The following is a 72,089-nucleotide window of genomic DNA, read 5'->3' as shown; positions in this document are numbered from 1 at the left end:
TCTACATTCAGCTTCTTAGAAAGAATCAAGAGTTCTTAGACAGGTGGAATAAATAATCCTAGAAAGGAGGTATAATAAAAAAAAGATTCTGAGGAAATACAGAAGGAAAACGAGGGTCAAGATTGTGACATGGAGGAGAAAGAGAAGGTGAAGAAATTTGAAAGCACTAAAACTGTCCAAGTGTGAAGTTTGTTCCAGAGAAAATAAATCTAGCCCTTCTGAGGAAGAAGCAGCCTCACGTTTTCCTCATCATATTAGGTAAGATTTGTAGGCATAAGGAGACCTATTATTTACTTCAAGAGGAATGTGTGATAGGACACCAATTTTCTGATACAGCTTCCCTTATCCTGACAAATCTTCCTTCCCACACACAACTTGATTGGCCCTAGCTTTCTTGAGGTAGCTTCCTGCTTTGGGGGAATAGTAGGTCCCAACTTTGTGTAGTCATGACCACATAAGTCTCTACACCCTGATGATTGACCAACCAGACAAGTTGCCAGATGGAGAAGCTAAGTGCCACTGTATCCTTGTAGCATACCCTTACTGTCAGGGCAAAGCAAATCTGCTTTGTTAAATGTTCAGTACCTTGCCAGTGCCTCCTTTCATCCCAGCACTGAACTTGATTTAAGATGGTACTGGCTTTAGAGCCATACCCACAACATGTCACAATGGGTAATGACCCTCACCTGCATTTATAGAGCTCACTCTATGTAAAGATACCATGTCAAATTGGCAAACGTGTCATCTTATCCACATCCTACAATGTGTATGCATCTGGAATGTGATATGAAGCCTGGTAACCCCAACCAGACCTTTCACAATGCATTTATGCTTCTGGGTTCTATGTGCTTTTTTGAATGCCCATGGGAAATCCACCCAACTTGCTGGAGGCTCCTAAGATTTTTTTTCTTTCTTAAAAAAAATTAATATCACCAGGGTACTAGTTCAGGACTCAAACTGTTCATCTTTTCTTCCTTTATCTCCTTTGGTTCCTGACTAGACAGAGCAATATAATTTATATTAAGTGTAGAGTAATAGAACAAATGATGGATTGGCAGTCAGATGAGAATAGGGTTTAAATCTGACCATTGATGGTGATTAGCTTCCTTACCCTGAGCAGGTTAATTGACTTCTCTGAAACCCAGATTCTTTTCTGTAAAATATAGTGATCCCTTCCACATCACGATTTTCCGCATCGTGGTTTCAATATAACATGAGTTGGCACAAGAAATCAAATGGGAATTTTTTGGGAGTTTTGTGGAAGCTGCAGGTAACATGTAAAGGTCAGCAGATGACAGAAAAAAGTTTAGAAACTCAGAAATGCATAAAATATATAGTATTGTATAATATAGCTTATGACCAAATACTTAACCCAAATTTTACACTAATGTATGTACCCCATAAGAGAAAAAATAGCAGACTTCTTCTCTGGTATGAAGGGAGGGCCAAAAAATTTATATGGAGTTTCCAGAGTATGGGGGCACCTCATCCCTAACCCCTACAATGTGGAAGGGATAGCTGTAGATATGATATGGAGGAATAACATTGAACTTAGAATCACAATATCCAGATTTCAGTTTTATCCCTGACACTTCTTACCTTTGTGACCTCAGACAATTCATAGGTCTCTCCCTAGGTTTATGTTTCTTCATTTGTAAAATGAGGGTACTGGGACTAGATGACATTCACATTAATGATGTGCCTGGCACGTAGTAGGTGATTAATAAATTTTTATTGAATTGAATTGAAATTCCATCTGTGTTCCTAAAATATAATACCACACAATTACAATATGTTAAAATGAGATAATGTAATATAAAATACTTTGCAAAGTATAAACCATTGTATAAATTTCCAAGTATTATTGGGCCACTTCATACATGCAAATATTCACTCATAATAGCTTACTGTATATTTATGTCCATTACATATCTACCCATTGCCTTTGAGTGACTTACACTATAAATTCAGAGATTATGTTCCTCCCTCATTCTTACACATATGACATAACATATAAAAGACTTTTGCAAACCTTAAAGCACTATGTAAATGCTGTGATGATAATGATGATGATGGTGATGATGATTCACTGGAAGAATATTAGTTTTAGTTTTTTTTCCGCTTTTCTCAAGGGACCAATGTGCAGTCATTAAGAGTGCCACACAATTTCCTATATTCAATCTTGCATGTCCTCTTCCTTCTGTGCAATTCTGAACCAAGTTTATTGTCTACCTGCATGATCTGCACAAGATACAGGTGCTAACACACCAACTCAATAAACCTTCCATCAAGTTTCATATAAATTTCTGGGCATTCTTCACCCCCTTGAATTTTCCTGTGAGGATTGTTAGTCCAAATTCCTTTGGGTTGGTGAAGATCTCATCAAAGAGGCTCTTCAGTATTCTGAAACTTGATACAGTAACATATGAAAGATCTCACATCCCATAGAGAATACTATTTCTACTTTTACTTGGATTCTGTGTTGGGCATATCCTCTTTGACAAATAGAAAATGCCTTTGACAAGCCCATTTCAAGTTTTATGACTTGCCTGATATCATTGGCCTTCTCTTTATGTTTTTTTTTCATTGATGATCTCATCAATTCCTATGTTTTGGTCCATCTCTACATAAATGACTAGCAAATGTATATACATACACACATATATGTACACATATACATATGTATCTCTATCTGTTTGTAGATAGAGATAGGTGGGTAGATAGATAGATAGATATCCTGTTCTAATGTCTCTCCTGAGCCCTAGTTCCAGATCACCAAGTTCCTGAATCTCCACCTGAATGTTTCATAGGCATCTTAAACTAAAATATGTCTTAAACAGAACTTATTGTGTATTTCCTCAAACTCATTCCTCCTCTAAATTTCTGTATTTATTCTGAGAGGGTCACTATCTTTCCATTGTTCCAGGTTTATAACCTTGAATTCACAGAACATTTCATTAGGAATTTCATTTTCAGTTTTTAAAGCAAATATTTATTGAATATTCAATAAGAGGGCATTGTTTTGGTTCATCAGCAAAATTATTTTAAAATTAATTTAAGTATGAACTTTACTTGAAAATACAAACTTAGAAAAGAGGCGTAAAGTATCAGTTTTTATTTGGAACCTTAGGGGATTCCTGGGCAAACACACTGTACCTTATACACACATTTATGCTTGGAGTTACTCAGCTCTTCTCTCTCTTTCAACCCAAATTTCCCATCAGCTGCTAAGTCTCAGTGTTACCTCTACATCTCTCACAGCTGTTCCCTTCTTGACACTCACATAGACTTTACCATAATTTAGGCTCTGATAGTCTCATGCTTGGACTATTGTAATTAATTAGCTCCTAATTGATTTCCCTGCTTTGTCTTTCTTTTTTTATAATCCACCCTCCACAAATTTAACAAATTGGTATTGCTAAAACAGATCTGATTCTCTTTCTGCATTCAGAAATCTCCAATGACTCCCTAATTCCCTTAGGAAAAAAATGCATGTGAGGCTCTTATAATCTGACTCTTGATTATATTGCTTTTTTTAAATTTTAACTTTATTCATTAACTCTCTGTTCATATCAAATAAGCATGCTAACTGTACCTTGTATATTCCATCACCTAAACATTTTCCCTATATATAAAATGTGATGCTTCTTTACCTCTGCCACATGGAACTCATAGTTAATTTCAAAGCACAAGTCAGATTCTACCTCCTACATGAGGACTTTCCACTGGATTGTTAATATTCTCTCCCACTGGAAATTACATTATTTGGTATGAGCTTAAAAACAAATAGACAAAAAATACTTTAGATATACATGTTGTAGGCCCAGGAATTTTCCCCAAACATTTTTTATGTTCCTTTCTTTTAGAGACTTTAAGAAGAGTTTTCTCAATGCCCTCAAATTAATGTCATCTCCATCATGGACTTCTTTGTATATACATGGTTTGGTCCAGCTGATCTTCCCAGTTCATTTTCTTCAGTACCATTTCCACTTCTTCACATAACATAATAGAAGACTGGGATACTTGAGTTCCAATATGGCTCATCCATTGTCATTGTGAAGAAAACAGTTTGTTATAGAAATAATAGAACTGTCCCATTTTTATCTTTTTTGTAAATTTCCAGCTTCAACTTGAACTTGGGATCAAAGATGGAACCAGGACAAGAACGTACTTTTTCTTACAAGAAAAAAAAAAGATCCTTCTGTTCCCAGAGGAGGGCACATATTCTTATCTTCAGTTTACCTGACTGTCAGACATCTTCCCCACAGCCTGCTTGCCTGACATGCTTCTATACCTGCTCTACTTTCCCATGCTGCCACTCATCCATGACTGTCACATCATTTTCTCAGGTTCAGCTTGGGACAGATTCCCTGATTCAATAACTGGTGTGGGGATATGGATTGTGGAAGAAGGATGCCATCAATAAGCAAAATATAATAATTATAATAATATAATAATATATAACAAAATATAATAATGATTAGCCACATATACAGTACTAAGCTGTATTACTATTCTTGATCCCTCACCAGGTAAACAGTCAAGACTGGCACAGAATCATTGAGAAGATATAAGTTCAACTCTTCTCTGCCAGTTGGAAACTCAGCTCTGGCCCTGTTTAGTCATTACTTTTCTATTTCCTTCCTTTCCATTAGTCCTTTCAGAACCTACTTGGGGGAAAGGATTCTGGGAAGATGGTGGAGTAGGTCAGTAAATTTCAAGCATTCAAGATTTTCCTCCACAAAAAGAGATAAAATAGCACCTCAGGGCAATCTTAGAGCAGTGAAAATAAATAACAATGGGGGCAGAACTGGGGGGTCTCCAGGGACAATTGGAGAAGACCTGAAGAAAAGTCCCAGAATAAGGTTTTGCTCTTGTGAAGAATAAACAGCTCCAGGCTAAGGTCCGCTTAAACAACAAGCAGAAAGTCCTGGGCTTGTTCAGCTGGGTTGGTAGGCTGCCTTGGCCCCAGCTACAGGAAGTTTTCCCCCTGGGACCATGAGGGGATTTGGGCTTCTGAGCTGGAGAAGATCTAGGGAATCTCTGCTGACAAGGAATGCGAGACCTAGCTGAGTGGCAGAGAGTGACCGGGGTGAGTAGGAACCAGCTTACATCCAATGAGTGCAGCTGGAGAAGGAAATGACAAACCACTCCAGTATCTTTGCCAAGAAAACTAACTGGGGTCATGAAGAGCTGGACAAGACTGAAACGACTCAACAACAACAACAACAACAACAACAAAACATAGTTCTATGATTAAACTCCCCTTTATCCTAGATTAATCCTTTCATATTCTTTCCATCTTATGGGGCTCACTTCTCTTAAAGATACTATCTTTTGTTCTTAAACATGCACTCTCTAAGGCAGGTTGCTACTCTCACATCCCATAACACACAGAACCAGAAGAAGGAATTTGCATATACCCTTCTTCCCAGTGTTACTGCCACTCAGAACTGCTTTCCCCTCTTTGAACTTCATTCCAAACTGGCCAGATCTTTGTTGCTATTACCTATAGCCTTCCAGACTACCCTCCCTCCTCCAAATGTGTTCAATACATGGATGATGGTCCTTTGTACTACAATCTCTGTTCCATTTAAACACCCTGAAGCCCAGTTCCTGTCCCATGTTTTCTCTCCAGTCAACCTTGACCACACATAGAAATCATTATGCTTTAGAGATGCTTCAGCTCCCACTAAGCCAATGAAATTCTATTTTAAAGTGTCATAATTCTGGACATAGTTTGATTTAGGATTGTCTGAGTTAACTATGTTCTATATCAAGTTTTTTGCATTTTTCCCCCCTTTCTTCTACTGCTTTTTACATGTTTTATAGGATACTGCTGCTTATAATACCCTGCTATTCTACTTTATAAGGTTTTGTAAATGAGATTAAATTCTAAGCCAGTGTTGCTGGCTTCCATGTGTCTCCCCTCGGTAAGAGGATCATGTGTTTCCAGCTGAATTTACATCTAGGCTCTCTGGGCCTCTTTGGTTGGCTGATGGACTACATCAGTTAATATTCCATGGGAAATGAACATAGTCTGATAGTCCACATTGAGGGAATCAATAGCTTGTTTGAAATGGTAAGGTGAGAGTTGTAACAGCTGACTCATTTTCATCTTTATCTTTGCTTCTTTTTTGGTGTTCATCTTTATCTTTTTTCTAAGTTATATAGTATGCTAATTTTGAAAAAAAATGCCTTATCAGCAGTCAGTCCTTTGCTATGTATTAGTAAGTTTCCGACATGTTAGTAAACCTCAGTATTGTCCAGTGCTAGAGATTTCTGACTCCCTACTTGAAGATGCACTGTACACGTGTATATAACTACACATGTATACATACATACATGTTTGCATTATATACATCTATACATACATGCATGCATGCATTCATTCACACATATGCATTATATAAGCATGAAAATTCTGCGTGGGGTGAAAGTTTTTTTTAAAATTCTTAATCCCAATCATTAGTTTTCAGAATATATCTTTGTGTTTTCCCTTATGCCTACCACTCAACTCATTGAATTCTAAGTATATGTAGACATAGCCTGGAGAATTTTGTTGAATTCTTCATAGGTTTTCTTTCACTTCTTATCTGCCAAAAAAAAAGATAGAGTGGTCTTTTTGTTTATTCCTATCAGGAACACCACAAATGTCCCCTGAAATGCTTCTTCTTGTTGACTAGAAGCTCATGATGAAAGCAATTCTACCAATACCTTTATCTGCCTATCTAAGGAGAACCTGCGAACTGTATTTCTGTTTACTTGCAACTTTCTTGTATTTTATGATATCATTTATAAGAATATTAACAGTATGTCAACTCATTCATTGGAAAAGGATATCATAGAGTATGAACAATTGAATTGATATTTATAGGTAGTTTCTAAATTTATAGTTTGTGAGAAAAGGGGCACTCTGATCTTTTTTCTACCACTCTGCTTACTGACACTGCAGAAGTAGAAGATTATAGTCTCCTATTATTCACCTTCATAAGGTTTTGTAAATGAGATTAACCTCTAAGCCAGTGTTGTCTGGCTTCCAAGTCTCTACCCATGGTAAGAGGATGGTGTATTCCTGCTGAATTTATTTCTAGGCTCTCTGGGCCTCTTTGCTATGGCTGGTGAACTATATTGAAGGCAGGAATGAAAAACATTTTGCCTTTTTTTTTCATTGATTCATGGGTTGCCAAGTCCAAATAATTTGCCATCTCATAGCTAGCCTTCTGGTGTTGGTATTTTTTTTTTCATGTGTGGGTTGGCTTTTTTTTTTTAAACCCAGTGGCATAGAGTAATATATAATGGCATGGAGAAATATATAAAGCCTTTCTAGTTTAGTCGAACCTTCCAGAGAAAGTGATCTGCTGGTTTAATTTTTAAGAACCAAGTGATAGAACTCAACTTCAATGAGACGTTGAGGTAGGATATGATAATTATCTTCAAATCCACATGATAGAGGGATGGAATTTATTCTATATAGGTTCACAAAGTAGAGCTAAGACTAATATATGCAAATAATAGAGAAGTCATTTGATTTTTAATAAAAATATACTTAACAAATGTTTATTTAATGAATAAAAGCCTGTCAATTTCACCTCTACAATATCTGTTGCAAGTGTCAGCATGCCATGAAAGAAGAACTAGCTGGTTTTGGAGTAAAGACTAGGTTTTGATTCTTTCCTCTGATGCAAATTGACTGTATGACTGTGGGCAAGCCATTTAACTGGTTTGTGTTCCAAACAACTTTCTAAGATTAAGTAGGGGAAAAAAGTGCCAATGCCATTGACAGAAGTACTTCACTATAAATTGCACATACCAGTGAGGGCACACACACACACACATGCATACATACACACCCTCACAGCCTCCTTTCTTTTCCCTTTATCTGATGTGCCATCATCTTAGTACAAATTAGGTCCTGATTATCATTTATCTGAATAACTGTAATATTCTCTGCTCAGCTGATTCTGCAATAAATGCAATAACACTAGAGTATATTGAGGAGGAGGATGACCTGGTCACACCAATTACACTTTTTTAAAAATATGAATTCACTTATTTTTAGTTTTCAACATTCACTTCCACAAGTTTTTGAGTTCCAAATTTTTGCCCCATCTCACCCTTCCCAACACCCCAAGATGGCATGCATTCTGAATATCCCTTCCCCTAGTCTGTCCTCTCTTCTATCTCTCCCCACTTCTCTTATCCCCTTCCCCTTCCATTTTCCTGTAGGGCAGGATAGACTTCTATACCCCATCTCCTGTATTTCTTATTTCCTGGTAGCATTTTTTTTAAACATTTGTTTTTAAAACTTTAAGTTTCAAATTTTCTCTCTTCCTCCCTCCCCATCCACCCTCATTGAAAAGGTAAACAACTCAATATAGGTCATACATATGCAGTTATGCAAAACACTTCCATAGTACAGACATGTTGTAAAAAACCAACTCTATTTCCCTTAATCCTATCCTGCCCTCCTATTTATTCTATTTCTTTCTTTTGACCCTGTCCCTCCTCAGAAGTATTTCTTCTGATTACCCCTTTCCCAATCTGCCCTCCTCTCTATCATCCCCTGCTCTCTTGTCCCCTTCTCCCCTATTTTCCTGTAAGGTAAGACAGATTTCCATACCCAATTGAATGTGTATGTTATTCCCTCCTTAAGCCAAATCCTATGAGAAAAGATTCACTCATTCCCTCTCACCTTCCCCTGCTTCCCCTCCACTGTAAGAGACTTTTCTTTTCTGTTTTTTTTTGTGAGATAATTTACCCATTCTACCTCTCCCTTTCTTCTTCTCTGAGTATCATCCTCTCTCATCCCTTAATTTTATTCTCCAGATATGACCCCTTAATCTTCAACTCACCCTGTGCCCTCTATCTATCTATCTATATATGCATACATATAATTATTTTCCTTCAACTACCCTAATACTGACAAAGGTCTCATGAGTTATAAATATCATCTTTCCATGCAGGAATGTAAACAGTTCAATCTTAATAAGTCTCTTATGATTTCTCTTTCCTGTTTACCTCTTCATGTTCCACTTGAGTCCTGTATTTGAAAGTCAAATTTTCTATTCAGCTCTGGTCTTTTCATCAGGAATGCTTGAAAGTCCTCTATTTCACTGAATGACCATTTTTCCCCTGAAGGATTATACTCAGTTTTGCTGGGTAGGTGATTCTTGGTTGTAATCCTATCTCCTTTGCCCTCCGGAATATTATATTCCATGCCCTGCAGTCCTTTAATGTAGAAGCTGCTAAATCTTGTGTTATCCTGATTGTGTTTCCACAGTACTTGAATTGTTTCCTTCTGGCAGCTTGTAATATTTTCTCCTTGACCTGGGAACTCTGGAATTTGGCTATAATATTCCTAGGAGTTTTCCTTTGGGGATCTCTTTCAGGAGGAGATCTGTGGATTCTTTCAATTTCTATTTTGCCCTCTGGTTCTAATATATCAGGGCAGTTTTCCTTGATAATTTCTTGAAAGATGATGTCTAGGCTCTTTTTTTGATCATGGCTTTCAGATAGTCCAATAATTTTTAAATTCTCTCTCCTGGATCTATTTTCCAGGTCAGTTGTTTTTCCAATGAGATATTTCACATTGTTTTCTAATTTTTCATTCTTTTGGATTTGTTTTACAGTGTCTTGATTTCTCATAAAGTCACTTCTTCCAATTGCTCTATCTAATTTTTAAGGAAGTATTTTCTTCAGTAAGCTTTTGGACTTCTTTTCCATTTGGCCAATTTTTCTTTTTAGGGCATTTTTCTCTCATTGGCTTTTTGGACCTCTTTTGCCATTTGGGTTAGGCTATTTTTTAAGGTGTTATTTTCTTCAGTATTTTTTTGGGTCTCCTTTAGCAAGCTGTTGACTTGTTTTTCCTGATTTTCTTGTATCACTCTCATTTCTTTTCCCAGTTTTTCCTCTACTTCCCTTACTTGCTTCTCCAAATCCCTTTTAAGCTCTTCCAAGGCCTGGACTGATTCATATTTTTCTTGGAGGCTTTGCATGTAGGAGCTTTGACTTTTTGTCTTCTTCTGGTTGTATATTTTGATCTTTTTCACCAAAGTAAGATGATATAGTCTGACTCTTTTTACACTGCTTGCTCATGATCCCATCCAATTACTTGAATTTTAAACTCTTTTTAAGGTAAGAGTCTGCTTCCAATGTAGAGATTGTACTGTCCCAAGCTTCAGGGGTTTGTACAGATGTTTTCAGAGCTACTGGTAGGGACCTGTAAATTTTCAGTTCTTCCAAGGTGGTATGATAAGGGGCAAGGTGTTTACTCCTTTCCTGGCCTGTGACCACAAGTATTCCTTTCTGTCCTGTAACTGTGAGGAGGGTTTCCTGTCCACAGCCACTACAAGCTCCACAAAGCCAGTGCTCCTCCTCACCCCAGCACCACCACCCAGAACTGTGACCCAGATCCAAACATGGGCAAAGCGAGAGATTCCTGCCTCAGCACTGGCAAAGAGATCCCTGCAGTCCCTCTCTGATCAGCTGCTAGATTCCCCCTCAGTCTGTGGGCCGGAAGCTCGGGAAGCAGCTGCCCCGCCCAGGGCCATGCTCTTTGTGAATGGAGCTGAAACCCCCTTTCCTCTCTGAGCACTGCAGAAGCAGACTTTTCCTATTGACCTTCTAAGTTATCTTTGGGATTCATGGATTGAGGAGTCTGGAAACCTCCACAGCTGCCCTTGATTCAGTCCTCTGAGGCCTGGTCCAGGTTTACTGCGGCCTGCGTGCCCATGCCGCACTGCACTGCGCTCCCAGCCCAGCGCGATACACCTTTCCGATCAATCATCCAGGTTGTCTTGGGCTGGAGATTTGTTTCATTCTGTCTTTTTGTGGGTTCTGCTGCTTCAGAATTTGTTTAGAGCCATTTTTATGAGTATTTGGAGGGGTTTGGGGGAGAGCTCAAGCAAGTCACTGCTTTCACTCTGCCATCTTGGCTCCGCCCCCCCATTACACTTTTAAAGTCTACCAGAATATGGTTTCCATATACCTTTGCAGTCTTATTTCAAATAACTAACTTTTCTTCAAATACTTCCTCATTCTAACTCTTAACCTGGCTTGCAAACTCTTCCCCTCCAAAGTTATTTCAATTTCTGTCTTTTTACCTTACACAGGTGGTTCCCTACAACCAGAATGGGCTCAAACCTCATCTCTGCCACCCCAAATCCCCAGCTACTTCAAAATACATCCCAAGTGTCCCCTCCTACATGAGATCATTCTTGTAGCTCTCGGCTGTTAGTATCTTTTTCTTCTTAATATTATTTTGTATCTAGTTTATATTCATTTATCTATGTCCATGTTGGATCCCCAGTTGAAGGTAGGTAGTATTTCATTTCTTTCTTTGTATCCCTAAGCCTTGAATGATGCCTTGAACAAGTAGGTGTTTAACAAAGGATTGAATTAAATTGAATAGACTGATTAGAAATCAAGAACATTTTAAAAGCACTTTATATCCAATCTAAGAAACCAGAAATTTGGCTAATTGGTTTGTTTCCAAGATTTTAAGAATCCTAAATTTTATTATCAGTTTCACTTTAGGGTTAGACAATCATTTGACTTTCTTGAATTTTGTTTTTAATAGCAGAATCCATTGCTTCTTACTGATTTACTTTCTTTAAAGTTGTGATATTGGTAACCCTAATTGCTCCTAGTCTTTTTTACCTCCCCCCCCTTCTTTGTTGACACATCTTGATTCATTCTTATATTAAAAATCAACAGCAAATATCACAAATAACTTGGTGTATCTGCCAGTTTCCTGGTATATTTCTCTCTTGATCTACACGGCATGTTATTGGTAATGATGCTTTGAAGAGTTTTTTCACACAAGAATTTCAAAACACTCTTTAAAACATTAACTGATCTATCTTTATATTAACACATTCTTGGCAAATATTTTTCTTGGCAAAATACAAAAAAAAATTGAAATTGGGGTTGTTATATCTAAATTCATGTTTATATTCTGCTGCTTATTAGCTATTCAATGTATATTGATCTATTTGGCTAAGTCCTTTAATGGAAAGGATGCAGGAAATAGTTAAGACACATCCAGCCTCAGAGAGTGGATGATAGGATCTTAGACCTAAAGCTGGAAGGCAGTCTCAGAGGTGACCTAGTCAAACCCTTTCATTTTACAAATGAGAAAACTGAGGCCCAGGAGGTTAAATGACTTGCCTACTGTTACACAGGCAGGAAGTATTAAAGGTGGGATTTAAAGTCAGATTCTCTTAGGCCAGTTCCAATAATACTCTTCCCATTGCACCAAAATGACCTAGATTTAATTCCTGGTATTGACACATGCTCACTGGATGAGCAAGACATTGCCCCTGGTAAATCATTAAATCTCTTCTTCCCAGGCAACCCACTAAGATTATAACTTGTATATATGTGTGTGTGTGTATATATATATATATTATATATATATATATATATATATATATATATATATATATATATATATATATATGTGTATATATATGTATATATACACATATATATATACACACACATGTATATATACATATATGCATATATGTGTACATATATACATATATGTATATATGTACATATATGTATGTGTATATATGTTTTATATATACATATTTGTACATATATGTATGTATATATGTATATATACTTACACATACATAAACATATATATTATAAAAGATGTTGTATGCAATAACATGTTATATACAAATATATTGTACTATACTATATATGTGTATGTGTAGTATAACTTGTAAACTGCCCCCCCAACAACCTCAAGGAGCCATCTGACACTGCACCAGCAGAATATTAACTATCAAGTGCAGTATCTTCATTTCATTTTTGTCTTTGTATCTCTAGCACTGAGCACTGTCCATACCACATGATATGTGCTTTATAAATGACTGTTAAATGGAGAAACAAATGAATGAATAAATGAACATCAGTTTTCTTTTCCATTCTGGCTCTAACTTCCAGTGTGAGAAAGTTAGTGAGGATCAAAAAAAAATGTAAAGCTTATATAAATACTTTGCAAATGATTAAGTGATATGCAAATATAGAGTACTGTGTTGTTGCTGTTGTATATTGCAACACAAGAAGTTCTAGAATAGAAAAGTCACATTTTATAAGTTGTTTGGAAATGTTAATATGTATTACAGAAATGCTTTAGTAATAGGAAGACCTTGTAACCTTACCATCTTTATTTCTCCTCTCCAGTGGTGTGATGGTTAAATGTAGCACTTTGTATGTGGCCAGTGTTCTCCTGTTCTGTAATGATTGATGAAGGAAGCAAGGAATTTTGCATCTAATTCATTAAAGGGTAGATGATTTTACAGCAGCTTTTCTTTTATGCTGTGTGCAGCTGATTTCTGGGATAAAGCTAGAATTTTCTTTTTTAAGTTTGAAATCGGGGCAAAAAAGGAAATCATACATTGATGCATGCTTGGCAGAATGAAAAAGGAAAGCAGTTAAGTTCTCACCTGGTATTTCTTACTGAAACAAAAATACATATTCTATCCTAGCTTTGTTTCAGAAGTTAATGCCTAGGTGATTCACCTTCATTATCAGGCTTAATCACAATATGCATCCTCAATATGTTAAGTTTAGTCAATAGGAATGAAATTGTGCGTTTATTTGGATCATAAGACGATAGATTTAGAGATAAAATTGATCTTGGTGGTCATCTATTCTAACCTCCTCATTTTAAAGTTGAAGAAACTGAGGCTTAGGGATATTGAGTGTTCATCAAGGCTATAAAGTGTCAATGTTAAAACATGAACCTAAATCCTCTAATTCCAAATTGAATGTTTTTCCCCATTGAAGTCAGTCAATGAACATTTATTAAGCTCCAACTATGTGCAAGTCACTGTGTTAAGCACTAGAGATAGAAATAATAAAAAGGAAGACAATACCTGCCTTCAAGGAGCTAACAATCCAATGGAGGAGAGAACATACAAGAGGAAGCTGAAGATCAGGAAGCAGAGGGAGGAAGGTACTCAATACTTGGGAGCAGAGTGGATAGAGTACACTCTCAGGAATGCAGCTTGTAGGAAATAAAGAGTTGGCTGGCCTGGGAATGCTATTTAAATGTGGGCTTTAGAAAGAGATTTTGCTTTGTTCTCCAGCCCTTCAATCAGAGGGGCAGATTACTGAGGGTATTAGTGAGATGTCAGTGCCAAAGCTGATGCAATCTCACAGAATGGTGAATATCCTGGTAATACAGTTGACGGAAACTTCTGCTTAGTGGTACCCATGCCACTGTATCTTGATAATAATCTAGGAAGGCAAATATAGATGATTAGGGTCACTGTTACCCAAGGCATAATCTATATTAATTGACTTGAGAACAAGTCAGGTGGGCTTAGGTTCAAGATAAAGGGAAAGAAAGAGTAAATCAAGAGATAGAGATGGAAACAAAGAAAGAATGGGAGTGTGTAAGGTTAGTAATAGGTAAGGGTTAAACCAGGATGAAAGTTATCATGGTGTAGTGAATAGAGAAATGGTCCTGAAATCAGAAATATCTGAGTTTGAATCCAACTTCAGATCCATACTAGTTCTATGATACTGAGCAAGTCTCTTTAGTTAATGGGACCTAAGTTTTTTTCTTTCTTTCTCTTCCTTTCTTCCTTCCTTCCTCCTTTCCTCCCTCCTTCTTTCTCTGTCTCTCTGTCTCTGTCTGTCTCTCTGTCTCTTTCTCTCTCACTTTCTATGACGTGGTTGGAATCGATGAATTTAAAGCACTTTCAAGGTCTATCTAGGATCCTATTGTAATATATGGTATCTGTTGCTAGGATTCACAGGGACCATGTTACTTGAATCTGAACCCTATCCAGTACTGAAACATGTAGCCATGTATCAGATTCAAGGTTAGGGGAAGTCTGGCCCCTTCCCTAGACTACTGGGCTTCCCATTGACTCTTCCCCAAGATTGACTTATTGAGGAAAGTTGATAATTATACCTATATTTTCATGGCTCAAAAGCCCAAGGGATCCACTGAAAGGGGAGAATTTTTAAAAAAGGAAGTACCCAGAGTATAAAGCTGGTCATGTATTCTTACTCAGAAAGCAATGCCAACTCATAAAAATCACAGCATGCATTACAGACTGATTTAAACCAGAATTAAGTAACTTATTTTGCTACTAGAGATGTCATTAGCTGCAAATCTGATACTTGAGCTTCATCAGAACATAAAGCAATTTTCGCAAGGCTGTAAGTATTAATTTCACATTTTACCCTTCACTGGGCATTGTCTAATCAAAAAGCCAAGTTAGTGGCCTATCTCTAATGCTAACTCTTCTATGTCATTGTATCTTTAATCATTCTAGTAGATACCACCTTTCCTAGTACATCCAGACAGATCCTACCATTTTTGCAATCTAGCTGCAACTGCTTTGATAGATACTGATGCCACTGTAGACTTAATAAAGAAAGAGAAACATAAAGAGAGGTAAAGGGAAACAGGTCTCCAGGTACCAACTCATCTAGTTAAGTTCCACGCATGAATTGCTACATGGACAGAATTTCTATGACATTGGAGTAGAGACCCCACCCCTCAGCAGTGTCACATCTTCATTACCGCAAGAGCTACAGTCAAGAGGAAGGTCAGTCATATACATTCTTCTCTTTGAAAAGTTCCCTTGGGTCCCCAGCTATTCTGGAAAGTCAGGAGACTCAGCAGAGGAATCACATGGTAAAAAGCTGGACCTCCACATTCCCAAGTGGTTAACCAAAATGATATGCTCTAGGGTGGGTGGGAGAGTGCCCTGTGATACTATAATCCTATAAAGAAAACCTTAGTGTGAGGAAAAGGAAGCCAAATAGAGATCAGAGCAGTGAAAAAAAAATAGAAGCAAAGATAAATGAGTCAGAAGTGTTGCTATCAAACACTGGAGAAACAGGAGAATCTGCTTTCTGCCTCTTTTCACATTATTTTAAAAATTCTTTTAACCAATTCATTTCAATCATAACTTGTGTCAAATATGGTGTGGTCATTAAACTAGGGTATGGGAATACAAAGAAAACAAAAACATTGTATTGGACCTGTGGTTCAGTTAATTAGATTGTAAGTTCCTTTAAGGCAGGAACTGTTTTTGCCTTTCTTTTTTAATCTCCATCCCTTAGCACAGTGTTTGGCACATAGTAGGTGTTGATAAATATTGGTTAATTGAATGAATTGTATTGTATTGTAGCAGGGAAAAAACCCACTAGATTTGGAGTTATAAGATCTAAATTTGAGTTCAAATCTGGCCTCAGACCAGCTGGGTGACCCTGGGCAAGTCACTTAACCTCTGCCTGTCTCAGTTTCCTCAACTGTAAAACAGGGATAATAATAGTACCTAACCACCCAGAGTTCTCGTGACAAATAAGACGCCATTTGTAAAGTGCTTGGCACATAGTAGGCACAATATCTTTCCTGATAATTTACTATAATGGCTGTGACTTTGTTGAAGTCCCTTCATCTCTTTTGCCTTTGGTTCATGCTTTCCATAAAATAAGAGATTAGGATTAGATGATCTCTAAGGTGTCTTCCAGCTCTTAATCCTAGCATCATATGCCTAATTGGCTTTTGGAGATGACAAGGCAATTGTTTCAACTTAAGATGCTTACTTCTGGAAATGAAATGAAATACATGCAATGAGATAATTGGGTAGTAATGGAGAGGCAATCTGATAGTGGCATATGGTTGTTTTGAGGTAGATTTGCTTTAAAGATCCAATTTCAGTTTTTCATTGGAATAGATTTTTGACACTTTCCACATGCTGTTAGGTACAGACAGAGAAACTCCTGTACAGAGAAAATGTGCTACACTAAAACAACATTCATTTTCCCATGCAAATACCCTCTGAAAATAAACTTCCACTTTGTTAATAATAAGTCAAAGGTATATGTTGCCCTTCGAGATATTTTGATACATTAATTTATTTGATTCCCACAGTAATGCAATAAGATAAAAAGTATAAGTGGGATGACCTCATGTAATAGAAACTTAGAAAGTCACATGCATATGAAGAGGAAGAGATCTGAGGCTTGAACCAGGGTCAGCACAAAACTATAGGATTTAGTACTGTTAAAGACATTAAAAATCAACTTTTCAACACCTTTATTTCACATGTGAAAAGCCTCAGACCCAGAAAGATGTGAATTGATAAGATCACATATGTAGCCAGTGGCAAAAGTGAGATTCTGACTCCAAAGATAATATTCTTAGACAATGATAAATTAAAAACAATCCAGAGAAAGGTTTCCAGGATAGTGAAGGGATTATAGGATCATAGATTTGGAAGTGCAAAGAATCTTGGAGTTTGTCTTTCATAAATATCCCTCTGCCATGCCACCTTACCTTCTCTTTACTCAAACCCAGAAATAAGACTCCTACCCAAGGACTGTGGGCTCTGACTGATGGGCATTTCACTTATTTTGTCAACATCCAAGCCCACTACCACTTCCTAGCAATCTCCATGCCATGTAGCCTGAATTCCTGTCTCTTCTATTCTGAAAGCACAATCAGATTCCCATCCCTGAGACCCTAAATTCTAATTAGTGAGCAGTCATTTAATCTTACCTGGGTTCAGTTGACTTTCTGCCATGGAACATAACACTACCTGGCCATTTTCATGGTGTGTCCCCATGTGGCCACCTCTGCCCCTTTCAACTCTAGCTTGTTGTTGTCGAGTGGCTTTAGTCATTTCTGACTCTCTATGACCCTTTTGGGGGTTTTCTTGGCAAAGATATTGGAATGGTTTGCCATTTCTTCTCTGGCTCATTTTATAGATGAGGCAATTGAAACCAACAGGGTTAAGTGACTTGCCCTGGGTCACTCGTAAGTGTCTGAGGCTGGATTTGAACTCAGGTCTTCCTGACTCCAGGGTTGACACTCTATCCACTATGCCACCTAGCTTAGAGAACATTTATCAAATGAATACTACCATTTTTGGTAAAGATTTGCCAACTAATTACCCTATAACACCAAAATACTTCTTCCTGGTCATCATTTCTCTATATGTCCATGTTTCCTTATCAGAACTTGTGTGTGTTGTGTGTGTGTGTGTGGTGTGTGTGTGTGTGTGTGTGTGACATGGTCTGGCTTGTACTTTAGGAAGACCAATTTAACAACTGAGTGGAGTGTATAGCAGACTGGGAAGGTACTTGAGAGAGGAAGACCAAACAGCAGGTTATCACAATTGTCTAGGCATGAGGTGATGAAGGCTTGGACCAACGTAGTAGCAGTGTATGTGAAAGGAAGGGGTATATTGGAGAAATATTGTGAAGGTAAAATCAATAGGACTTGGCAACAGACTGCATATAAGTTTGAGAACTCAAAACTGATGTCTCAACGGTAATATGAAAGTAAAGAAACTTAGTTTCAGACATGCTGAGTTTAAGATGTCTATTGGACATTTAGTTTGAGATGTCCAATAGGAATTTGGATATTCAAATCTGTCGGTTAGAAGAGAGGTTAGGGCTAGATAAATAATTTGAGAATTATCAATGCAAAGAATATGATTAATCATATAACAGGCAATGTACTAGGTGCTAGGCACATCAAAGGTATTGAATGAAACTGTCCTAGCCCACAAGGACCTTATGTTTCTTACATTCTATTGGAGGAAGTGAGGAGATGTAGGACATTTATAAATAGAGAAATCAATACTGAATAGAAATTATCTATGTATTTACATATACATATATACATATATACACATACACACATACATATATATTTATACACATGTATGTATATATACAGCATAGACATATTTAACATGAAGTAATTTGGGGTGAAATCCTAACAACTGGAGGAATCCTGAGAGATCTTGGGTAGGGTTTGACACTGGAACTGTGTCTTGGAGGGAACAAGAAAACTCTAACAGAGATGAGGAGAAAAAACATTACGGGAATGGGAGACAGTCTGTACATAGCCACAAAAATCTGAGGAGGGAAGATTGCGCATATGAAGAGTGATTGACATAACTGGAATTGTTTAACCTGGAGCAAAACAGACTTCAGGAGGATGGACATGATAGCTATCTTTGATTGTGTGAAGAACTGCCACATCAAAGAGGAATTAAATTTGTTCTGTTTGGCTCCAAAAGGCAGAACCAGGAGTCCTGGGTCAGTACTGTGGAAAGACATATTTAGACTTTGGGTAAAGAAAATATTCCTAAAAATTCAAAGTATTTCAGAGTACAATGGTCTATCTTGGGAAGTTGCAAACTCCCCCTCAATAGAGAGATTCCCACAAGGAATGAATGACCACTTGTATCTGAAAAAGACATTATTATTCAGGTATTGGTTGGGCTAGAAATTCTCTAAGGTTCCTTCCAACTCTGAGATGTTGAGATTTTTTTTTCCATAGCTACCTTTTGGTTTGGGAAATTTGAACCCTTGTCACTCGCACAAAGTAGAGCTTGCTTATGATCAATAATGTCATGTTAACTGAATTTAACAAACTCTTGGAATCTTCTCAGTTGTATCTTAGATCACTTATCAATAGCCCCTTCCTTAGTCTGCTGGATAACTTTGCCTACCTACCCTGTATCCAAGAAATATCTAAATTTCAGTGGTGGTGGTGGTGCGTATCAAATTGTATTATTGTTGTCTCTGGAAGTAGTTTGTATGTGACTGCAGCACTGGAAACAAGCTGTCAAAGGCTGTGTCTTCATTACCAGACGTACAACCTTTCACTTCCAGTCAGGATCTCATCTTTTAGTCCATTAAAGCTATATCTTTCCCTGAAAATGCACAGAGATAATAGCGGCTCTGGGGAACAATTTTTTTCTTTTTAAAATAGGGTGTTTGTGTGTATGTATGTATGTGATTGTAAAGGCTATAAACAGTAACACTAACAAAAACAACTTAAAGATAAAAAAGGCCCCGAAATCTAATATTCTGCACAGAATTTGAAAAAAAAAATCTTCCGTATGTGAGTTGAAGAAGAGCTAGGAAAAGATACATTCAAATCCAGAGCACATACTTTTAGCAAAAGTGACAATAATTAGTAAATATCATGAAGTTATGGTTTCTATCTATATTACATACATTTTAAATCACTGTTTTAGCCATAAATGCATAGGTTCTTAGAGTTTGAAAGGACCATATGGTCATCAAGTTCAAGCTCTAATACCTTGAAGCAATCCCTTATACAACTTGACTAATGTCTGATTGAGCCCTATAGATAAAACTGAGGAAGGCAAAATGAGCATAGTTGATTTAAATGTCATGAGTTTTTCATATATAAAAATATTGTTGACTTTTTTAAAATTAATATCCTTAACTGTGTCCTTCTGACATAAATTTCATTCACCTTGTTTTCAGGAAAAGATAGGTATAGATAGGGTAGAACATGGCATGTCAGAGGAAGGTGGGGACTTTTCTAAGTGAATTGAGAGGTAAGAAGAGAATGATGACTAGGATATGGCCCCAGAGTAGTAAGACCTTAAAAACAGGGTCTCATGTTCTTTGGAGAAACAACCAAGATCCCAATGGAATCACTGGATATAGCAAAGATGAGGAAGTGATTGGGAACCAGGATAACAAGGACAAAAGTGGAGCAGAGCCAAATCTGAGGCAGTAATGAAGTGGGTGGAGCAAAGTGAGTCCCAGAATGTGCATTTGTTTCTTGTAGTAATGGGGCAAATGGGTCTACCAAGCTCTGGATACACTCACTCTGTCTTATTCATACTCTGGTAGAATTAGGTGATTTTTAATAGGAAAACTAAACTTCTGGCTATGTGAGTGGCTTAATGAGACTTTATGCTGACTATCTTTTATCTTTTTTTTTGTTTTATAAGTAGTTACTTCAATAAAATATTCATTTTTAACTATATAAGGAAGCCTGAATAATTAGGAAGCACAACAGAGATTGGGATGAAAGAGAAGAGTTTTGTGGAAGAGGTGTGGGAGGGGGGCAAAATGAAGCATAATCTGATTAAATAAACTGCAAACCAATACCTAGATTAGGAGTGGTCCACCTGTGGTTTCCCAACTTTTTTGAGGGGAGGAGTTAATATTTGAGTAATTGTTTCAGTGTATTTGGCTTCCTTTGTCATCCTATGTATATTATCTTATGCACTTAAGAACATTATTCTGAGAAGTCTTTACTAAGATGCTTAAGGGGTCTATGGCATAGACAAGAAAAAAAGTTAAGCAATGCCCTAGACCAGGGATGGAGAACCTGCAGCCTCAAGGCCACATGTGGCCCTCTAGGTCTTCAAGTGTAGCCCTTTAACTGGATATAAACTTCACAGAAGATATCCTCTTAATAAAAGGATTTGTTTTATAAAACTTGGACTCAGTCAGAAGTCTGCACCCAAGGACTTAGAAAGCCACCTGTGGCCTTGAGGATGCAAGTTCCCCATCGCTGCCATAGATGGACAGAAAAGTGATAGTATTCACAAAAAGTCAGAAAAGGGAAATTTGGAGTTAGTTTTCTGAGAGCTTGGTGGATACCAAAAAATGATCTCTGATGCTGGGTGGTGGGCATGACATATAATCATACATAAAATCTTAGAAAAAAACCTTTAAAGAGAGCGTAGTTTGGTCCCAAGGCAATGATGGAAGCCATTAATGTATACCTACCATCCTCCCTCTCCTCCTCACAACACATACATAGAGGTTTCATTCTGTTTATACACTAAGCCTAGCCAGAGTTTTCAGGATAAGATCCCTGCAATTAAAAAATTGACAGCACCTGTTTTAGACTAAGCACTGGTCATATTGCTACCTATCTGTTGCGCATTTTAATTATAGAACAACTTCATTTATGTCACAAGTATGTTTCTTTAAAAAGTTGTTCATTAATATCTATTTGTTAAATTGAGCTATTGCAATTTGACTGAGAAGATCATGATTTATGGCAGTGTGTAATATGATTTGTAAAGTAAAGAATCACCTCCTAATCATGGATTGTGGCCTTGGAGTCAAAAAGAGCTGGGTTCCAGTACTGGCTTTGATGCTTCATAAGTGAATGACCATCAGAAAGTCACTTACTTCCCTCCCCAAACTTCAATTTCTTCATCTCTAAAATGGGGATGACGATATTTTTTAACCTGTCTCACAAGGTTGTTGTGAGGTTCCAATGAGAAACTGTGTGTGAAGCACTTTGTAAGTTTTACAATATGATGCAAATTACTGTTGTTGTTATGGATTTTCATATATTGCATTTTCTTAGCTCAACTATATTACCACTGTTACCAGTAGAGCTACAGACTAAAGCATGATAGGCAATTTATAACCTTAACATTTATCCCGTGATCTTTGTTGACTGCAGCTACCTGCAGTTTACTTTACTTTTACTCTTTGCACATCTCCCATTTTTTCACCATAACTTCTTTTATTCCAATGAAGGTCACCAATCAATCAGCAAACCTTTGCTAAACAGCCATTAAGTACTCAGCACTGTACCAAATTCTATGTTTTATTTACCAGGCAATTCAAGCAAGAGTAAACTTACTTACTTGGGCTTAGTTAGACAATTGATTAAATTCTTGAATTTGTTTTTGTATTATGGACTTTGCCTATATTGAATGTTAATTTTGAAGAAAAATAAGGCTTTTCCTCATTCATTGGTACCAATTATGGGCTATAATATTAAGGCCACCCTTTTCCTTTCTCTCTTTTTACAAATTCCCCCTTGATATTTCAGATGATAAGATTTCCAACATAGGGAAATGAATGATCATCTAATTCAACCCTCTAACTTCATATATGAACTAAATGAGGGCAAGAATGGTTATGTGACTTGTCCAAGATCATGGAAGCAGGAATTTGCAGAGCAGGGATTTAAACCCATTATCTTCAGATTGTAAATCTCTAATCTTTCCTATAAACTGTGTGGCACAGTGGATGGAATACTGAACCTGGAATCAGGAGGACCTAATTTTAAATCCAGCCTCAAACAATTGCAGTGTGACTCTGCATGAGTCACTTAATACCTGATTGCCTCAGTTTCCTCATCTGTAAATGACCAATAATAGGATCTACCTCCTAGAGCTGTTGTGAAGATAAAATGGAATATCTGTAAAGTACTCTGAAAACCTTAAAGGAGTATAAAATTTGATGATGATGATGATGATATGAAACTGATATGGTAATTTCCAATGATCTCAACTCACATTTCATTGGGAATGTTTTAAGATCTTTAGGTTGATGGTGTCACATTTGTTGACATATGGGAATCACAGGATGGGCAAATATGAATGGGTTTTAATCTGCATAAGTGCAGGTTCTATTTATATCGATAACATCACAGGTCCATTGGAATGTTGGAGGCTGCCTAGCATTTAGAATTTCTGTCACGGTTTAGAAACAAAAAGATAGATAATTTTAGTGAGCACTACCTTAAGCTACCTCTAATCCATGTGGGACATATTCTGGTTAGTCAGTGGCTCAGAAATCCAAATTATTCCCTTTTAAAAGACAGTACTTTTTTGAAATTATCCCTTGATTGCAAGGACCATGTGCAGGCTTAGATCCATAGCTTCCAAAGCCTTAAGCTGTGAATGGACATAAATATCCTGCATACAAATCAGTAGTAATGATAATTAGGAGGCAAAATCTCTCACAGCTTTTGGATCCTGGTGGCTAGCAGAGTATATTTGCGTGAACAGTCATCACTACTATGTTATTCTTTTAATAATCTAAAACATGCCTTAAAGGAACAAAATTTTTTAACATTTCAAATATTGTTTCTCCTAGCTCAAACATAAATATTTCCAATATTTAGATTAAAAAATAGAACTAGATTAATTATATATCTTTAACCTACCACTGAGGTTTTAAAAATTTATTCCATATCTATTTCATAGGTCAGTCCAGAGACCACAAGCAAGTTTCAACTGAGCTGAATGTATGTCATTTCTTGTTGTTATGCTATTAGTAAGAAGAACTTGAGGGCTGACACTACGTAGAACACTAGTTTATGTACAGTGGACATTATAATGTAGTTGGGGGGATATAAAACACTTGTTAGTAAATGCCAATGTGAAATTCAAGCCTAAGTAAGGAGTTTGCCATTGCTTAGTTAGATATTTCCAGATTGACTAAACCAATGGCTATTGAAAAGCATGCAGTTCTTATTACAGAAACATAAATTACTTTCTAAAAATTACTAAGAAAAAGAAAAATGTTACATAAATAGAAATGGATAAAATTTCCACAGTTTTAAAAAAGGAAAAGAAGGGTAAATCAAATGATGAACTTGACTTTGACTTTTAGCAAAATTCTGGGATATATTATTAAAGAGATGGATTTGTGCACCTTTAGAAAAGATAGTGGTGATTACTGTGAGCCAGCATGGGCTCATTAAGAAGAAGTCATGCCAGACTGATTTCATTTACTTTTTTTTTGACAGGGTTAATCATAGTTTACACATACCATTTCATACTTTGCAAAGTATTGTCTTCATAACAAGCATGTGAATTATTATCAATTTTATTTTTATATTAGAAAAACTCAGGGCCAGAGAGGACCAGTGATTATTGAAGGGCACACAGGTAGGAAGTGGTAGAATGAAGACAAGAACTCAGGCTTTCTGATGCCATCCCCACCCTTCCTCTGAGTTTGGAGTTCATCAGTTAGTTAGCAAACATTTATCAAGCAGTTATATTCCAAGCACTATGTTAGGGGCCACGGACACAAGGAATAGCAAAGAGAAGAGAATGCATTCCAAGTTGGGAGACAACACGCAAGTGACTTGGTAGATGAAGTTAAGCAAGAGGAAGCACTAGCAGCTAGAGAAAGCAATTTGGTTGAGGTGGGGAGGAAGAATATTCAAACATAGGGGAGAGTTATTTTACAAACAGAAAGATTGGAAGTGGAGTGTCATGTTTGAGTAACTGTAAGTACTCCAGAGTAATTCGATTAGAGAGTGAATGGAGGGGAGTAAGGTGAAATATGGCTCACAAGGTAGGAAGAGGTTAAGTTATGAAGAACTTTAAATGTTAACCAGAAGACTATATTTGATTCAAGGAAAGAAAGCCACTGGAGCTCACTGAGTTGGAAGCAGAGAGAAGACCTGAGTTCAAATATGGCCTCAGATACTTAGTAGCTGTGTGACCCTGGGCAAGTCGCTTAATCTCCATATGTCTCAGTTTTCTCAACTGTTACAATGAGCATAGTAATAGCCCCTACCTTACAGAGTTGTTGTGAGCATCAAATGAGATATTTGTAAAGCATTTAGCAGAGTGCTTGGCACACAGTAGGTACTTAATAAATGTATATTTCTTCCTTCTTCCATAGAAAGGGTGAGGAGGGTGACAGGATCAATTTTATGCTTTAGAAAAATCACATTGGCAGCCAAATGGATGGATTCCAACAGATGGCAGAGGTGGAAAAACTTGAGTCTGGGGAGCAGTTTGAATGTTATTACAGTAGTCCAGACGAGAAGTGTCATGGGCTTTTGCTAGGGTAGGTGAGTGGGGATGTTCATGAGTGATGTTAAGTTATAAATGACAAAATTTGGCAATGCATTAGACATGTGGAGTGAAAGTGAGTAAAGAATTGAAGATAATACAGCACTTGTGAATGTGGGTGACTAGGATGATGATGTCCTTTACAACAATAGGGAAGTTGGGGAGAAGAAAGTATTTGAGGGGAAAGGTAGTGAAGTCTGCCTTGGACACATTCACTTTGAGATGTTTAAGGGACATCTAGGTCTAGATTTCCAAGAGGCATTTGAAACATATGACTATAGCTCAGGAGAGAGAAAATAGGGTTGGATATGCAAAGTATCCCAAAAGTTAGTGCAGTTTTAAGCCTTAATAGATTATGAACCCCTGTATTGATCCAGGAATCATCTGAACAGAAATAATTGAACCCCCTGGAGCTGATGAGCTCACCACATCAGACTGTATAGAGGGAAAAGAGAAGAAGGCTCAGAACATAGCTTTGAGGATTCCCATAATTAGTGGGCATAACATGGATAAAGTGCCAGGGAAGGAGACTGAGAAGGAGAAATGGGATCAATAGGAGGAGAACTCAAAGATAACTGTCATGAAAGCCAAGAAAGAAGGGAGTATTGAGGAGAGAGTGATCACAGTGTTTAATGTTTCAGAGAGATCAAGGAAGCTCAAAATTGAAAAAAAGGCCATTAGACTTAGCAACTAAGAGATCATTGGTAACTTCTGAGAGGGCAATCAGTTTCAACATAATGATGAAATCAGAAGCTAGACTGCAGAGCATTAAGAAGAGAATAAAAGGAGAGGGAAGTGGGTTTCCATTTTTAAGGAGGCTCAAAGATGAAGAGAGATACAGAATGATAGCTAGCAGGGGTGGCTGGATCAAGTGAGATTTTTTTTAAGATGAAGGTGACATCGAGTATTTGTTGGCAGCAGGGAAGGAACCAGGAGTTAGTATGAGATTAAAGAAGAAACAAAGAGTGGGGATGACAGGAGAGATAATTTGTTAATAAACTCATGGAGGATGGAATCATGAGGCATATGTATAGGGGTTTGCTTTGGCAAGAACAAGGGCCACCTTTTTATTTGAGACCTTTGTGAAGAGGAGATAGTGCAGAGAAATGTTTGTGCAATGTGAAATGAGGAAGGGGAGAGAAAAGGAAATTCTTGGCAAATAGCTTCATTAAAAGAAATGAATTATGAGGTTAACTTCTCAGCTGAAAGGATAAAGAGGAAGGAGTGCTGCAGCAGGCTACAGAAGAGATGAATTTTGGCACAGCTGTTATGGAGAGTAAGATTAGTAAATCAGTTCAGGAGGAAAGGAAAGTTTACCTTGTGGTAGTTAGGGCCCAGTTGAGATTGAACAATATAAATTTGAAGTGGACCTGTCAGCTTTGTTTCATGATTCCTTACAACTCCATTCATTAGCATGTGAAGAGGAATGTGGGAGTAATTAAGGGTTGGATCTTGGTAAGATGTGATTGGTAATAGGACAAGGGGGCAAGAGAATTGAAGGTGGAAGATATGGTAGAGTTGAGCTGGTTCACCAAGGAGTTCAAAGAGGGAAAAGAATTCTTATCCCCTGGAACCTGGACCAAAAAAAGTCCTGGAAATAGTTTCTTTGTCTTTTAGAGAGGGTAAACAGAAATGACTCTCTATATGTAGTAGAGATTCTGATAGTTATTGCTCCTAGAAGGTTTAGGATTTTTCTCTATGATTTCAGAGAACAAAATTAGCAAGCAGCAATGGGTTATAATTTCAGAAATGAATACTCCAGTTTCATGTCAGGAAAAAAATCCTAACAATTGGAGTTGTGTTAAAAAGAAAAAAACGAGTTGTTCTTTGTTCTTGAAGAGGACCAAAATGACATAATCAAGTTACAATTGGACTGTGGCTAATAAGGCCAATACAAACTCAGAATGCTCTGCCATGGGAGGGACACAAATAGTCCATGTGAACATTTGGGGTGGATTCTCTAAATGTGCATATCTTGGATTTCTTTCGAGCTACTTCAATTCTACTTTGCTCATAGAGCACAGCACAGATATTAAGCTCCCCATCTCTGGAGATTTTTCAAGTGAAAGTTAGGTGACCATTTGTCAACGCTGTTGTGGGCCAACATATGGGGAGGAGAGTTCTTGCTTCCTATATAGCCTAGAATAAATATTGGCCTTCTATTTTTTTTTCAATCTAACCTGAAATTTCATTGGTATAGAGATCATCTAGTGAAGACAATTGCTCTACCAATGCAGGTCAGCACCTGCTCTTAGTGAATTGCCTGGAACACTAGAAAATTAAGCAAATTTCCCAGAATCACAAAGCTTAGTATGTGTCCTAGGCAGAACTTTATGCAAGTCTTTTTGGCTTCAAGGACTGCTGTCTATCAAATATGTCGTGTTCTAGTCTTAGCTTCTGTAAATCTGTAAGTTTGAAAATGGCTACAAAACATTCTAGAGAAACTTGCAAAATACATTCAAAAGATCATGGAATCCCAGAATTGTAAGGAACATTAGAGCCCATCTAGTCCAACCCTTACATGAAAAATAAATCCTTTCTACAGAATTCCTATCACCATTCAGTCACTGCATGAAAATTTCCAGTGAGAGCTAACATACCATCTCATGAGACAGGCCATTGCATTTTTAAATATTGTCAAGAAACTTTGCTTCCTATTGAGTTGAAATTCATAATCATATTATATGATAAAATAACAGGATAAAGGGTGATTCGTGTAGAGTATGGATATGCAATTCCTTGTACTTAGGAAGCACTTAATAAATATTTGTTTATTTGACATTATCCTGATGATGGTGAGTTTCAGGCCCTAGTTTTAAAGAAATAAAGGACATAGCAATATGGATAACTGTTGGGTAGGGTGTTCAGTTAAAACAGAAGGTTATCAGGAAAGTTGATGCATTGAGGTAGCAATGAACAATTGGTATATGGAGGAAGGAGACTGAATTGTTGGAGAGAGAGAGAGAGACTCGTTGGAAAATCATGGAAGCCGAATTAGAGAGATGAGTGGACAGAAATACCAGCAGTTGGTTGATTGCCCAACAGTTAATCTAAGGGATTATGTATTTGTATCTAGATATATAAATTGGGTCTCTCATCTTCCATTTATTAGTATTCTCTCCACCAACTCTCTCCACACAACTCCTTTGTGTTTTCTTTAACTATGTGATTTCTCATTCTTGGCTTCCTTTAAAATCTTCGTAGAGGATCTGTTCAAAATGCTAAACTTTAGAGTTTTCTCTGGTTCTTTTAATATCTTAGGAGTTCTGATGAAATTTAGGCTCTCCTCTTGCCATGCATTCATGCTACTTGGTCCAACTACTTCCATTTGTAGTCAAATGTCCTTTATGACATTAGCACCAGATTTTACTTGAAATTCATTGTTGCTAATGAAACCTCATATATGTACCATGAATCTTTTCATTACCTTTTGGGCTACCTGTAGCTTTTATTCTTTTATGTGAAAAAAAAAAGCTGATAGAAGCAGCAAAATTAGGAGAACAGATTGTTAGACCATAGCTGCAGAACTGGAGGGGAACTTAGAAGTCATAGCACAATCTGGAGTGGAATTATGTAAATCTTTTTATTTGTCTAATAAACCAAATATTGAAAGGAAGTTCTAGATAGATGTAAGTATGATTCACAGATTTTGGTTGTAAAAGAAAATAAAGGAGTCATCAGAGTTGGTTTTTATCATGTGTCCAAAGATAACAAGAATAATTTTGGGACAGCAAGGTGGTGCAGTGGATAGAGCACCATTCCTCAAGTCAGGAGGACCTGAGTTCAAATTCGGCCTCAGACCAAAACACTTGTCACTTAACTAGTTGTGTGACCCTGGGCAAGTCACTTAACCCCAATTGCCTCAAAAAATAAATAAATAATTAAAGAAATTTTTAAGAGAATAATTTCACATGCTATTCTATCACCATGTTCACAATAAGTATGTAGAAAAAGACTACTTTGAAAATAATCTGCATCATCTGTTACAGAGGTCAGAGAAGTAGAAAATTCTATGAAGAAGTCAATTTCCTCCAAATAAAATTAACCTATACTTTGATACTCAACTTTCATGTAAAATAAGCACAGGTGGAAATGACTCAAGTAAAGAATGAAAGGGGCAGCTAGATGATGTGATAGATACAATGCTGGCTCTGGAGTTAGTACTGAGTATAAAATCTACCTCACATAGTTAGTAGCTGCATGACCCTAGGCAAGTCATTTCATCTCCTTCAGTAACAGTTTCCTTATCTGTAAAATGGGGATAATAATACCCTTTATCTCCCAGGTATGTTGTGAGGATAAAAATTACATAATACTTGTAATATGCTTTACAAACCTTAAGGTTCTGAATAATAGCTTTTTGTTTTATGTTATTATTAAGTCTTGTCCTACTCTCTGTAACCCCATTAAGAGTTTTCTTGGCAAAGATACTGGATTGGTTTGACACTTTGTTCTCCAGCTCATTTTTATAGATGAGTAGATGAATATTCTTTGGTTTTTTTCTTTGCTTTTTGGTGAGGCAATCAGGATTAAGTGACTTGCCCAGGGTCACAGAGCTAGTAAGTGATATGTGTCTGAGACTGGATTTGAACTCAGGTCCTCCTGACTCCAAGACCAAAGCTGTATTGACTGTGCCACCTAGCTGCCCCTGAACATTCTTTTTTATGGCAACAGTCTGGATGAATTACAAGTTTCATTAACAGGCTGGTCACAGGGTAATGTCCTTTATTTTTGTTTGTTTGTTGGTTGGTTTCCATAATTAACAAAGACCATCTTTTAATTTGTAGATGTGTTGGGATCTACTTTGGAGGAGGGAGTATCTACATAGACAAAATTACAGGCTCCTGAAATATTGAAGTATCACTTAAAAATAAAGACTATGTGATAATTCCAGAAGTGTGGGATGCATTATTTGTATCAAGTAGACATCCCCTAGCTCCAGAATGCTCAAACTACTGCAGAGCTTTTTAACTTGATATGCAATTTAAGGTTATATTAGAGCCATCTTCTGTCTTCCAGCTTTCAAAAAGCCATATTGGTTTAACTCTTTTCTACTCCTCCACACCCCCACTTCACTTGCTGATTTTATCAACATTTACACTGTGCTATAGAAGTAGCAGAATTCTGTGACGGCATTGACTAGCATTTGTCTTTTCTTTTTTCCTTTTGGTGAGGCAATCAGTGTTAACTGACTTGCCCAGGGTCACACAACTAGTAAGTGTCAAATCTGAATCCAGATTTGAACTCAGGTCTTCCTGACTCTAAAGCCAGAGCTCTATCTACCATGCCACCTAACTGCCCCTGATGCACATCTCTTCATGAGGATCTTTCAGCATATAAACTTTCTGTGGCTGGTAAATAATCTACTTCTTCAAAGTGATGGTGATATAGATAATTCTATTTTCTGAAGCAACTTTTTGTTGTTCCCTTGCATGCCTACTTTATGTGTGCTTCAAGACAACAATCATTGTCATACATTGAGTAGTCTCTTGATGACTACCTGAAGGACTTTCTATTACTTTTTCCCCCTTTAATATATTTAACTACTTCATTAACTATTTCCCAATTACATGTAAAATTTTAAAAAATATTTTTAAATATTGAATTCCAAATTATCTCCTTCCTACCCACCCTACTCCCTCCTTGAAAAGGCAAGCAATTTAATATTGATTAAACATATGGAGTCTTGCAAAGCATTTCCATATTAGCCATGTTGCAAAAGAAAACAAAGTAAAAAAAAAACAATAAAAAAGTTTTTAAAAAGTATACTTTAACCAGGACTTAGAGTTAATCAATTTTCTCTGTGTAGGTAGATAGCATTTTTCATCATAGGTACTTTGGTATTGTCTCAGATAATTGTCTTGATCAAATTAACTGAGTCTTTTACAGTTAATCATCCTTACAATATTGGTATTACTAAGTACAATATTCTCCTGGTTCTGCTTACTTCATATTGTGTGAATTTATATAGGCCTTCCCAAGTTTTTCTGATACATCCTGCTTGTCATTTCTTGTAGCACAATAGTATTCCATTCCAATCATGTACCACAACTTGTTCAGCCATTGCCAATCTGATGGGCATTCCCTCAATTTTCAATTCATTGCCACCACAAAAGAGCTGCTATAAATATTTTTGTACAAACAGGTCCATTTCCTTTTTCTTTCTCTTTGGGATATGAACCTAGTGGTGGTATTACTGGATCAAAAAGTATGCACAGTTTTATAACCATTTGGGCATAGTTCTAAATTGTTCTCCAGAATGGTTGGATTAGTTTAAACTCCACCAACAATGCATTGAGTCCCAATTTTTTTCAGTTTTTTTTTTTGAGAAATAAAGCTTTTATTGAGAAACTTGCTGCAAATTCCCCCCTCCAGTTTCTGATTCTCTTTCTAATTTTGGCTGCATTAGTTTGGCTTGTGCAAAAGTTTTGTTTGTTTGTTTTTCTCATTTCATGTAATGAAAATTATCTATTTTACTTCCTGTAATGCTCTTTCTCTCTTGTTTGGTCACAAACCTTCCTTTCTGTAGATCTGGCAAGTATATTTTTCCATGTTCCTCTAATTTGCTTATATTGCCCTTTATGTCTAAATCATTTATCCATTTTGACCTTATCTTAGTATATGGTGTGAGATGTCAGTCTATGTCTAATTTCTGCCAAACTGCTTTCCAGTTTTCTCAGCAATTTTTGTCAAATGATGAATTCTTGTCAGATGATGAGTTCCCCAAAGCTCAAACCTTTGACTTTATTGAATACTAGGATACTTTGGGGGTCAGCTAGGTGGCATAGTGGATAGAGTGCAGGGCCTTGAATCAGGAAGACTCATATTTATGAGTTCAAATCCAGCCTCAGATATTTACTAGCTGTGTGACCTTGGGCAAGTCACTGAACCCTCCTTTACTTATTTTCTTCATCTGTAAAATGAACTGGAGAAGGAGATGGCAAACTGGTCTAGTATCTTTGAGTCAGACATGACTGAAAGAATTGAACAACAACAACAAAAAGATTACTATGATTATTCACTGTTGTGTATTGTGTACCTAATCTGCTCCAGTAATCCACCACACTGTTTCTTAGCCAATACCAGATTGTTTTCAGGATTACTTTGTAATATAGTTTGAAATCTGGACCTGTTAGGCCACCTCCCTTCACATTTTTCTTCACTGATTACCCTAATATTCTTGACCTTTGTTCTTGTAGATGAATTTTGTAATTATTTTTTCTAGCTCTATAAAGTAATTATTTGGTAGTTTGATTGATATGACACTGAATAAGTTAATTAACTTACACAGAATTGCCATTTCAATTATATTGACGTAGCCAACCAACGAACAATTAATTATTTTCCCATTATTTAGATCTGTCTTTATATGAAAAGTGTTTTGTCATATATTCCATATATTTTATAGGATTTCTCTTTCTTGCTGCTGTTTATGGAATTTCTCTTTCTATTTCTTGCTGCTGGGTTTTGTTGGTAGCATATAGAAATGCTGATTACTTACATGGACTTACTTTATATCCTGCAACTTTGCTGAAGTTGTTAATTATTTTAACTGCTTTTTCAGTTGATTCTCTGAGATCCTGTAAGTGTACCATCATATTATTTGTGAAGCCTAATAGTTTTGTTTCCTCATTGCTTATTCTAATTCTTTCAACTTCTTTTTCTTCTCTTATTGTTATTGCTAGCATTTCTAGGACAATATTGAATGATAATAGTGATAATGGGCTTCCTTGCTTCACCCCTGATTTTATTGGGAAGGCTTCAAGTTCACTCTTATTATAGATAATGCTTGTTTGTTTTTGTTGTTGTTGTTATTTTTCATAGATACTACTTACCATTTTATAAAGGCTCCATTTATTCCTCTACTTTCTAGTGCTTTTAATAGAAATGGGTGATGTATTTTTTTTTCTATACCTATGTAATAATATGATTTTCTTCTTATTATTATTATTGATATGGTCAGTCATGGTGATAGTTTTCCTAACATTGAATCAGCCCTGAATTCCTCTTATAAATCCTAGCTGGTCATATGTATAATCTTTCTGGTGTATTGTCATAATCTCCTTGCTAATATTTTATTTAAAAATTTTATTCATTAAGAAAATTGGGCGATAGTTTTCTTCTTTTTGGTTTTACTCTCCCTTGTTTAGGTATCAAACCATATTTGTGTCAAAAATAAATTTTGTAGGGCTTCTTTTTTTAAACTATTTTATCAAACAGTTTATATAGTATTTGGATGATTGTTCCTTAAATGTTTGGTAGAATTCACTAGTAAATCCATTTGGTGTTGGGAACTTTTTCTTAGGGAGCTCACTGATGGTTTGTTTAATTTCCTTCACTAAGATAGGGTTATTTAAATATTCTATATCTTCTACTGTTAATCTATATTTTTGTTAAGTATTCTTCCATTTTACTTAGATTGTTAATATTACTGGCACATAATTGGGTAAAATAACTCCTAATAAATGCTTTAATTTTATCTTCATTGGTCACTCATTCAGCCCTTGTAAATTTTTTATATTAGTATTTTGATTTTCTTTCTTTTTTAAAATAAAATTTACCAATGGTTTATCTATAGCATTGTTTTTCCCGTAAAGCTAGCTCCTAATATTATTTTAGTTCAATTTTTTAAACTTTCAGTTTTATTTATCTTTCTTTTGATTTTCAGGATTTATATTTTGGTGTTTTATTGGAGATTTTATATTTTTCCTTTTAAGCTTTTTCAGTTGTATTGATCTTCTATCTCTTTTATTGATTTATTCATATATATATATATGTATGTATGTATGTATGTATGTATGTATGTATGTATGTATATTTGCCTCTAAGTACTGCTTTAGTTGCCTCCCAACAAATTTTAGAATGTTGTCTAATTGGTGTCATTCTCTTTAATGAAATTATTGGATATCTTTGATTTCTTCTTTGACCCACTTATTCTTTAGGATTAAATTGTTAAGTTTCAAATTATTTTTAATCTAGGCTCCTACAATCCTTTATTAAATGCAATTTTTATTGCATTGTGGTCTGAAAATAGTACATTTAACATTTTTACTTTTCTGCATTTGATTGTGTGGTTTTTATGCCCTAATACATAGTCAGTTTTATTAAGGTGTCATGTACCATGAGAAAAAAGACATATTCCTTTCTATTCCCATTTTCCTATCCCCAGAGTTCTATTATATCTAACTTTTCTAAGGTTTCATTCATCTTCTTGATTTCTTATTTATTTTACAGTTAGATTTGTTAAACTCTGAGAGGGTAAATTGGAGGCCTCCCTCTAGTACAGTTTACTCTCTATTTCCTCCTATAATTCATTTAACACTTCCTTTAAAAAAAATGGATGCTAAGCTATTTGGTGAATGTATGTTCAGTATTGATATCACTTCATTATCCATGGTACCTTTTAGCAAGATGTAGTTTCCCTGCTTATCCCTTTTAATTAGGTCTATTTTTGATTTTGCTCTATGTGAGATCATGATTACTGTCCTGCCTTTTTTTAAATTTCAGCTGAAGCATAATAGATTCTGCTCCAGCACCTTATTTTAACTCTATATGTGTCTCTCTGTTTCAAGTGCGTTTCCTGTAAACAACATATTGTTTGATTCTGGTTTCTAATACATCCAGCTATATGCTTCCATTTTATGGGTCAGTTCATCCCACTCACATTCACAGGTACTATTACTAACTGTGAATTTCCCTCCATCCTATTTTCTTCTGTTTATCTCTCTCTCTCTCTCTCTCTCTCTCTCTCTCTCTCTCTCTCTCTCTCTCTCTCTCTGTCTCTCTCTTTCTCTCTCTCCCTCTCCTATTCTTCCTCTCATCTGTATTGCTGCTAACTACTGCCTTCTTTTATCTGCCCTCCCTTTTATCACCTCCCCCCTTTACCTTAATCTACTTAAGACCCTGCTTCCATTTTGGTTAAAATATATTCCTATTACCAAGGGTGTGTGTGTGTGTGTGTGTGTGTGTGTGTGTGTGTGTGTGTGTGTGTGTGTGTATTTTCCTTTCTTGAACCAATTTAGATATGAATGTGATTCAAGTGTTGTCCATTCCTCCTTGCATCTTCCCCTTCTCTATAAAAGCTCTTCCTTGCACATCTCTTTTATGTGAGAATTTTTTTTTTCCCTTCTCCTTTCTCCCTTCTCCCAAGGCATGTCTCTTTCTTGCCTATTCATTTCCCCCCACATCATCCCAACATATTCGACTCACTTCTGCTTTGTCTTTCTACATAGAGTCTTTCAAACTGCCATTATAATGATGAAGTTCTTAGAAATTGCATGGATCATCTTCCCATATAGAAAACTAAGCATTTTAACCTTATTGAGTCCCTTATGGTTTCTCTTTGATATTTACCTTTTTATGCTTCTCTTAAGTCTTTTATTGGAAAATCACATTTTTTCTTTAGCTCTAGTTTTTTTTCCCCCATCAGGAAGGCTTGAAAGTCCTCTATTTCATCAAATATCCATTTTTTTCCCTTAAAGGATTATACTATTTTGTTGGCTGGGTTATTCTTGGTTCCAATACCAGTTTTTTTGACTACCTGAATATCATATTCCAAGCCCTCTGTTCCTTTAACATGGTAATTGCTAATCTTATGTGATCCTGACTGTGGCTCCATAGTTTTTGAATGGTTTCTTTTAGGTTGCTTGAAGAATTTTCTCTTTGATGTGGCAGTCCTTTAATTTAGCTATAATATTCCTGGGAGTTTTCATTTTGGGTTTTCTTTCAAGTAGTGATTGGTGGATTCTTTTATTTCTATTTTACCCTCTGCCTCTACAACATCAGGTCACTTTTCCTTGATAATTGCTTGAAATATGATTTCTAGCTTCTTTCTTTGATCATGACTTTTAGGTAGTCTGGAATTCTCATCCACCCATTCCATTGGGGAAAATCTTCACATTATTGGAGTAGACATTCTCCTAAGTCAATGGCAGGTTGGAGGCCTGTTGGTTACCCTCAACCTGGTTTAGCCCATCTGCTGAGACAGTTTACTATGTGTGGCTGTTGCACATGCTACAGCTTCTTGGAGCCACAGGTGAGAAGAGGGTGAATTAAGTCAACACTGTGTAAATGAGCAGCCCTAAAAATGACTCAGCAAACTTTTGTAACAGAAGTACTAGTCTTCTTAAACATCTCATAAATCTCATGAATGTGGCTGAAGCAGGTACTGTGGAGCTGTTAGAACCTGGTCAGACATCGAAGATGCCAAGGTCATTCACTGCATCCTGGGTCATTATCTGTTGTCTTGACTTGACTCTGGAAGAGAGAGTGAGTCTGACAACTTTGTGTAACTCTGCTTCACTTAAATCTAATTTCTGCATAGTCAAAATATCACTCATCTTGATGTCATTGGTCCTCTTCAAAAATAAAAGACAAATGATGAACAGGCTGACTTCAGAAAAACCTGGAAAGACTTGTATGGCCTGATGCTGAATGAAATGAGGAGAACCAGGAGAACGTTGTACACAGTAACAGCCACATTGTGCAATGACTAATATTGATAGACTTAACTCTTCTCAGAAATACAAGGATCTAAGATATCTCCAAAGACCTCATGATGGAAAATGCTATCCACATCCAAAAAAAGAACTATGGAGTTTGAATGCAAATTGAAGCACACTATTTGCTATTTTTTTTCTTCTGATGTGTTTTGTTTCTTCTTTCTTGTGGTTTCTCCTATGGGTTCTAATTCTTACCTACAATATCACTAATGTGAAAATATGTTTAACATGAATATATACATATAACCTATATCAGATTGAGCACCGTCTTGGGAAAGGAGGCAAGGATGGAGGGGGAGAAAATTTTAAAAATCAAAATCTTACTGAAGTGATTGTTGATAATTCAAAATTAATTAATTTTGAAAATAAAGTACAAACAACAAAACAATAATTGTGTTTTTAAAATAATTTTCTTTCTTTGCTTTGATTTCTTTAGCTAATTTTTCCTCTACCATTCTTAATTTGTTTTGAAAATCATTTTTAACTCTTCCTGAAATTTTTGTTGGCCTTCTGTCCATTACAATCGTTTTTTTCTTCTAGGCTTTGCCTGAAGGTCTTTTAACTTTACTGTCTTCTTCTGGGTTTTTGTCTTGATCTTCTCTGTCTCCATAATAACTTTTTATGGTCAGATTCTTTTTTATTGTTTTATTTTTCGTTTTTTCCATGCTGCTTCTTGATTTTGAACTTTTTGCTAAATTTGGGCTCTGTTCCTGATGTTAAGGGCAGAGGCAATTGTCTCAAGCTTTCATTTTTATTTATTTACTTTTTAAATTTTGCTATTTTCAGAGATAGTTCTGAAAGTTTGGAAGTTTTCAGTGTTAGTCACATCTTGCTGAGAAAAGCTAAGTCATTTGTGCTCACACATGAAAGATTTTTTTCACATTGTATGCAGAGAGCACAGCTCTGAGGGGCTGGCCCACATCATTCAAATGCCAACATATGCTTGCCTAAAAGACTATTTTATGGAGAACTCATACAGGGCAAGCATTCACATAGTGATCAGAAGTGATACCAGGACACTCTTAAGGTCTCTCTTAAGAACTTTGGAATTGATTATGGGACATGGGAGACACTGGCACAGGACCACTCAGCATGCCCACATCAGAAAAGGTGCTGTGTTCTATGAGCAAGGCAGAATTGAAATAGCTCAAGAAAAATGCAAGATACACAAACTCAGAGAATCTACCCCAAAGTTTCATGTGGATTATTTGTGCCTGACCTGTGGTAGAACATTCAAAGCTCATATTGGTCTGATCAGCTGCACTCAGGCACACTGAAACTTGACTGTAACATAATGCTGTCATGTTGGTCCTCTTTGAAAATGAAGGGCAGCAATAACTAAGTTTGTGTATAAAAGATCCGCTTAATGAGCTAGATACTTTCAGTATTTTATCCTGGCATCACAAGGGTATAATTGTAGAATTGTGATTGGCCACCTATAATCCTCTCATTTTTCCATATGATCTTCCTTTTTTTCTTTTTGTCATAAACTTCTTTGATGAGGTTTTTTATTTCTATTCTTTTTTGTTGGTGATGGTGGTGCAGAGTAAAGGAATTTATTTTTAAGTAACTGCAATTAGGAAACCAGAGTGGTGATAGTGGTGGTCATGCGGTGGCTCATCACAGTCTGGGACCACCCCTTTCTCCACTTCAGCTAGATCTCCTTCCCTTAACCCTCCCAACTTGAAGATTACCAAAAGAGGGACTCAGATAGAAGTAGAAGTGGGCAGCTTCCCTGGAGGGGGCCATCTTTCTCCTGCTTGGAGGCCAGAGGCTGGCTAGACTTTGAACTAGATTTGATCTAGATTCTCATCTTCCCCCTTATCTAATGAGAGGTGGTGAAGGGTTCCTAGGGGCTTGGGGTATGGCAAGGGTGAGCTCAGGTGCATCACCCCAGGTTTCTGGGGGAGCAATAGGGAGTGGGAGCCAATGCCCTTGATAAGCTTCCCTGTTGGGCCTCCTGTTGCAGCTGTGGAAGTTCATTGCAAATGCAGTTCCGTCTCCATGTGGTCCTGTTCTCCTGTGGTCTCATGCCTGAAGGCATGGATCAAGTGTGAAGTTGTGGAGTGGAAGTGCATTTCCTATTACTATTCTTCTGAGATTTTCATTGGTCAGTTTTTATTTTTTAAAAATATATATTTCTGTGTATATATATATATATATATATATATATATTCGAATAATAAGCATTTATTACTTTCCCACCATTTATGTGGGAAAAATGAAAATGAAACAAGACCAAACCTTTTTAGTAAATATGAACAAAGTAGATTAAGCAAAAAAAAAAAGCTGAAGAGATGACATACTATCTTTGCAAACAAAGAGGAATGAAACATTTCTAATTCAGATAAAAACAATATTAAAGACAAATTGAGGAAAACATAAACTCATAATGTTAAATATGAATCATTACACAGCTCAATAAAATGAAAAAGTGGTAGGCTAAAGAAGAAAATAGAACCCCACAATCTGTTATTTATAAGAAATGTATCTATAAAAGTAAAGACCTAGACAGAATAAAAATGGAGCGCAACAAAATTTACCATGCTTCGGGTCAATCCAAAATAGAAGGTGTTTTAATCATGCTATCAAATAGAACAGAAACAAAAAAGTAACAGCATGAAAAAAAACCTAAATTATGCTGAAACTATAGGTAACAAACTAATATTAATATTCAAATTTTATCCTTCAAATGCTTATCAAAGAAAAAAACTAAATAAATTAAAAGACATAGACAATAATACAATAATACCAGAAAACATTGATGTATTTCTTATAGCTTTGGACAAATGTAATAGAAAGATAAAGAAAAGGAGAACTACAGAATTAAACAAATTGCTGAAGAAATTAGAGCTAAAAATATAAATGGCAAACCAAAATCATATCCCCAGATAACATGCATATTTCTCACCACTACATGAAACGGATTGATCATGTGCATGATGTATTTAAACTAAATATTAAAAGGCAAATAAAGAGATAGATAATCCACAGAACATAAGAAAATAAAAATAATAATCAATCTACAATGCATAAGCAAAACACATAAATCCAAATGAAGTCTTAACAATAAAGACTTCAGTAATGAGTGGGTCAAAGAATAAATCATGAAAAAAATTTTAATTATGCAAAATTAAATGATAATAATGAAACAATATACCAAAAATTTTGAGATGCAACTAAAGTAGTCCTCAGTAGCAATATTATATCTCTGAAAATACCTTAAAATAGAAAATAAGATTAATGAACTGAATATGAATTTACAAAATTAGAAAACCAATAAACACCTAAAATAAACACAGAAGAGGATATTGAAAACTAGAGGAGTAATAGGTAAACTGTAAACCAAGACAACCATAGAAATGCTCTAAAAACTAAAATCTGGTTCCTTGAAAAGACTAACAAAATTGTTAAACCAATAGCCAAATTGATTTTTAGAAAGAGGGAAGGAAGGCACACCAACAAATTAACAGACGACATGAAATCACAACAAAATAAGACTTTTTTAAAACAGAAACTACTAAGCAAAGTTATATGATAAAATTAAGGACACATACATACATATATGCATACATACATACATTCATACACATATATGGACATATGCAAAATAGAGGAATAGGTTTGTTAATATACGATGCCCCAAATGACAGAAAAACAAATAGAGATGTTAAATAATACAATCTGAGAAAAAGAAATAGAACTAGTTGTAACCACTGGGAAAAATAAGCAATAACAAAAAAAATAACAAAAATCTCCTGGTCCTGCTTTATTCAGAGGATAATTCTATCAAACTTAAAAAAAATACATTTAGTATCAATTCTACAAATATTACTCTCAGAAATTGTGAAGAAAAATCACCCTACAACAAATATAGTCATAATACCTAAATTAGAGAAGAGCAAAGTACAGAAGAAAAACTATAGATCAATATAACGAATGAATATGAATTAAAATTTTAAATAAAATTCTGTCCAAAGGACTACAACAATTCATTCAACATATTATTCATCATGACTTTGTTGGAATTTTGCCCAGGATGCAAAGGTACTTCAACATTAAGAAAATAATTAGCATTACTAAACACATTTTAAATAATCCAAACCACATTATTATTTCAATGGACAAAATATGCCACTTACTTATCCTAAAAACTATACAAAGTATAGGTATAGATGAGCTTTTTAAATATCATTATGATAAGTACCTAAAACCTAAAGAAAGTATCACATGCAATAGGTATACATTAGAAGTTTTTTCCAATAAATATCATAATAATGCAAGGATTCCCACTCTCATTACTTTTCTTATATATTGTTTTAGATCTATTAGTAAGAATAATACAAGAGAAATAAATGTATTAGGATAGATAAAGAAGAGATAAACTGTGACTTGAGTGATAAACTATGACTATGACTTAGAAAATCTTTGGAAATCAGCAAAAATACCAATTTTGATAATCATAAAAACTTCAACAAAGTTATAGGCTACAAAATAAACCCTAAACCACCAGTGGCATTTTATATAATAATTTCTAAATCCGTGAGGCTGTAATATACAGGAAAATCTGATTCCAAACTACTACAAAACACGTAACATATTTGGTGATCAATCTACCAAAGTATATTCCCTCTTGGCCTTAAGTGCTCCTCTCTGCTCTTAAACTATGTCCCAGAAGTGAGTATAGTAAATAGAGTTGCCAAACAGTTGCATCTCAGGGGTCCTGCTCTCTCTTGCCCAAAAAGTGCTCCTCTCTGCCCTTGAACTATGACTCAGAAGTTGGTATAGGTCATGGAGGTGCCAAGCAATGTCTGGTCTGTGTCCAGTGCTAGTACAGGGATCCTCTATTAATCTCTTTTTGACCAGTTGCCAAATATCATTACTATCTCTTGCTTGAGAGATATGGTCTCTTGTCATGGTGGCAAAGCAAATAACCAGAAGACTGAATGGGATCAAATGAAATAATGTATAAATATAATTGTTAGATATTGATTTTTTTTATAGAAAAGTTAATCAATGGGAAGGTTAAGGTGAACAAGACTCAGAAACAGGCACAGAAGTATAACGTTTAATAACCCAACAACCCCAACTACTAGGATAAGGATTTTTTCAACCTGACAAAAAATTGTTGGAAAACTAATGAAATGTGGAAGGAAATTAGATTTAAACCAAGATTTTATACCATATATACAATAAGTATTGAATGAATATAGCCTAAATACAAAAAGTCACATTCGAAAGGAGAGTTAGAATCATCTCAATTTGATGACCATTTTGATGGGAAATATGAGGAGTGGAGAGGACTTGGGATAATATAAAAAGTTTAAATACTTTAGGCATTAGAAATAATGAAGGTCTTAATAGAAATAGTGAGATCCAAAAGAGGAAGAATTGAAGAGCAAAGATAACCTCAGTCTGAAATGATGTTAAATTTGAAGTGCAGGCTGAGCAATGATGTGGAAACTTGTTATTGATACATGCAAGAGGTGATGTAGGTCTGGACCTCAGAAAAGTCAGTACTGAAACTACGAATTTGAGAGTCGTGGGACTATAGATTTGGAATCATAAGGGACTTCAGTAATTATCTAAACTAGCCCCCTTACGTTACCATTTTGGAAACAAACCCAGGGAGTTTAAATGATTAACCTGAAGCTACATAGGCAGTGAGTGGCAGAGTTGGGATTCAAGCCCAGGTTGTCTAATTCAATGTCTTCCCCTCTTTCCTTACGCTTTGCTGCCTCATCTTCAATAAAGAAGGTAGTTGAAGTTATGGACATTGGAAAAGGTCACATACATTTGTATGACCTGAAGTAGGGAGTTTGGAAGTAGAAAGAACCTATAACTTGCTTTTGTGTAGAGGTAATGACTTAGGTGAAGATACGTTAATCCCTTCACAACTGGATTACCAATTTTCCTAATTTGTTTTCAATAGGAGAAATGATGACCTAGGGAAAGTGACTGCTACACAATGTGAATGAATTATGTAATGGCATAGAACACCATCCAGTACTTACTTTTCTTTCATGGATGAGCATTGGGAGAATATGCCTTGAACTTTGTTGCAGGGAAATGCATTAACAACCTTACTTTGATGACTGTCTTCCAACTATGATCTGGTGACCACATCAAAACAAAAAGTTACAGATGATGAAAAGGCTAGAGTGCTTGGTATAGAGTCAGGAAAATCTGAGGTCAAATCCAGCCTCAATTACTAGTTGTATAATCATGGACACATTTCTGAAACTCTGCTTGCTTCAGTTTCCTCAACTATAAAATGGGAATAATAATAGCACCTACCTCACAGGGTTGTTATGAATATTAAATGAGATAATATTTCTAATGCACTTAGAACAGTGTCTGGCACATTGTAGGTGCTTAATAAATGCTTGTTTCCCTTCTTTTCTTTCCTTCCTTTCTTCCTTTGTTTCTTTCATCCTTTCTTCTCTCCTTCCTTCTTTTTTCTTTCTTTCTTTCTTTCTTTCTTTCTTTCTTTCTTTCTTTTTCTTTTCTTCTCTTCTCTCTTCTCTTCTCTCTCTTTCTTTTCTTTCTTTCTTTCTTTCTTTCTTCTTTCTTCTTTCTTCTTTCTTTCTTTTCTCTTCTTTCTTTTTTCTTTCTTTCTTTCTTTCTTTTTCTCTTCTTTCTTCTCTTCTTTCTTTTTTCTTTCTTTCTTTCTTTCTTTCTTTTTTCTTTCTTTCTTTCTTTCTTTCTTTCTTTCTTTCTTTCTTTCTTCATTCCTTCCTTCCTTGGAAATTCCACACTGAACACTACAATTTAATTTAAATCTTTTAGGATGGAGTAGAAAAAGTTTAAAGACTTTCTTCATGGCCTACTACTTGAATCATAGTTTCAGCCTTGGGAGGAACCTAAGAAGTCATCTAACAATTCCTTTAATTCGTAGATGAGGAGTCTGAAACTCAAAGATGACATGGCTTGCCCCATCTTCCATAGGTAGGTAACACATGCACATGTGAGAGTTCAGTTCAGGTCCCCTAACTCCAAATCAAATCTATTTCTCACTTCATCAGGTTGTGGTTTTTGATGGAGACTATTAGAATCACATCTATTTCACTGAGATGTTACTGGGTGGTCCATTAGAAAATAACTCCACTGACTAGTCAAATCAATAGTCAAATGTAAACAGGGGCTGTTGTAAAAATCAATGCCCTGACCAGTCTAGATGGTTCATTTCTAATCTGAAGATCTGGGGCCAAGCAAATAAAATCAATATCAATCCCTTCTGACATTTATCAAAATGTCTTTCTATTGGTCTAGAAGCAGCAGTGGAAGAAAATATGCTTGTGTGCTAGTGAAATATAGCTTTAGGGACAATTCGGCACTCTGTACCCAATTGGGGCTGATTAAAGTATAAGGAATCCTTTTCCTTTGCCCAAAAATTCTGCTTAGTAAGGCACAAATGAAAAACTTCATCTTTCATACATAATCCTTATACTGTACTGTATATAGGCTTATCCATATTGCTCTACCTTTTAATTCAAAGACCTTCAAATTGCCTGTTATCACTCTGTAAGTATCCTTTTGGTACATTTCCCAATCTGATCCAGTTCAAACTGCTTGCTAGTTACCAGAATTTCTGCCAAGCATCAGCACATGGCTATCATTTATCTCTTTGTGCAGTCATCCTTTCTGTAATCAATTTATTGCTGAAGCATTTTATATGCATATCCAAATTAATTTGAGTCCAGAACTGGTGTGAGAATCCTGCTGTATAATTGTCCAAAGCAGGCCAGCCCAGTATGAGTTCTCCCTTCTAATTAATTAGACAAAGTTCGAAGATAGACCAGCTAAGTATTTTTTTTGGAGGGGTGGGGCTTAATGAATGAGTCTATTAATTTAAGAAGATTTAGCAATTATGCATTCTGTAATATTGATTTCCTCTGAATTCTATCTTGAAATTAAAAGGATTGATAATAAAACCTTTTATTCAGTTCCACTACAATAGAGCTAATGAATAAATTGGCTGCTTTCATGTCCCCAGAACCGGCTTCATTTAGCAACAAATGGTATAATGTAATGGAATAGGTTATCATTTAAATTAAGGGGAAAACACAGGTGTGGGCTGATCTCTGTAATATGTTAATGTGACACAAAGGAGAAAAGATGCATGGGAAGCAGCCCATTGGTGCCATATCTTTTGTGCTCCTTGTGGGGGGGGGTGATTACTTGGAAACTTCTGTTTATTTTATAGAGTTGGGTTATGTTTAGCTATTTCTGCATGAATGAAGCTTTAATAAAAAATTCTTGATTAAAAAAGACAAATAAAGAAAAAAAGGGGATTTCACTTATATGAGTAGAAATGACACATTAAAAGCAAAGTTGCCAGTTTGAAAATTGAATGGGTGTTTTTAGCTTCTTAGAAAGGAAAAAAGTAAGCCAACAAAGAGGCCATATCCAAGGCTGAGGTAGAGTCCAAAGGACCAGTACTTAGTGGGCACTTGCTACTATCTGTTTCAAACCTAATTGCTTTCCAATCCCTGGCAAACTTTGAGAAAATATTCCATTTCTTCAAAGCAAGTTCGAGATTCTTCAGCCTCTTTTCCCCAGAGAATATTCTCATTCTCCAGTTTTCATACTTTCCCTTCTCCCTTATTTTTACTTATGATGACTACTGTGACTCAGGCATACTTGAATGAAGAGGTTATTGGTTTTAGGGGATGAAATATGCCTGAAACATCAATTTTTTATGTCTCAAACAGCCTTACTAAATGTCTAGGGAGAAAATTATTTAAGAGAGATCCTGGCATTGAGGCTTTGCAAAATCTTCTTTCTTACCATACATATATGTATACATGTATATGCATACATATGTGTATCTATCTTGTGTATCTATCTACATATTCATTCATTCATTTGACAAGCATTTAATTTATTAAGGATACTATGTGACAGACACTGTGCTAGGACCTGTGTCTGTTTCCTTCTGTCTTTACCTGTCTCTGTGTTTTTGTCTCTCTCACCTATAATTACACACACACACACACACACACACACACACACACACACCCAAAGTAGAATAATAATTCCCTTATATCTAAGCTTGTCACATGAAGTTATAGCAAAATTCAAAATATTTTCTCATCAGCATCTCTCTGTCACTAAGCTCAGTTTCTATTTTGGTTTATCAAATATTATTTAATTAAAACTCTGGAGAAACCCCCTTTTCCAAAGTGTCTCATATTTCTTGTTATATTAAACCCTTAATCTTTTAGCATTAAATAATCTCAAAGTTACTGAATATACAACATTAATAAAACAGAAATATAAATATTTATTTATAATGCTTTAGCTGTGTAAAAGATCACATTCAGAGTTACCTCAAACTTCACTGTAACTTTTGATTACATAACTTCTGGGAATGGAGTCCATATCACTCTGTTTATTCAAGATAACAAATAAAGCTTCATCTTCTGTAGAAGATAAAGGTTAGAATATTTTTTCTTTCCTTTTTAAAATAAATTTTATAGATTTAAAAAATTTAAAAATCATTTAAATTTCTTCACGTAGGCTACCCCTGCCTCATTCCAGAGTTGTCCTGAATAAATTATAGAAAAAGAAAAAGAGAAAGTTGAGGGGGAAAAAATCCACAAAACCCCTCAAAGTATTGCAAAAATCTTACAGTATCTGCAATGTCTCATACCAGGGAATAGCCAATCACCCGTTCCCTTAACCTATATAAAGGAGTTGAGGAAAATATCTTCTTATATATCTTGGGGTCAATATTGTTATTTGTAGTTTTGCAACATTATTAATTTTTTTCCATCTACACAGTTATAGTCATTATGTGTGTATGGGTGTGTATGTATGTGTGTACTTTTTCTTGACTCTGCTTGTTAAACTTTGCATCAGATCATATAAGTTTTTCTGTGCTTTTTCTATTCATGTTTGTTATTTTTAAAGACATAGTAATAGTCTATTGCACTCATGTACTACAACTTGTTTAGCTATTCCCAAATCGATGGGCGTCTACTTTATTACTAGTCCTTTGTTATTACAGAAAGTGTTTCTATAAATATTTTCATGATTATGGAGATTTTACTTTTTATCAATGTCCTCCCTAGAGTATATGCCTAGTAGTGTAATCTCTGGGTAAAAGAATATAGACATTTTAGTCACTTTAATTGAACAATTCCAAATTGATTTTTAGAATAGTTCTATTAATGTATAGCTCTATCATTAACACATTAGTGAGCCTGTCTTTCCACAATCCTTCCAACATAACAATGTGTGTGAAAAATGCTATCCATCTCGAGAGAGAACTGATGAACTCTAATTGTACATTAAAGCTCACAATCAAATGGGAGAGAAAACATGCAAACAACTATGTATAACATAACTAATAATCTACTATCTATCTAATTTATCATCTCTATACATCTTTCATGTACATAAATGCATATATGCATATATATGCATATAACCAACATATACGTATGTACATGTGTATATAAGCAAGCAATCTATTCATACATAGTGTTTATGTATGTATATATGTAATATACATATATATATATTTAGTCTGTTTTATGTGTGTGTGTATTTATATATATATATATATATATATGCATAAAAGCATGAATAGAACCAAGATGTTTCCGTGTGTATGTGTGTATGTGTGGAGATAATCTTGGAGTCAAAGCACTAGAGTGTTCACAAGAAGAAACTGGGTTCAAATATTCAAAATCATCTCTATGCTACGTTAGAAATACATTGGGCATCTCAAATATCTGCTACCTTTGGTATGGGACTACATGTGGCTTTCACCATTATATTTAACAATCACATTTGTAGCTTGAAAATTCCTCATCTTAGTAAAAAAAAAATTAAGAAGTAATTTCTGGCATGTAGGAATTCTCTTACATTGATTTCTTATTATTCATTGCATTAGGGGGTAAGAATGGCTTGCAAAAATTGAATGTTTCTTTTTTGGTGACAAGTAATTATAGTCATCTGCCAGTCAAATAGATATTACACTGTACTTTTTTATAGTAACATGGTATTTAACATATTTTTAGCTGAAATGTACAGTACTATATTTGGTTTAAAGGTACCCAGAGACAAATTCATAGCTTTGACAGTACTTCTGGCTTAATTATGTGTATTCAAAAATGGTCCTTCTATTATCATTCAAGGGATTCACAACATATTTAAAGAAAGGATCCTTTTAAATTTGGAAGGTGATGAAGTCTTTCTGAGATAGTGTCTTGTGCCTAGAAGAAAATTTCTTTTTCAACAATCACGAAAGGGATTGGTCTGCCCAATCATATATATCCTCCAAAAATGAATGGTTTGAAAATATCTATTCCTAGGCCTATGGTATAAAATTGGATGGGCAGCTATTCAAGCTAATCCTTAAGTCTATACCTCTTCAAAAGATACAACAGATGAAGAAGGATATAGGAGCGAACCATATCTGGATGATAGTGCAATGCTTTCAATGAGATGCTTTGTATTGTTACAAAAACTGATATACTAATTTTTCTGGTGAAATTACAAAAAACTGAGAAGGCAACATGATAAGAATAAATAGATTATATCATATTAGTAATGAAAGCATATATTTGTCATTTCAGTGGGTTTTTTTTTTTGTCATTTCACGTATCTACCTATGACCACAGAAGGAATAGGCCAGTTATGTAGTGAGAATAAGAAATAACAAATAAATGGTGAAAGGATCAAATGAAGGCTTCCAACCATGAGACATATGCTGTGTAGTACACATAACCAAATCCTCTGTGAGTAGTTAGGGGGAGTGAAATGTTCCATGTGTTAAAAGTTGTAAGAAGGATGACTTTGGGGTTACAATTATGAGTGACAGAAAGGATAGTGATGCCATTCACAGGAAAAAAAAAGGTCGTAAGGAAGAAGTAAAGTTTTGAGAAAAAAATAGTTTTACTTTGAATGTACTGCTTTTTAAATGACTACGGAATAGCCAGTTGGGTTTATCCATGAGGCTGACAGTGATATGAGACTGAAGATTGGGATAAAATATAGAAATAAGAATGGATATATAGATCTTGGAATTCTCTAGACAGAGATAATAATTGAACCCCTAAGAGATGACGAGATAATCAATAACAGCAAGAAAATGAGATGGCCTAGGGCAGAGTTTTTATGGATATTGATATTTAGGGGGTGGAAAATCTGGCATAGAGGACTTAGTAGGCTCATCCAAACAGATTAGAGGAGAACTCAGAGAGTGGTGGAAAAGAGAGTTGCCAAAGTGTCAAATTGAGAGAGGTCAAGAAAGATGAGAAATGAGAAGATATCTTCAACTTTAACAATTAAGAAATCTTTTATAACTTTGGAACATTCAATTGAATGAAGATGTCAAAAGCCAAACTGGAACTGGTTGAAAAGTGAGTCCAGTGATAGAAAGTGAAGATGATGATTTTAAATGACTTTTTCTAGTATTACTTGGATATGAAATAAATGATGACGGCTTGCAGGGATGGTAGGATCAAGGAGAAAAAACTGAGTCTAGAGAAATCTGGTCATGTTTATAGGAATCAGAAAAGGAACTAATAGAGAGGGAGAGATGGAAAATTAGAGAGAAGGGGACTGGTAGTGATTGAGGGGAAAAGTTTCCAGACCAGATGGGAAAGGATCTGATCAGGGGCCCTTCTCTGGGGGCTACCTTTGTTAAGAATAACAGCCACTTTGTCAGAGACTGGAACAAAGGAAGAGAGTTGGATAAGAGGTTGGACTGACATCTATGAAAATGAGGTGCTTTTATTATGTTCCTATCTTCTTAAGACATTTGAGGTCACTTTCATCTCTCATTCCATACTCTTATTATTATCCTATTACCTCTGATATCTCTTTCAGCTCTGAGATTCTATGATTATAATTGTGCTTCTCTGTGGGCACCAGAGTAGATCTGGAGTGTATGAACACAAAGTAGAGAAGAGTTTCTGTTAAACCAAGTTTTTTTTTTTTTGGCAATTGGGGTTAAGTGACTTGCTCAGGGTCACACAGCTAGTAAGTGTCAAGTGTTTGGTCTGAGGCCAAATTTGAACTCAGGTCCTCCTGAATTCAGGGTCAGCACTCTATCCACTGAGCCACCTTGCTGCCCGTAGACCAAGTATTTTTCAATGCAACTGTCTGCTAACAGCCCCGCTATGACTGGAAGAGGTACTTTTGAGGTAGTCATCATGAATTGCAACAAATTAAACCTGATAATTTTGATCCGCAATCACTTCTACAGTTTCATCCACTGATAAAGAATTCTGTCATGGTACATGGAAATGATACAACAAAACACCTTCTAAGCCATATTTAATCAATATCTTTTGCCAAAGCAAACTAGCTTTGACCTTATATGAACAGTCAAGAAAATGGGGTTTTGTTATTGTATAGATCAGACATCAATGCGCCCTTCACATAGAATATTAAACTGTGGAATCGAAGACTTCATTCAGATCTATAAAAAGGTTCCCAGAAAAGTGGTTAATATGGAATTAATGGGACAGTTAATGTCTATTAAAATAACATTAAGATATGTTTATTGACATTTAACATTGCTACTATATAAAATGGTAGATTTATTATATAATTAATGGGCAAATAAAAATTTAATCAGTATTTAATAGATCACATTACATTGTCAGTGAGTTCACACCATATTTAATGACAAAGTTAAAACAAATCAATTTTGATGAAATTTTACATATTTAACCCAACTTCCTCATAGTAACATTTTTATTTATAGCCAGGCTGTGTCACGCAGTACACAGGACATAGTGTCACATTTTGCAATACCATAAAATTCAAACTATTAAATATTGAGTTTGAGATTCATGAGCTTGTGGTCAAAATATTATCACAAATTGAGTGTGGATTTTCCATAAATATTCACATCTGAATCATATGAATAACTATTACCCTTTTGCAGCTTTTATAAGTTGACATATGGAGAGAGAAATTTTATATATACACTTATTAGAATACCATTATAATACTGTCATCAGGAGACAAAGATAACTATATTAGAGGCATTCTAAATTATTAGGAGGGAGATTCACTATATGTTACCATATATGAAGAGGATTTGTATTTATTGGTATAATCATATTTAGTTGACTTACATGATTCTGTAAATGTGCATAAAGTAACATCCCACTAGCCCAGGAGTCCCTTTTCTGAGAAATAAGTAGTAAAAAAGTGCTTTGATTAAAATAGATGCCAAAGTTGATGATCTTTCAGCTCATTCATTCATTCCTTCACTTATTCATGTACAATTTGGGATGGGAGAAGAATATAACTTTGGTTTTCTGTATGCATTCCTTCCTTTCCCTTTCATCTATCAGAAGTTCCAAATCTTTTAGCTGGTGGGTTTCTTATTGCCTGTGGCCCAAATGGTGAAGAATCTACTGGACTCAACTGAGCTGGATTCTACCCTTCCAGAGTTAACTCTGCACCCACAGCGGTCATAGCCCCACTGAGGACTGAGTGAGTTATCTCAACTCAGAACTGCTTGAATTTATTCTGAGCATGAACTCAGTTGATCATAGCCTAGAGTGCTGGATATAGAATCAGAGAACCTGAATTTGGATCTTATCTCTAGTACTTGTAACCTCATCACTTTAACTTATCTGTGAAATGAGGGCATTAGATTAGATGCTATAAAAGCCCTTCCAGGTCAAAATCTAAGATCCCTATGTGACCCCAGTGACACTGGCTGTTTCATGAACAAGACACTCCACCTTTTGACTCCAAGCATCCCCATGCCTGGAATAGTCCCTCCTTTGCTCTGACTACTGACCTCCCTGGCTTCCTTTAAGTTCCAAACAAAATTACGCCTTCTACAGGAAGCCTTCCTCAACCTCTCTTAACTCCAATGCCTTCCCTTTTGTTATTCTGTATATAGCTTGCTTTGTATATATTAGTTTATGTGTTGTCTCCCTCATTATATAATCTCCTTGGGGTGTGTGTGTGTGTGTGTGTGTGTGTGTGTGTGTATGTGTGTGTGTGTGTAGTGGTGGTGGTGGCAGGGACTGTCTTTTGCTTCTTTTTGTATCCCCAGCACTTACCATAGTGCTTGATACTTAATAGCCACTTAATAAATACTGAATGAATATGATACACTATGGGACATTAATGCACTGTTGGTGAAGCTGTGAACTGATCCAACCATTCTGGAGAACAATTTGGAACTATGCCCAAAGGGCTATAAAACTGTGCATACCTTTTGATCCAGCAATACCACTTCTAGGTCTGTATCCCAAAGACATTAAAAAATGAAAGGGAAAAGGACCTATTTATACAAAAAAATGTTTATAGCAGCTCTTTTTGTAGTGGCTAAGAATTGGAAATTGATGCCCATCAATTGAGGAATGGCTAAACAAGCTGTGGTATATAGAACATTATTGTGCTATAAGGAATGATAAGCAGGATTATTTCAGAAAAAAAACCAAACAAACCTGGAAAGACTTACATGCATTGATGCAAAGTGAAGTGAACAGAACCAGGAGAATGTTGTATATAGTAATAGCAATATTGTATGATAAAGAACTGTGAATGACTTAGCTATTCTCAGCAATACAATGATCCAAGACAATCCCAAAGGACACATGGTGAAGCATACTAGCTTGCTTCCAGAGAAAGAACTGATATTGTTTGAATACAGATTAAAACATGGTATTTTTCACTTTCATTTCTTTTATTTGTCTTCTTGTATAAAATGACTAATATGTAAATGTTTTTACATGATTGTGTATGTATAACATATATTTGCTTACTATCTCAGTGAGGGAGAGGGGAGAGAGGGAAGAATAAAATTTGGAACTCAAAACTAAAAAAATGTTGAAAATCGTTTTAACATGTAATTGGGGAAAAATAAAGTGTATTAAATTAGAAAAAATAATATGATAATCTATCTTTTCTTCTCCCTATCTTATTTCACCCTTGCCTGTTTCCACCCTGATCACTTTTCCTTTCCCACCTTGGAGGCTAGAAATTAAAATAACCATATTTTGTTACAACAGCTTGCTCATTGTTAGCCTAGGTCAACTTAATGGTCTTCAGGACCCTGGGTTCCTTTCTGTCCTATTTTATGAACTTTATTTCAGTCAAAAAGTTATTAGGAAATGGAATCAACGTATGTAAGGTATTATTTTTTGAGGGGAGGGCTAGGCAATGAGGGTAAGTGACTTGCCCAGAGTCACACAGTTAGTAAGTGTTATATGTCTGAGGCCAGATTTGAACTCAGGTTCTCCTGAACTCCAGGGCCAGTGCTCTATCCACTGTGTCACCTACCTGCCCCTAAGATATTTTTTAAACTTTTAACCTCAACATGAATGCTAGCTAGGTAGATAACTGTGGTGGTGGTAATGGTTGTAGTAGTAGTAGTAGTAGTAGTAGTAGTAGTAGTAGTAGTAGTAGTATAGTAGGAGGAGGAGGAGGAGTAATAGTAGTAGTAGTAGTAGTAGTAGTAGTAGTAGTAGTAGTAGTAGTGGTAATAGTTGTAGTAGTAGTAAATAATAATGCTTCTACTTAGGAAAATCCCTAAAGTTCAAATGGAGTGTTACCTTTCTGTCCTACTTTAAAGAATTATGTATCTCTAGATAACCACTGGCATCTTTCTGCTTGAAACAGCAAAATATATAGCAAAAATTTAGCAGGCAGAGTAAATTCAATTATCTGTTATTGGACAGGCATTGGGAAGGAAAGTTGAACAAAAGTTAATCTTTTTTGAGGAAGTTATCTTAGTCCTTGAAGAAGTGAGCACAACCTATAGCTTCAGTCAAAGTCATCTCTTAGAAATGCTTACAAGATCCAAGGGCCTATCTCAACCTGTCCCTTTTTTTATGAAACTTAGCCTTCCTTTCAGTTTCCCATTTTGGTTTCTACTCTTCAGTTTCTTCTTTCAGACCTTTGCCATTCATTCTTTGCAGTGTGGCTTATTAAATCCTGGGGAAGAGTTGGTAATTCAATCTCCACTGTGTTTTTACTATTGCTGAGCTCTTACAATCCCTGCTTTCATTTTGCGCTTCTTTTAGACTGTGTGTCCATTTAAAAAAAGGGGTTCTTAAACTTTTTTCTGTGTGTTATGGACCAATTTGGAGGTCTGGTGAAACCCTTCTCAGGATAGTGCTTTTGAATATATAAAATATACAAGAATACAAACAAAATAAATTATGTTGTTATGTTATCAACATATTTTTCAAAAAGGTGGAAGACTTATCAAGTTAGGAGTCTCTACTTTAAGTGCTCCTGGGCATGATTCAAGTTCATCTTTCAGCTCAAAAATTTCAATAGTCATAAATCACTCTCAGGATTAAGAGTGAAGGAACCCTCTCCTCTAAACTACAAATAGAAGAGTACCAGCCAATTCTCAACTCCCCATTATACATAGTTGCATTCTTTCCTTACTCCTTCCAATACCATTTTGGAGAGGTGTGTGTGTGTGTGTGTGTGTGTGTGTGTGTGTGTGTGTGTGTGTGTGTATGAGAGAGAGAGAGAGAGAGAGAGAGAGAGAGAGAGAGAGAGAGAGAGAGAGAGAGAGAGAAATGGGGTGGGAGGGACAAGTGATTAAAGGGCTTTCTTTGCTTTTGAGATCCTAGTCCTATCTCTCTCATGTGAGGGCATGATGACTGGACTGCTGTAGTCCCATGTTGTTCTGCCCTCTTGTTTCCACATATCTCTGCAGAAAATCTCTTTTTATCTTTTGTCTCTTTTTAACCTCTTTTATTTAGGTCTGTTTTTGCTTTTACTTTGTCTAAGATCAGGATTGCTATCCCTGCTCTTCTTGCTTCACCTAAAGCATAATAAATTGTGCTCCAGCCCCTTACTTTTGTTCTGTGTGTGTCTCTCTGCTTCAAGTGTGTTTTTTGTCAGCAATATATTATAGAATTCTGGTTTTTGCCCCACTCTGCTATCTACTTCCATTTTATGGGGGAGTTCATCTCATTTATATTCACAGTTATGATTACTACCTGTGTATTTCTCTCCATCATAGTCTTGCTCCTCTTTCTCCTCTCTCCTTTCACCCTTTCCCACCTCATCAGTGTTTTGCTTCTATCTACCACTTCCCCTGATCTGCCCTCCCTTCTGTCAGCCCCTCCCCCTCTTTACTTAATCTCCTCCTCTCCGACTTCCCTTTTGGGTAAGATAGATTTCCATATTCATCTGATTGTGTATATTATTCCCTCTTTGAGCCAATACTGATGAGAGTATTGTTCAAGTGATGCCCATCGCTCCCTCTCCCATCTTCTTCTCTGCTATAATAGATCTTTCTTGCCTCTTCATGTGAGATAATTTATCCCATTCTATCTCTCCTTTCTGCACCCATTGTAGTCCTTTCTCATCCTCTATTTTTTTAGTATCACTCCATCAAATTAACATTAATCCTATACCCTCTGTCTATGTATATTCCTTCTATCTGTACTGTTAGAGATACAGTTTTTAAGAGTTACAAGTATCTTCTTCCTGTGCGGTGATGCAACAGTTTAGCTTTATTGAATCCCTTGTGTTTTCTTTCTCCTTTTTACTTGTTTATATTTCCTTTGGGTTTTGATATTGGAGGTTAAAATTTTTGCTTAGTTCTGGTCTTCTCCTTATGAAGGCTTGAAATCCTTCTATTTCCTTGAATGACCATTTTTTTCCCCTTGACATATTATGCTTAATTTTACCAGGTTAATATTTCTTGGTTGTAGTCCTAACTCCTTTGCCCTCCAGGATATCATGTTCCATGACCTCAGTTCCTTTAATGTCATAGCTGCCAAGTCCTCTGTGATCCTGATTTTGATTCCCTAATATTTGAATTGTTTCTTTCTGGCCACTTATGGTACAGTTTTCCATGACCTGATAGTTCTGAAATTTGGCTATAATGTTCCTTAAGGTGTTTATTTTGGGATCTTTTTCCTGAGATGATTGGTGAATTCTTCCAATGCCTGTTTTCCCCTCTGGTTCCAGGACATCAGGGCAATATTCCTTGACAATTTCTTGAAAGATGCTGTCCAGGTCCTCCTTTTGATTATGGTTTTCAATAGTCCAATGATTCCCATATTGTCTCTCCTTGATTTATTTTCCAGGTCAGTTGTTTTTCCCATGAAGTATTTTACATTTTCTTTTTTTTTTCTTCTTTTGCATTTATTTGATTACTTCAGGATGTCTCATAGAGTCATTAGCTTCCACTTGCCCAATTCTAACTTTTAAGCTGTTGTTTTCCTCAATTAGCTTTTGTATTTTCTTTTCTATTTGGCTAATTGTACTCTTTAAGGAGTTGTTTTCTCCAGTGGATTTTTGTATCTTTTTTTTCTGTTTGTCCAATTCTACTTTTTTAAGCAGTTTTCCAAGCTGTTGACTTTTTTGTTTGGTTGGTTGGTTTTCTTTTTTAGGCAATTGGGGTTAAGTAACTTGCCCAGGGTCACACAGCTAGTGTCAAGTGTTTGCTCTGAGGCCAGATTTGAACTCAGGTCCTCCTGACTTCAGGGCTGGTGCTATATCTATTGTGCCACCTAGCTGCCCCTGTTGACTCTCTTTTTTCATAATTCTCTTGCATCACTCTCATTTCTTTTCCCATTTTTTCTTTTACCTTTCTTATATGATTTTTAAACTCCTTTTTGAGCTCTTCCATGAACTTTATGGGCTTGAGACCACTTCTCATTTTTCTTTGGGGTCTTGCCTATAGGTGTTTTGACATTGATGCCCTCTTCTGAGTTTGTGTCTTGGTCTTCCCTGTCACCATAATAACTTTCTATGGTCATATTCTTTTTTGTTGTTGATTTTTTTCCTTTTTTTTCCCTTTTTCTTTTCTTTTAAATTTGATCTCTCCTCCCGCAGTGAAAAGAGCTGTGTCTTGGGCTTCTTGGTTCAGTGGCTGCAAGGCCTGGCTGTTTATCTGGTGCTGCACTGATGTTGCCCTGAGGCCCATAGGGGACCCTCATATCTGGTGCTGTGTTAAGGGGAAGGGGGAAGGGGTGGCATAGAGGTCTAGCCCCCAGAGGATACCTACCTGCCCATCAGGCGCTATGTTGAAGCACATGGTGGTTCTCAGAGCTGTAGTCTTCTGGTTCTTCTGCCTACGTTAAGTCACTCAGGGGTCCTGGTGTTAGTGTTTTCCAGCTCCACCACACTGGGGCTCAGGATCTCCTGCTGGTTTGCTGAAGTGGGGCTTGCTGCTAGCTTGCTGGGAGGCTTCCTGTCCTAGAATATGTTCCCCTTTATCTGAGGAAGATGGAGTTTTTTTTCCAATCGTAAGTCTCCTGGGCTAAAAGACTTTTCCTTCCCCATCTTCCTGCTGGCTCCACTATTCCAGGATTTGTTATGGGTGCTATTTTATTGGTGTTTGGAGGTGAATACGAGAGAACTACAGGATGTACTGCTTCCTCCACCATCTTGGCTCCCAGAAGTCCGAGCAATTCTAATTTTGGATAACTTATGTTGCTAGGGCTTTTTCTTTATATTACAGTGAAATTTGCCTTTGAAATTTGATACAAATCCTTCCATATAGAGTACTTTACTGATGGTTGTTTAAAGTTTTCTTATTATTGCTTTTATTGATAAAAATAATAACTTAAACATATTGCATTTTGAAGTTATTTTAAAGCACCTTCCTGTTTAGATTTTCTTACCTCGTAATTCATCAGATGTACCCTGGTGACAGCTTTACATCTCAGAATATCCAGAATGAAATCCAGGTTCAAATTCCACCTTGGCACATCCTAGCCCTGTGGCTTCCAACAAGTAACTTAACTACTCTGAGTGTATTTAGTCATCTATTAAATGCTGATGCTAATAACATCTATGTCATAAGGTTATGAGGCTCAAATGCAGTGATGTGCTTTGACAATCTTAAAAGCACAATGAAAATGTAATCTATTATTTTTATTATCCTCAATAATAAGCTTGAGAAAGATGCAAATAGATGTTTTGGTGCATCATACTTATTTAAATTTAAACTTCAAAATGTAGTTTGAATGTTGATATAATGGAAAATTAAAGAGAAAAAAGAAACAATGGATGAATACCATTTTTAAAAATCCTGAAATCTGAAAAAATCTGGATTTATTAAAGACAAAAAAAATTAATTCAGACAAGATCTATCACACTACTACTTAAGGGAATCTATGGCAATCCACCCACAAAGTCCCCTATTGTGTTTAAGAATGACTCAGTTTACAACAGTTCAGAGTGAATATAACTCTTCAGAAACACATCTCTTGCTGAAAGGAATGCTCATATGAATGGGGGACAGCCCATTACAGAATGACTTCTAGACAGGTTATATGATGTGTTATTATTCCATATCTGGAGAATTCATTGGGAAATAGCTTCTAGATAAGCCAGATGGCTTTTCTTAAATCTTTTTTATTACCAGCTTTCAATCACTTAGTTCTATAGTACCATATGAATCCAATAAGAGCTTAACCTTAAACTTTTAAAGAAGTAAGGAGACCTACAAAATGTAATAACGTCAGTGTTTAAATTCTTACTGTAAGGCAAGAGGAGGCCAAGCATAATAGAAGGAGCTTCTAACATTTACCACAGAGAATGAAGCAGAGAAGAGCTTGCTTCATGCTTCAGAAGAGACACCTCTCTGGGGCTAAGTTTGGCATTCTGAAATTGTGTCAGTTCCTGCTGGGACTAAGTAAGTAGGAAAGTGAGCCAAATAAAACTATCATATCCAGAAAAATCTCAAAATCAACTCACTGTCCAACCCTTCTTCATGGCCAGTAAACTTTGAATTATATGATTATTTTGAAATCTAATGATAGAATCTAGAGGTAGAAGAGATCACAGAAGTCATCTAGTACAACTCTCCCATTTTACAGATCATGAAACTGAGACTTAAGGCATAATGGCTTGTTTAAGTTCACATAGGTCATATGGGTCAGAATGTGAATTTAAACCCCCAAAGATTGATGATTCTAATTCCAATGCTTCTCTGCTTTGCCAGACCTGTCTCACACCAAGTAGTCCCCTGGGGGCACTTGTCTTAACACACTGAATAAAAAACACCAGTTTTTCTTCCTATCCCCAGGATAAGCATATCACCAGAAAATCCAGCATCTCAAAGATTGTTTTAGGTTTGATGCTCACACTTTATTAGCATCTTCCTCTAAAAAGGGCCAGAAGCTCAGCTAACTCTTCATTTTTCTCCAGCTGCATTGCTTGGTTTCAATTCTACCATCTTCATCTCCCATGCAAGTACGCTTCTCTATCCCTCCCCCTTCAGATTTTTTTTGTGTATTGTCTTCCTCTAATAGATTTTAAACTCCTTGAGGACAGTATTTTATTTTTTATTTTTCTCATTTATATTCCCAGTGCTTAGCACAGTGCCTGGAACATAGCCGTTGCTTCATCAAAATTTATTGTATTTTTTGTATTGTGTGTGTGTTTGGCATTATGTTCACAGGATTCAATACTTAACCCAAGATTTCTTTAGCATAAATCATCCTCCATTACAGATCATAACACCTCTATAATGAGGTGTCATGAACTCCATTCCCTTCCACTAAAATTCATCACCTAGTGGCTAGTCTTCTTGTTATGACAAACTCCAAGTTCAGCTAGCCTAATCTTCAGATGTCTTCCTTAGATTGCTGAGAAGATCTCAGAGGAGATCAGTTTTCTTCTATTCGTTATCTAATATGTACCAGCAAATACTTTCTAAAAGTATTGTTACATGGTAAGCATTGCTACCACAACATTAAAAAGTAAAAGCAGAGAATAATCATAGCAAATTCAAATGTGATTTATTGCAGGATATAATACAACTGTCCAGTTCACAAAATCATCAACTAGGTTCTGGAGTATGATTATCCTCAATGTTCCTTTTAGGCCTTTGATGATAGACAGATGATATAAAATTTGTATGTATATGTATATATATTATATATACATATATATATATATGTATATATATATATACATGTACATACATACATGTATGTATGTGTGTATGTATTGGTAATACATTTTTTCTTCTTCCAAGCTATTATCTCAAGTCCGACTATCAGTTTACTGATACATAAAATATTTATCAAAAAGTTGCTGCTAAAAGTAAACTAACATTGTAGAAAGTGGCAATCAAAGATGTGTATGTGTGTGTGTGTGTGTGTGTGTGTGTGTGAGAGAGAGAGAGAGAGAGAGAGAGAGAGAGAGAGAGAGAGAGAGAGAGAGAAAGAGAGAGAGAGAGAGAGAAAATGAAAGACAGACAGGCAGGCTAGCAGGCAGACAGAAAGACAGAGAGACAGAGATAGAAACAGAGAAAGCATGTTGGATAAACCCATTTCTGCCCTGTGTGAAGCATCCAGCATTTCATTTTGCAGTTGAGCGGGGTGCTGGAGCAGTCAGGTCAGAGATGGGGCAAGCAGACAGCTCCATCCATCTCTGTATTCAAGCATGCAGGAGACTGTAGGGCTCTGGGGCACGTCTGGCGCAGACAGACAGATCAGAGCACCATTAAAAGGTGTGTCCCTGGAGGGAAGAAGGGAGGAGGGTTAACGTGTTCAAAAAAGGAACAGTGTGAAAAAGTAATTTCTGTGTTATTTCTATACTCAATCAAGGTTTGTGAAATATATATTTAGAGCAACTAAGCTTATCCAAATTTCCTTTGAGCACCAAACTGGTGAGAAACAATAGTGGAATTTAAACACTACCATTCCTATTAAACATAAAAGGTCAGTTTGCAGTTGCAGAATCTTAATGTTAGCTAAGACCAACAGAAAGGATTTCAATGTTAATGGATTGTCAATATCCATCACTTTTTTTTTTTTTGCAGAGAACAAGCACTGCCTTTTAAATGAAACAAGAAAGAAGGACAGAAGGTAGGGGTTATGTTTGGAGCCCGCAGACTTGAACTGACAATCTAGGACTCTACAAAGATAATTAGAATGTGGGTTCCTCCTCTTTGTAAACTGGTCCAGTCCCTTGCAGCAGTCTCTCAGTGCCAGTTCTCTGCTCCCCATCTTCAGTCTTATCATTTCTCAATTGAAGTGGTTTTAATGAGCGACCTACTTTATGATACTTTTCGGGTAAAAAAAAATCTTTTGCTGATGTCTTCCTCCATATATCCCAGATGGTTAATATCAGAGTGCAGTGGAAACCTGGGGGAGCATATGTGACCCAGAAAACTTCCAAACAGAGTCTGCTCAGAAGTACTGTGTTGCTATGCCAGGTCTCTTCGCTCCATTGGACTTTGCAAATCAAATAAAGGAGTATGAGCTGGAGAAAAATGATCTATATAACATGCTGAAACAAAACAAAACCAAACAACGATGATAACACAACAATAACAAACCCAACTGGCTGAAATGCAGTATTTTTCACCAGAAAGTTTGGTTTTGAAAACTGTATCTTCTTTTTCCCATGAAAAAATAGATGTCTGTACATGACCAATAATAGCATTCTGAAGGCATAGCTAGGGATAAATATCTGTGCTTAACTGAAATGTGTCTGACTGGCCTGTACTTTTCTCTTTGCCTCACTATTTGTAATAATCATTAGATAAATTTAAAAACAAACAAATGCTTTAAGTTAAAATATACATAAACACAATTATCCCTAAAATAACGCTGTCAGTTTGGTAGATATGTAGTGCTCAAAGTCTCCTATCATGGTTTTCCTTTGACTACTCCCCAATTCATGGTACTAGAGGAGTAACCATCTGTCTCAATCATAGTCATTTGTAGAACATGGGCACACCTTGGAACAACATTACCATTGGCTCTTCTGCAGAGGAGAAGGGGAAGAACCTCTGGTAATAATTGTCCCATGGGGTGTCGGCACACCCAGCCCAAGCTCTATACATACCTATCTCAATCCATAGTCCATCATCCAGTGATACTGGCCTCCTGAATGTTCCTCCTCTGGCTGTCTCCCATGCTTACAGTGTTCTCCCTTTTCATCTCTACCTACTGACTTCCCTGACATCCTTTAAGTCCCAACTGAAGTCTCACCTTCCACAGGAAGACTTTCTCAATCCCCCTTAATTCTAGTGCCTTCTTTCTGATAATTATTTCCACTGTGTCCTGTATATAGCTTGTTTGTTTATGTGTTTACAGTGTTGTCTTCCCCATTAGATTGTGAATTACTTGAGGGCAGAGATTGTGTTTTGATTTTTAAACTTTTAATTTATGTTTTTGCTTGTATTCCCAGAACTTATCACAGTACCTAACACATAGAAGGCACTTAACAAATGTTTATTGACTAATTCATCCATTGAGCCCCCCCATTTCCATTGAGTAGACAAGAATAAAACACATGACATCATAGAAAGGCAAAGAATATTTACTTAAAATAGATTGCAAATCTGTAAAAAGGAATTAAATCAAGCAGTGAACACTCTCACCAAATGTTTACCAAGCCTCAGGAAATAGGAGACTGGAAGTCTATTCATCTCTTCTCCTCTAGGTAGCTTTTTACATGACATTGCAATCTAGGAAATGGCAAGGAGCAATAGCCCTGAAGCCTTGATATCTGAAAACACTGTCTTACATTACGGAGTCCTATTCCTTTCTCTTCTGACCCAAAGTGGGTAAATATCTCCTGCTGCTACTACTACTGCCTAATAGGAGTGCCAAAAGCTAAACAAAACTGAGGGGAAATGTTGTCCATTGATTGCTGTTTCAACTGGGATTGCTAGCCCCATCTAAGTTAATGCATCTCTCTCCCTCCCCTCTCCTGCCCCAAAGTCACCTCCATCTGCTTCATTTTCCTCATCAAAAAAAAAAAGCATAAAAATAGCAATTTCTTCACAGGGTTGTTGTGAGGATAGTATAAGATAATATTTGTAAAAAAAAATAAAGTAACACATGGTAGGCATTATATAAATGTCTGTTCTTTTCCCTTTCTTCCCTTCTCTTCTTCCCTCTCCTCTCCTAGAGTCACTTCACCTCTATCTACTTCAGTTTCCTCATCAACAAAATACAGAAAATAATATCAACTACTTGACAGGGTTGTTGTGAGGAAAATATATTTGTAAAAAAGCAAAAGTGAAAACAAAGACCTTTTTGCAAAGTGTCTGAAACTATATGAATGCTTACTCTTTTCCCTTCCTCCCTCTTCTCTCCTTCCCTCTTTCTTCTCCCTCCTTTCCTCTCTCTGTTCTTCTATCTCCCAGTTCTCTTTCCTTTTCCCTTCTCCTCCATCTCTTCCTCCTCCACATACTCCTACTCTTCCTTCTCTCTCTCTCTCTCTCCTTCTCTTTGTCTTTTGCTTTTCTTTCTTATTCTTCTTTCAAATTAGTTACAATGGGAGATATTCAGTTAATGAACAACTTTTTGAGAAGTGTAATTCACAAAGATAACATGACACCCTTATTCAAATACAATAACCTCTGTTCTGTAGATGTAAAGACTGAGCAATGATATGCTCAGAGTAATACAGAAAGCAAAACTGTCAGGGATACACCAGATAAATTTGAGTTTTTCATTTACTTTTACTCCACTGGTATCTCATGATCTAATAACATACTTATTTTATAACTATAACATTGATTTTATAACTAAAGGGCAAAAAAGTAACTTAGGGCCTCAGTAGGAAAAAAAATCATGACATACGGCTCCTTTTCTCTTAGATTTTATCCATGCAGTTCTTAATTATGATATTAAAAAAAAACTAAAGAAACAGAAACTTACAAAAAGGAGGCACTAAGCAATGAATTAGATTCAAGAGAAAGATGTGTTGATTGTGTGTGACTGTGACCAAGCCGTGTATCCCCTACAGGTTTTTGTACAGAAGAGTCCAGCTCATCTGTACAGTGAGAAGGTTTGGTCTAATAATAATAGCTTATATTTGTCTAATGTCTTACTAGTAATGATAGTTCACATTTATATAGTGTGTTCCTATCAACTCTATGCAAATACATCTCAATTGTTCAGACGAAGAAACTGAGGCTTGTTATTAACTGACTTGCCCATAACCAAATATCACTTTAAATAATTTTTACCTTATTACTATTTTTCATTAGACAGTCTCAAAAGTGGTTTTAGAGAAACTATCCATCTATGAATTTAATGTGCAAAGTTGATAATGATATGTTACATATAATATCATATTATAGATATGCCATATATGATATTTAATAATATAATACAGAGACAATGTAATTACTAACAGAACAGAGATAAAAACTCTTTCTTTGTTATATTACTGCCAGTCTTACCTCTGCATTTTATGGTGTAGTTCTAAACTATTTGAAGCAAGTGTAATAATTCGAGGGGTTAGGAAGAAGAACAGAACTCATTAGATGAGGTTTTCTCAGTGAAATCAGGACAAGAATGGGACCTGAAGGAATCCAGAAACACAGGGTACTTTGTGAAAGAAAAATGTCCTGGAAATGTATGATCCAATATGGATTCTTTTTTTTTTTTAGTTTTAATTTTTACTGATGTCCTTGTTTTTTACATTCATTTTATATTCATTTAGAAATTCATGCCTTCCCTTTCCATTACCCAGAAACTTAGTACCCATTACCCAATTCTTTGTTAACAAAGAACACAAAAAAGAAGGGGTTCAAAATTATTCAAGGTATTCAAAATTATTTAGTGAAATTTACCAACACATCAAAAGAGGTTGAAGATAGATGCAGTATTCTACACCAATAGTGCCCCACCTTGCAAAGAAATGACCAAGGTTCATTTTCTCATCTCCTTTTGGACCAATCCTTGGCATAGCAATTGCCTAGCAGTTCAGTTCTTCATTGTTGCTTTTTGTTCCATTTCTATTTTATTTTTGGTAGGAAGGCCAGACCTATGATTTCATTGATATTGGAAATCTGCTCTTTGGGCACATATTGTCAAGTACTCTGCAATTTATAGCCTAGAGAGTTACCTAGACTAGGGGTAGGGCACCTGCATCTTTGAGGCCCCACATGTGGCCTTCTAGGTCCTCATGTGCAGCCTTTTAAATGAGTCAAAGTTTTACAGAACAAATCCTTTTATTAAGGGGACTTGTTCTGTTTAATTTGGATTCAGTCAAAGGGCTGCACTTGAGGACTTGAAGGGCCACATGTGGCCTTGAGGCCACAGGTTCCCCATCCCTGACCTAGAGCATTGTGAAGTTAAGAGATTGTTCAAGCACACACAGCCAATGTGATCAATGCAGGACTGGAAACCAGGTCTTTATGACTCCAAGGCCGTCTCTATAGTCACTAGTACAATGCTCCATAGCAGTATTTTTTCAAGTAAAGGATTTGAGGGGTAGGATGCGATGGTGGGGGGAAGCGAGTGAAATTTTCCCTTCTCTTAAGTTTACCATTGTTGTTGTTGTTTTTTCTAAATGTATGTTTTAAATCATTGTAAAGAAAAGAAAATGTACATATTAAATTGGAGAAGCAGTTCCTGCGATGAATATCAACAAGATACCTTTAAGAATTTGGATCTAGGAGTTTATGATTTTTTTTTGCATAAACAAGCCAAAACATAAGCAAGCATAAACAAGTCCTGTCCTTATAAGCATGACCAACATGCTTTTTTTTCAGGCAATCCTCAACCTTGCTTCTGGAGCATGAAGTCATTCTATGACTGTTTCCTATATTTATTCTCTGTTGAAGAAGGGATTTTTGATTGGCTGAAGAGCTAGGGAACTGGAAATATATAGAAATGGCTTCAATGCCTCAACCTTTCCTTCTTTTATCTCCTTGGCTGTAATGGAGTGAGAAAAGGCCAAAGGCATTTCTTCAACCCAGAGGACCACAGCAGTTCATCCTCCTTACAGCAATGGAGTGATGTTACATAAACAAAAAAAAATGTTTAGATTTTAATGCTTAATGGCTTTGTGAACTCATCAAAGTAGGTGGTCCTTCCATTGGTACAGATCACAACTCATTCATGTCATCTCATCATATATGATGTTTGCTCACAATAGCCTATTATATATATATTCAATTCAATATAATAATTCCCATGGGCCTTATGAACATCTTGTGACCATCCATGGAACATTTGAATGATTTTTCTGTTAATCTCCACTCTTGTGTAAAGACCTTAGCTCCGGAATTAAATAAACTCAATTTAAATTTTGGAAATTTAAATCTTAATAATCAATATTCTTTATTACCTGTATTTGGCTCAACATAGAAATCTCTCAGCATATCAGAAACTAATTTGGTTTTAATCTTTTAGGGGTATTCTACTCTTCTGCTTCAGGAAACAGTAATGCAAGCAGCTTTAAACATCTATATCATAAGACATATAAAGAGCAACCACAAAAAAAGGAATGATTGGATGTAGTACCTATCATGACTAGTTCATTTTGGTTCATGATCCGTCTAAAAGATTCATGACATGAATTGATAAAGGTCTTTTTTCTTCTTTCTTTCTTTATTTTTAGTTTTCAACATTCACTTCCACAAAATTTTGAGTTCCAAATTTTCTCCCCATCTCACCCCTCCCTTCACCCCAAGATGACATACATTCTGAATAGTCTTCCCCTTATCTGCCCTCCCTTCTATCACCCCCCCCTTCTCTTATCCCCTTCCCCTTCTATTTTCCTATAAGGCAGGATAGATATCTATACCCCATTGCCTGTATATCTTATTTCCCAGTTGCATGTGAAAACAAGTTTTAACATTTGATTTTAAAACTTTAGGTTCCATATTTTTTCCCTTCCTTCCTCCCCACCTACTGTCATTGAGAAAGCAAGCAGCTCAATACAGGTTATACATTTGTAGTCATGCAACATACTTCCATAGTAGCCATGTTGTGAAAAACTAACTATATTTCCCTTCATTGTCACCCCCTGCCATTTATTCTGTTCTCTCTTTTAACCCTGTCCCTCCTCAGAAGTGTTTGCTTCTGATTATCCCCTCTCCCAATCTGCCCTCCTTTCTATCATCTGCCTGCTTTCTTATCCCCTCTCCCCCTACTTTCCTATAGGGTAAGATAGATTTCCATATTCAATTGAGTGTGTTTGTTATTCCCTCCTTAAGCCACATCTGATGAAAAATAAGATTCACTCATTCCCTCTCACCTTCCCTCACTTCCCCTCCACTGTAAAAGCTTTTTCTTGTCTGTTTTATGTGAGATAATTTACCCCATTCTACCTCTCCCTTTCTCCTCCCAATATAAACCTCTATCACCCCTTAATTTTATTCTCCAGATATCACCCCTTCATCTTCAACTTACCTTGTGCCATTCATCTATCTATTCTATCTATCTATCTATACATGTATTTTTTTCCTCCAACTACCCTAATATTGACAAAGGTCTCAAGAGTTACAAATATCATCATTCCATATAGGAATATAAACAGTTCAACTTTAATAAGTCCCTTATGATTTCTTTTTCCTGTTTACCTCTTCATGTTTCTCTTAAGTCTTGTTTTTGAAAGTAAAATTTTCTATTCATCAGGAATGCTTAAAAGTCCTCTATTTCACTGAATATCCATTTCCCCCCCTGAAGGATTATACTCAGTTTTGCTGGGTAGATGATTCTTGGTTGTAATCCTATCTCCTTTGCCCTCCAGAATATTATATTCCAAGCCCTCTGGTCCCTTAATGTAGAAGCTGCTAAATCTTGTGTTATCCTGATTGTGTTTCCACAATACTTGAATTGTTTCTTTCTGTCTACTTGCAATATTTTCTCCTTGACCTGGGAACTCTGGAATTTGGCTATAATATTCCTAGGAGTTTTCCTTTGGGGATCTCTTTCAGGAGGAGATCTGTGGATTCTTTCAATTTGTATTTTTTCCCTCTGGTTCTACTATATCAGGGCAGTTTTCCTTGATAATTTCTTGGAAGATGATGTGTAGGCTTTTTTTTTTTATTATGACTTTCAGATAGTCTAATAATTTTTAAATTCTCTCTCCTGGATCTATTTTCCAGGTCAGTTGTGTTTCCAGTAAGATATTACACATTGTCTCCTATTTTTTCATTCTTTTGGATTTGTTTTACAGTTTCTTAATTTCTCATAAAGTCATTAGCTTCCATTTGCTCCATTCTAATTTTTAAGTAATTATTTTCTTCAGTGAGCTTTTGGACTTTCTTTTCCATTTGGCCAATTCTGCTTTTGAAGGCATTCTTTTCCTCATTGGTTTTTTGGATCTCTTTTGCCATTTGGGTTTTTTGAGGTGTTATTTTCTTCAGTATTTTTTGGTGTCTCCTTTAGCAAGGTGTTTCATGATTTTCTTGCATCACTCTCATTTCTCTTCCCAGTCTTTCCTCTACTTCTCTTACTTGCTTCTCAAAATCCTTTTTGAACTCTTCCATGGCCTGGGACTGATTCATATTTTTCTTGGAGGCTTTGGATGTAGGAGCTTTGACTTTGTTGTCTTCTTGGTTGTATGTTTTGATCTTCTTTGTCACCAAAGTAAGATTCTATGATTTGACTTTTTTTGCCCTGTTTGCTCATGTTCCTAGCCAATTACTTGAGTTTTAATTTTTTTTTTTTGTTAAGGTAGGGCTCTGCTTCCAGTGTGAAGAATGTATTGTCTCAAGCTTCAGGCATTTTGTACAGCTGTTTTCAAAGATACTTCTAGGGACCTGTAAATTTTCAATTCTTCCAAGGTGGTATGATCAAAGGAGAGATGCTTACTGCTTTCCTGGCCTGTGCTCTGGTCTATGAGTGACCACAAGCACTGTGAGGAGGATTCCCTCTTCACTGTTGCCACAAGTTCCACCACGGAAGGCTCCTCCTTGCCCCAGGACCGCCACCCAGAACTGTGACTCAGATCCAAGCACGGACAAAGCAAGAGCATCCTGTACCAGCAAAGAGATCCCTGCAATCCCCCTCTGATCAGCCACTCAATTCCCCCTCAGTCTATGGGCTGAGAGCTCCAGAAGGAGCTGCCACCCCAGGGCTGTGCCAGGACTGGAGCCAGACCGAGCTCTTGTCACCGTGGTCTGAAAAACTTTTTCCTACTGACCATCTAAGATGTGTTTGGTGTTTGTGGGTTGAGAAGTCTGGAAACCACCACAGCTCCCCTTGATACAGTCCCTGGAGTACTGCTCCAGGTTTGCTGAGGCCTGGTCTTTGCCTGCACGCCCACACTAAACTGTGCTGCTCTCCCAGCCTGGTGCAATAGATCTTTCCAATCAACCATCCAGTTTGTATTGGGCTGGAAATTTGTTTCTCTCTCTCTTTTTGTGGGTTCTGCTGCTCTAGAATTTGTTTCGCGCCATTTTTTACTGGTATTTGGATGAGTTTAGGAAAGAGCTCAAGCAAGTCACTGCTTTTACTCTGCCATCTTGGCTCTGCCCCCACATCCATTGATAAAGTTCTACTAACATAAATGTGCTGCTAACTTAAATTCATGTGCCTGTTTGGTGTCATTCACCTTGTGCCTCCTCCCAATGGCTCTGAATCCCTTTTTCTCTTGCCTAAGCTGCCATTCTCAGCTCCTGGACTTTGCCACATCTTTTCACTGCCACCTTCACTGTGTTTTTACATTCAATTTTCAGCTTACCTTGGGCACTCTGGCAATTTGTCCCTCAGTGTGGTCACAGCTAGCCACATTGGGGTTGCCTTTTTTCTGCCACTATCTCCTAGAAACTATTTCATCCATCCTTATTTCCCTCTTTAAATTTAAACTAGCACCCTAAATTTGTTCCTTTCTATGTACCTGTCCTTGCCAATGGCATCATGGGAAAGCATATGAAAGGTTCTTTCTTAGAAATCTCAGGTCTTCTTCTGGCTAGTACAGTTATGAAAGAAGTAGCTGACCACAGCTGCTCTTGGTATAAGGAATTGCTTTCTTCTTGGCTTAAAAAAATTAATCAATTATGGTGGGGATATGTAGCTTAGGTGTCATATACTAAATTAAAAGATTTTAGTTTTCTGATAGTTACTTTGGCATACTTACCTTCCACTGAAGCCAGGTGCTAAGCTAAGCATATTCATATGAATGGTGCAATATTATTTGACTCCAATATTATTGACCACTGTTTTGCTTATGTTCATGAGATGTAGCAAAGCTGAGTAGAAAACATTTGGGGACCAATATAATACAGCAAGGTTATTAAACATCTCTAGGGATTAAATTTTAGGAAGATCAGAAAAGAGAGGCCTGTGGACATCTCATATTAGCCCTGTAGAAACTAGGGGTATGCAGAGTCAGTTCCTGAAACATCTTAAAACATGAGTTCCAGGTTCCTAGGAAGAGAGAGAGAAGGGCAGAGCCAGAAGTTGGTCTGACAGATAGGTGAATGTGGGCAGCTGCCTCATGGCATCTTACGTATTTGCCATTGCTGTTGACTGCCAGAAAATGGCCACAGTGAGAAAACCAATGGGGAGACAGGACAGCCACGAGAGCTTCAGTCTGCAATGAATCTTCCCTTCTCTGGAGATCTATGTCATGTATGTGAGCACCAAAGTACATACTGTCATTGTATTGCATATTCAGAGTTGAAAGAAGCTTTACAATCCTTCTATTCCTACTGCTTTATTTCACAGATGAGAAGGCTGAAGGCCAAAGAAGTATGACTTGACCAAATAATACACAAGTAATAAATAATGAAACCAGGATTTGATCCAGTTTCTCCGAATCCAAATTTTGCAATTCTGAGCAAGATTAATATTTTGTACTTTAATATTACAATGCTGCTGGGTACGTGATGGTGGGATGGCTAATGAATATCTGCCAATTGATTAAGGAAAAGGACCTGTTCAAATTAATATCAATAATAACTAGCATTTATGTAGTGCTTTGAGGCTTGTAAAGCACTTTATAACTGTCATAACATTCTATTTTCACAACAGCCCTGGGAGGTAGGTACTTTTATTACCTCCATTTTACAGATGAGGAAACTGAGGTAAGCAGAGGTTAAGTGACTTGCTTAGAGTTACACAGTAAGTATCTTCCTGACACCAGGTCCAATGCTCTATCAATTATTTACCTGGCTGCTTCTAATAAATTAGTAATAAGAGATTATGTGCATTGCCAATAGATAGGGAAGTACTAAGGTGCTTCATCTGTATGGATATTTTATTAGAAAATATGAAAAAGAATGATTAAATGGTGAGAGATTTATCAGCTTTGCTTTGAGCTTGAGGCTATGTATCCTGTGAAATATAGTTAGTAAATATCTTATGAGTTCTTATCTCAGTTTAGACCAGGTCCCTACCTTTGTGTAAAATCAATCAATCAATAAACATTTATTAAGTGATTACTACTTTCCTAAGCACTGGGGATACAAAAAGACAGTCCCTGACCTTAAGGAAATCATAGTCTAATGGAGATGAAAACCAATAAATATACACAAAAAAAACCCCACAACAACAAACCACACTATGTACAAAATAAATAGCAAATATTGAAGAGAGGGAAAACACTGGAATTAAGAAAGGTTAAGAAAGGATTCCTGTGGAAGACAGGATTTTAGTGGGTCTTAAAGGTGGCCAGTGGGGCAGCTTGTGGAGCAGTGGATAGAGCACAGGCCCTGAAGTCAGGAGGACCTGAGTTCAAAGCCGGCCCCAGACCAAACACTTGACACTTAACTAGCTGTGTGACCCTGGGAAAGTCACTTAACCCCAATTGCCTAAAAAAAAAAAAGGTTGCCAGGAAACTCAGTAGGTAGGCAGACATAAGGAGGGAGAGCATTCAGGTTATGAGGGATGGCTAGAGAAGATGCCCAAGCTGAGAGATAGAGTGTCTTGTTTGTGGAACAGCAAGTCTGCCAATGTCATTGAATTGAAGAATACATGGCAGGAATTAAGGCGTAAGAAGACTGGAAAGGCAGGAGGGGGTTAGGTTATGAAGGGCCTTGAATATCAAGCAGAAGATTTTATATTTGATCTTAGAGGCAATAAGATGCCACTAGAGTTTATTGATTAGGAGAGTGGCATGATTATAGGGGGTTTTTTTTGAAGAAAATCATTTTAGTGGCCAAATGGAGTATGGGTTGGGATGGGGAGAGACTTGAAGCAGGTAGACCCACTAGAAGGTTATTGTAATAACATAGGTGTAAAGTGATAAGGGATTGCACCATACTAGTGGCAATGTCAGAGGAGAGAAGGAGATACATTTGAAAGATGTTACAAAGGTCAAATCAATAGGCCTCAGCAACAGATTGGATATAAGATGTGAGAGATGGTGAAGAGTCAAGGATGTCTCCTAGGTTATGAGCTTGAAGGATGGGGAAGATGTAATAGAGTAGGTAGGAGTAATAGAGAAAATAGGAGTTGTGGAGGGTTTAGAGGGAAAGATAATGGGTTCAGTTTTGGACGTATTGACTTTAAGATAACTATTGAACAATTAGTACAAGATATGTGAAAAGCAGTTGGTGATGGAG

The sequence above is a fragment of the Phascolarctos cinereus genome, unplaced genomic scaffold, assembly GCF_003287225.1.
Source record: "Phascolarctos cinereus isolate Bilbo 61053 unplaced genomic scaffold, phaCin_HiC Scaffold_4;HRSCAF=312, whole genome shotgun sequence".
NCBI lineage: Eukaryota > Metazoa > Chordata > Mammalia > Diprotodontia > Phascolarctidae > Phascolarctos > Phascolarctos cinereus.
This window is presented reverse-complemented; position numbering follows the sequence as displayed.